Below are 72,089 nucleotides of genomic sequence, written 5' to 3'. Positions count from 1 at the left end.
TCCAAATGTCATGGGAATTCCTCTTTTATCATAAAAGTTTCTCATACATAAAATAAATTTATTTAAAATTCCTCTTTAAATAAAAATATTAATTATTTTAATATACCAAAATTTCTCTTTTCCCATTTAATTACATGGATCTCCATTATCATGGGAATTCCTCTATTTGCATAAAAATAAAATTACCAAAAATTTCTCTTTTCTTTTATTAATTATTTATGCATAAACACTAAAAATTAGTTTCCCATGAATTCAATGAAAATCATGCTTTTAGCATGGGATGTCCGATCCTAGAATATGGTAGGAAGTCCTCTTTTCACATTATGCATAAAAATGAGTTATGTATTAATTTCTAAAAAAATTACCATAGCTTCGCTAGTATTACTGATAATTTTTAATATTTCTAGAAAAAATAAGACTTTGTAATACAATTATGATAGAATAACTATCCTTAGAATTAAATCCAATTTATGGAAATAAGTCATAAGTTTACCATAATTTTATTAGCATAAAAGCATAAAAAGCCATTTTCTTAACCCCTAGCTTAACAAGCTTAGAGATTGATTTTGAATTAAGAATTTATCAATGAGAAGCATTCATTTGCTTAAGAATTAGTCATAGGAATGACTATTCTTTTGGGAGAGAGAGATATACATAAAAAGCATTAAGCATAAAGATTAACTTTTTTATGTTTAATCATTAAAACTCTTAGAGAAAGCTTGATTTGCATTAAAATCAACTAAATAGAAACTTCTCAAGCTTGAGACAGGTTGAGAAGTGAAATCATTGAGAATATAATTAAAAAAACCATGAATTTCTTCTTACCCTTAGGTTTGGCTTGCTTCTTTATCTTAGAAGGAAGCCCCCAACCAACAATCAATTGGTTTAGTATGTTGAGAACAAAGCTCCAAGGATTGTTGGAGAGAGAGAAGCTCCAAGCTCTCCAAAAGTAGAGAATTTTTAAGGGATAATAGAAAATAACATTATTTTAATGTAATACTGGCATGGTATAGCTCATAGATGATAATACAAAAGAATGAGGGTCTACTTATAGGTGAGGGAGGCCACAAACTGAGTCCAACTAAGTTCTAGAATTTTCCAGCTTCAATTTGGCTGAATTTGGACAAGATTTGGACTACTTTAGCTCCCATTTTGATCCAGTTTGATCCACGAGAGAGGAGAGATAAAAATATCACAATTTTTTTGAATTAAAAACTCATCCACATGTGTGAATTAGGCGCCTACCTCAAGAGTCTCCCCCTCCTTACCAAGGTGTCAAAAATTCATCATTTCTCCAAAATGTCTCATTTTTTAAGTAATATCTCTTAATTTTCAACTAATAAACCTTGTACTCTGTCAACTCTCCATCTTATGTGAGTATTTACTCATTTTTGGGTATTTTCTTTTATTCTTTGGATTTATCTCATCCCAACACTTGGATTAATCCGATTGGTCCATAGGAACCTTAATTGGACCATAATCAAGAAATTTCTGAAAATCTAGACCCTTAGGCTAAGGTCTCTTATATCATTTTTAATTGATTACTAATGCACATTGGAAAGTTCATTTTGAACTTCTATTTCAGGGGAAACCATTTTAGACACTAGGAGGATTTTTATATCCAAAGATATCTCAATTTTGGATTACCTCTCTCTATACATTTTCTCTCTCTAGGCCAAAACAGGGTAAAACAAGATCTTTCTTCTATTTCAGAGAGGGGAATAATTACAAGAAAAGAAGGGGAGGTTCTTACACCTTTACACCTCAAAAGCTGGAGGGAGGAATCTTACAGTATCCTATTTAGAAAAGTGTGCCAAATCTAATCCAAGCCATCTCTAAAACATCTAGCCTCTCAACCTTCTCATGTGAATACATAGTTGTATGCCCGACATACGCAACCATGGATACCCTCATAATGGGTTCTATATAAACATGGGCTAGCCAGTGGCTAGGTAATATGATATCAAGGTGGAGCATTAATATCCAATAGCCTTTAAGGGATCCTTTCAGGGTGATCCATATACAATACACGATCCTTTCTTTTATTAAAGATGTTAATGGTTATTGAGGCTTGTAATCAATAAGAAATATGGTGATTCAAACTTGGAGTTAGCAATAAAAAGCTTCTCTTGAACTCACTATCACCCAAGATCAACATCAAGACAATTAAACAATTCTAGCCTTGCAAAATCTTTAATTTTCTTTGACAATCTTGTCAGTACAATTGAGTTTTTTTGTAACCTCTTAACTGCTTCAATTCAATTTTGTCTAGATTTGATACCAAAAAGAAGATTTAGATCTCTAGATTTTCCCACAAAGAAATTGTCTTATCAAGATCCCAAGGTACTAACTTTCTAAGGACATAGAATGGGGGTCATTGGAAAATGAAACAACAAGCTCTTATACCCATCTAAGTACCCTCCTTCCAAGCATTAAAGACATCTATTTGGAATTGATCTTGATTACCAAAGGGACAATATATATTGGTTCCAATGTGTTGTAGGATCATCTTTGGCAAGATTCCATCTAGGTTCATTCTTTCAATACATCAAGAAAACTTAAAATTAGGTAAGTGTAACACTATAAAATATCAAAGAAACTAATTGTGTTAAAGTGTTTCAAAAGGAGATTAATTAATTGGTTTAGTACTCTGTTGACATTTCATTTTTGTTATGAGTAAACATTTGTCTAGCGACCATGTGATGTGTCTCTTTAGATATATGGCCCCCTTTTTCCTTCATTGTTTGATGTAGAAGTCACTTTAGTCGTTACTGTAATAAATTCTTCTTTATCCACTTTACCCCTTAATCATCTCCTTCTTTATCCCTCAATTATGCTTTAATGAATATCTCCTTTATCACTTTACGCTTTAATGATGAGTTCGTTCTTTATCCACTATGACTAGCTCCTTCTTTATCACTTTACCCTTTAATGATGAGCTCCTTCTTTATCCACTATGACTAGCTCCTTCTTTATCACTTTACCCTTTAATGTACTAGATCCTTATTCATCCACTTTACCCTTTAATGACTGGTCCTTCTTTATCATTTTACCCTTTAATGTACTGGGTCCTTCTTTATTATTTTACCCTTTAATGTACTAGATCCTTATTCATCCACTTTACCCTTTAATGACTGGGTCCTTCTTTATCATTTTACCCTTTAATGTACTGGTTCCTTCTTTATCACTTTACCCTTTAATGTACTAGATCCTTATTCATCCACTTTACCCTTTAATGACTGGGTCCTTCTTTATCATTTTACCCTTTAATGTACTGGGTCCTTCTTTATCACTTTACCCTTTAATGTACTAGATCCTTATTCATCCACTTTACCCTTTAATGACTGGGTCCTTCTTTATCATTTTTCCCTTTAATGTACTAGGTCCTTCTTGATCACTTTACCCTTTAATGTAGTAGCTCCTTCTTTATCCACTTTAACCATTAAATGCAATAATTCCTTCTTTATCCACCTTATCCTTTCCCTCATCCCCATGGTTCTTCTCTTTTGTTATTTCTCTTAGTGACTTGCTTCTTCACAAATTGAAATTCATCAACAATATCATCACAAAGACTCACATTTTTCATTTCCTCATTTTCTTTAGTCTTCCATCCCTGTCTTTCCAATAATTTCACCTTACTAGAAGTGATATAAACAATGAACAAGCCTAAGGCCTATTAAGCTAAAAAATGAAGAGCCTATAGCCATGGTTTTAGATATAGATGGGCTATCAATTGCTTGTGTTACCACAAGCATAATAAAAATGTCACTATGTTTCCGCAAGAATAATAACAATGTTTTAAGGTTAGTGTTTAAATTAACTTTAAGTAAATTTCTTATGTTTTAAAGATTAGGTGAGAGGGTAATGGTAATCATATTATTGTCGGTACTATAAATATTTAATTCAGTGTAAAATTTAATAAGATAAAAATGTTAAATGGCCATGTAGTGTGGTGATGAATATAAAGTGGGATAATGTTATTCAAATATTACAATCTTTAAAATTGACCAGTTGGTCAATTCAATTTTAAAGGTGGTGTAAATTTAAAAATTAGAGTTGTAGTTCCATTATGAAATCTTTAAGATCAACCTAAGGCTATTTGTTGGAAGGAATGCGATATTGTGGCGGAGGAGAGATAAGATGATATTTTTTCGATTACAATAACCACCAAAATCAAACTAAAATCTGAATGTGGAAACCTGTTTCTGGTGGGAGGCAAGTGAAGTTGATGTTTTATCAATATTATACACTAAAATGAATTTAATGGATGATTTGAAAGATATTCTATGATGCAAAGAAAATGAGTGATTGAATAATTGAGTGATTTAATGATTAAGTTGAATGACTTAGTTGAAAGACATGTCATGAGGTGGGTGAGATAAATAGTAATAGAAATATTCTTTTTGTTATTACTATCACATTGAAATTTACCTAATGGTCAATTTCAAAGACATGTTCTATAGAACGTAAAGACAAAGTGGAGTGGACGATTCCTCAAAAGGCATGAAATGGATTGGGCAAGTCAACTAGTAATATGAATGAGATGTTGTCATTACTGTTACACTACAATAAACCTAATGATCAATTGAAAGTCATATTAAATAAAATGGATTGGACAATTGAGTTGTAAGGCATTTCATAGGGTTTTAAATTCTTATGAATTTTAGGATGAGTACTTATAGAAAAAGAAATATAAGATTCTTCCATGTTTATAACACAAGTAGTGAGAAAGTTTTTAAAGATCTGGAGACACACATATACAAAGATTATTTTTAAAGATATTACTTCATGGACCCACACCCATTGTCTCTACACACACATGCACAAAGAGAGCACTTTCCAAGATAGATGTGACATAGAGAAGAAAGTAAAGAGATATTCATAGATTTGGATTTATAGCTTGGAGTGTTAATTTCTTCCAAAGAATTAGTACCATTTAGAAAACCTAATTGTTTTATATTTACATAATGCAATGCTTTAAATAGTTATTTTCTTGATATGCTTATTTTGTGAGGAAATTTTTTCGGATATCTATTTTTATGTTTATGGATAGATTATTTTAACTCCTTTGAATGTATTTTTAATCTAGTGAAGTATACTTTCATAAGTTATCTTCTTAGGTATATAAAAGTAATGTTTTTTAATAAAGTCTACATTTCATGACATAAAAAGTTGATTCCTTATAATTATCATAAAAGAATATTAGTTTTTAATATCTCTTATTTAAGTTCATAGTTGTAAGTATTCATTTGAACTAAATACCTCTTGTAAGGGTTATGTTTGTTTTTGAAATGGGAAAATAATTCATGTAAGGGTTTTTTTTTAATGGACAAATTGGTCAATTTTAAAAATGATAGCTTAGTATGTCTTTTGCTATAAAGGTTCGTGGTTTAAGCTCTTACAACTATACTCAAGGATTCTACAAGATGCACTTCCTCTCACATCAAACCACGTTAATGTTTCATGTTGTTTTGATTTGATGAATTCAAGTAAATTATCCTATATATTCTTTCCAAATTTACCAAAGGATTATTTTCATATTCTGTCTATCTTCTTGTAAAGTGTTTTCCCCATTGGAGCATGTTTGGGTAGTACGATGGTATGGGGAAGACCCGGATTTTCCATGGCCTCTTAAGCACCAAGAGACTTGAAAAATCCACACCGGGCGCTATTTACTAATCCAAACATGCTCTGATTGTGACCAAACTTTGCAAGCATATGGGTGTGGGTCCCTCCCACATGTTTGTAAAGCTTGGTCCCCATGGGAGTATGTTTGGGTACGATGGGATGGGGAAGACTCTAATTTTCCATGGCCTCTTAAGCACCAAGAGACTTGAAAAATCGGCACGGGTGCTTGCAAAGTTTATTCCCCATCGGAGTAGGTTTGGGTACAATGGTATGGGGAAGACCCGGATTTCCATGGCCTCTTAAGCACCAAGAGACTTGAAAAATCCACACGGGTGTTAATTACTAACCCAAACATGATCCGATTGTAACGAGACTTTGCAAGCATGTGAGGGTATGTCCCCCCCACATGCTTGTGAGGTTTGGTCCGCATCAGAGCATGTTCGGGTATGATGGTATGGAGGCTTATTACAGCTTTGAGAAGAAATGTAATCTATTAGATGATGCAGTGATGATAGAGGAGTCTTCCAAGATTATGGACACGATTATGTGTAATGAAGTATGGTGGAGAAAGGGCGAAGTGTTGACAATGTGTTTGATGATGAGTCAAAAGCTTTGGGTGATTCTCATAAAGTGCTGGGTCTTGCTGCTGAAGCCACGGTAGGGTATGTAGGATCTTATATCCATGAAGATGAGCCAGAGGTTGAGGATGACCTGATTGCAATTCTTGATGATGCATTGGAAGCGTTTGTGAACTCTGGTTTTTATACCATTGGATTGGAGAATGTTGAGGACATAGTACTGGAAGGTATGCATGAAGAGTTTGTGGAAAATGACACATAAGTTAATCTCGTTGTAGACTTCTTAGAGGATATCTATGAAGATATTAATGATATGTTGAATGCCTTTATGGAATCCTCAGCTATGATAGATCATAATGTTCTGAGGTGAAGTGATTCCTTGAGATTTGATGAGCGCCCATTAATGTTTGATGTGCCCTCACCAATTATGGATGCTCTTTTGGACTAGCAAAGCAATATGACTGATGGTTTTTTGGATGATGTACCACGTGACCTAATGCCTTCAATGATGTGGTTTAATGGAGAAAACGAGGCTCACTTGCATGCTTTGGAGGATGAGGTGCACACATACCAGAACCTATCTACTAGTGCAATGAGGTGTATGAGACATTGGATCCAGAAAGGGTGGAGAATGTGGTACTATTGTGGGACTTTAATCCTTATTTTATGTTTGATCCGGGTGGAGAGTCACTCTAAAGCAGCTGATGACACTGCACAGATGATGGTCAGAGTTGGGCTGGAGTGTTAAAGAAGCTTTTTGTCAGCATAAGTGGTTGAGCATAAATGCTCTAACCAAGGGGGGGCTATGTCAACTATGATAGGTTTTTTTGTGCCCAATAGATGTGTCCCCACCCGAACTCAAGAATCAAAATAAGCGTTGGGTAGGTACAGAACCAGAGAATAACGACTGTTGCATGGCCACCTGTAACTAGTAAACTAATGTTATCAGCTTCTCTAAAGTAAAGAGGGAACTTCTGCATGGATAGCTAGAGTCGGGGGTAGTTGAAGAAATCATGACGAAGAAGATTCATGGAATTGGGAGGTGAAGGGAGAATAAGGGGGAAGTACATTGTTGCGAGCAGAAGGGAGATAATAGAGAAGATAATTGAGAGAGAACCAAGTTTCTTTTGGTGAAGCAACTCTGAGCTAGCTTGCTATTGAATTTTATTCTTTTTTCTTTTTGAGAAGGTGACGCAGGTTTCTATTTGAGGAGATTGGGTTTGCCCAGAGCAGAGGTTGTGTAGGGTAGAGGGTCTTGTAGGAGGTGGGTTCCCTAGGACCTCTGATGTTGCAACTCTGTTGTAACTTGGGTTTGCTCAAAGCCTTACTCAACAATCCTCTGCAGTATTTGGTTGGTGTTCTGCCTGTAGAGTATAGCTACAACTCTTGCTGTTATTGTTGGTCTTGTAGAATTGAAGATATAGGGCTTTCTTTTCTTGTGGAGGTCCCTTGGTCTCTTTGTGTTCTCTCTTATCTGTTCAATCCCCAAATCTCAGGGGTGTTGAGATTGGCTCAGTTTTATCTATTCACAGAAGATTGACTGCCTGGAGTTTATGAGTTCATAGGCTTTGGTTTTATCTGTGTTATTTTGAAAGAGTTTGTTGAAGAGAGCCAACTGTGATTGAAGAGCTAATGTGTGTTGAATCAGATCTGTGTCAAAGCTTGTGTTTGAGTCATCAAGTTCTGATAGAGGCAGCTTGGTTTGCTATGTGTTAGGATAGCAACTAAGGTTGTTAAAGTATTGACCTAGTCTTGTTTAATACTTGTGAGGTATGGGGACAAATCAGAAGTCAGTTTGATAGGTTGAGCACTACTAGTGGTCTAGGTGTCAGTTAGGGGCTGTGTCAGGTCAGAAGGGTGTTACCCTGGATCAGCTGAGGCCTAATAGGAGTCAATCATGGGTGTTTCGGGAGTCATTTGGGTCCCTTTGTCTTAAAGAGGAAAGTTTTGAGTGACGTATGAAAGTCAGCTGTGTTTGTTTCAGACTTGTTGAAGAGGAAAGTTTTGAGTCAGTCATGGGCGTTCAGGAGTGGTTTTGTTCCCTTTGTGTTTGTGAAAGTTTTGAGTCACGTCTGCTGCTGATAGTCAGCTGTCAACAGTCCAAGCAGTACTGAAGGGAGAGGTATTCTTGAGTCAAAAGACCATCAGTATAGGGAGTTGATTCCTGGTGGAGTTTGAGTGTTTTGAGGGCCTAAGAGGGTTAGTGGACATAGAGGAGTGGAATTTTGATTCAGTTGGATTGGTTGGGTTAGTTTTGTCCACGGAATGTCAGCTGTGAGTATAGGGAGTTGATTCCTGGTGGAGTTTTGAGTGTTTTGAGGGCTTAAGAGGGTTAGTGGACACAGAGGAGTAGAATTTTGATTCAGTTGGATTGGTTGGGTTAGTTTTGTCCACGGAATAGTCAAAATAGTCAATTGGAGTCAACAGAGAGTATTTAGTGTGGTATCTCTTTAAGATTGGAGTCAACAGAGAGTATTTAGTGTGGTATCTCTTTGAGATTGGAGAAACTTGAGAGTCAAGGAAGGTCAGAGGACCCGCGAGTGAATAATTCTGCTTGAGGCAGTTGGGTCAATCGAGTTTGTTTCGGGCAGCTAGGTCTGTCTCTCAACCAATTCAATCAGAAGGGTGTCAACTCTATGTCAGCAACTCTATGTCAGCAAGGATATAATGTTATCTGAAGCTGGAGGATTGAGGAGGATCCTGGAGGACAAATTTTGGAAGGAAGTGAGAGTCAGCATTTGGAAGCAAGTATACAATCAACATTTGATCTGTCTGCGTTAGCTGAGAGTGTTACTAGTTAGCTTGGGGGGTTCACTATATGTAAAGTCTCTATATCACGTGCATTTAAGGCCTAATTAAAAAACCCATTATCTGTAAATTTTTCATGAATAAAACACACCCTTTTTCTCTTCAATTTGTGGTACCCTTCTGTATGTAAAAAATGTGTAAAAAAGGGATTTAAAAAACCCCTTTTGTTGAACCCATGTGCTAAAGTGACCCCCCCGCCCCCCCCCCCCCCAAGCTAGTTAGTTGGTAGTCATCTGAGATCGGCTAAAGAGTTATAAGGGACAACCAGGGTCATTGTACATCAAAGATTTTTGAGACATGTGTTGCATGGAGCATAATGAAGGAAGGAGTGAGTCACATGAACAAGAGAAGAAGGAGTATCTTTGTAGTCCTGAATCCGTATTGGTAGCATCTCCACCTTTCGATCCCATACTTGCCGACCCGCAGGACACGCAGGTAGGCGTACCTCATAGGTATGATCGTTGGGTGTCGTATCAAGACCCAATTTCTGCACAAGTTTGTAGTTAACAAAGTTGTGTGAGCTGCCAGGGTCTAGAAGAATGTGGATTCTATGGCCATTCACTTCTCCATAAACTCGGAGAAGATCATGCAAGCCAAAAACTTTAGAGTTGAACAAACAATCAGAACATGTACTAGGGCAAGAAAGTACAGTAAGTGACGTACCTGTCAAAGACAACTGGCTAGCTGCCTTTGGCTTGGGTCCTACGTTGGTCTTTGCACCCTTTTGCTTCGGGCACTCGTTACACATATTGTCTTCCAAGTCCACAGCAACTTGCAAGCATAACACTAAGAATCTCTTCATGTCTGTCCTTCACTCCAAAATCAATGTGCACTAGCAATCTTGAGAAAATATAATTTACCATGTCCTCCATATACACCTCCCCAAGAGTCATCCAGAAGTATGTCCAAGTTCTCAGCTATATCGTGGTCACCTAGGACACTTATATCATCTACCCCATAACATGTGGAAAAACCCATGTATGTAGCCTCAAGATGCAATTTCTCCCTATCTTTCTCATTTATCTCATGGGTGACCTGACAACATAACTTGGCCTTCTCCATGGGAGTTTCTTCCTGTAGCCCAACATAAGTCTCCTCTGGCCCTACTTCTTCCCTACATCCTATTCCAAACCTGGATGCATGTTATGGCTTACCCTAACCCTCCTTGATACACAGCCAAAAAGAGATTACCTGGTGAACCGTAACTATCGTGGGGGATCTTTCTAATGGGCAAAGCTCATAACCCTTGAGGTCTCTAAGCTCTACAACTCCTTGAGAAGCAATTCCACCACGTCTCCAGTGAGCGTTGTCACATCAGTGTGTTGCACTACTACGGGCACTCGTCCCTCCTCTCACCTCACTTCACTCACACACACTCACTAGTATGGATTAGGGAGACAGAGATTAGCAAGAGCAAGACTCAATTGCGCAATGGGAGAGTATATTGTATTATGCGAGAAATTCACTTATATACATGGCCATAAGTGTTCACAATCACTTAAACTGTGGCCAACTGGGCACTTTAGGCTCATAAGAGACCTAATGCTATTACAATGACTACTCTCATAATATATCCATGAAGTACATCACTTAAACTGTGGCCAACTAGGCACTTTAGGCTCATAAGAGGCCTAATGCTATTACAATGACTACTCTCATAATATATCCATGAAGTACATCACTTAGGACTTCATCCTAACTTGCTACCACATGCTCTTGAAGCGGGAATTACCATAAATACTCCGTCAAACAATTACGAGTGCCCGTCCAAGTTGTAGCTTTGGACACTATTGCTTCATATCTTGAATGTAGGACCCTTTGGTGTATCTATCGTGACTCCTTGATGTTAGATAATGGTGGTAGCTCTTGTTAACCCTAGAATTGGCTTAACATGGGTTATCCATGAAACTATCTCCACATACCTTTTGACCATTCAAGGAGTGTGGTACATGAAAACACAAGCTTGACTTTTGGGATGGGATTAAGGGTTAAATGTAATCCCAAGGATTGAGTTAGGTATTAAATTGGAAGCATTATGAAAAGGTTTCTCACAATCAACGAGGGTGCTTATGCAAGGATGAAAAAATAGTGCCCAAAAATGTTGAGCATGAAGGGTTGATAGCCGCCCACACAAAGGGCAAGAGCCAAATGCAAGAAAGGATGGTTATAGGGAGCACAAATGCTAGCAAGGATGTGCATAAGAAACAATCTATTGGTGCAAGCATCATACCTACCGCTTCCCTAAAATTTGTGAAATGTATACTTCCATTTTGAAATTAATGGTGTGGATTGGGTGAGTCACATATATTTATGCCATAAACACTTATGCTCTATATGCCACATGGTAGGCAATGAGAACCAAAAAAGAAAGGGAGAGAAGTAAAGAAACTAGAATTCGACAGCAACAACAGGGTTGAGGAATAGTAAAATATAGAAAGGAACTTAAACATATGGAGTAATTAACATGAACATTAAATTTTTAAATTTTTTGGCACTTACTATCACCATGCTTGGATGGATGAGTAAAGAAGGGGGTTAGGCATAAGGTTATGTTAGTTTCCCAGGCAATCACTACCTTTGAATATTGTCTCCTTTGATTTTTGTGAGAGAGAAAAACATGTTTTTCTCAAGTAAACATTTATATAAGCAAGAGAGAAAGAGGGTAAAATAAAACTCATGTCTCTAGATATGAGGAGTTGTTTGCACATGTCAATGTGCCTCCTTAAGGAGCAGACTCAAGGGAGGAAAACCAATCCGCTCATTGGGATAGAGGTTAAATAAGAAAAAAAGGAGAATAATAAGAAATATTTTCTTTTCCAATCATCTCTTATGGTAGCTCTCCCTCATCAATATAAATCTCTATTATTGATCCCAACTAAGGTCACCAACAAAGGGAAAAAAAACTATGTATCACCCGATTGCAACACCTACCCAATGTTTTGGTGAACTCAGAATTGATGCTTAAGGTGGGGGGGGATTTTGTTCTATAATGTTCATGAAAAATTTCCTTCTATACTTTAAATGAAAAATGGTATAGAAGGAAAGTTTTACTTCTATACTATATATCCATTTGTCCAACTCACACTTGAGACCTAAGATGGGAAAAATTTTCCTTCTATACCATTCATGAAATCTAGGTGGAGCTTAAGCCACTAATGATTAACCTTGGAAAATTGAGGGTGAAAGAGGACACCCAATATCAAAAGTTTTCTATATTGGAAGAAAAACGTCATCATTCAATGTGTCTTTAGCACAAACTAGAAGGTAAGGCTATAAGCTAGGTGAGCTCCATGCTTGTCTAGTACCCCAAGGACACTAGAGTCACGTTTGTTGACATCCATGGAACCTTCACTAATGCAAGTGAATTAACCTAATCACATGCTAATGGTGAGAGATTATGGTGGATGGTGTCTAATTACATCCATGATGATGTGTATGTGCAAGAGACTCAAATCAATTAGGTTCCAAGATAGATTAGCTTGGAATCATAGAGAGACTTGAGATGTGTGTAAGTGTTTGTTCTTTCATTGCTTGAAAATGAAGCCTTTTATATGGGTAGAGTACATCTTTGTTTGGTCCATGCATGTGGGATAATCTAGTTTTGCCATATGACTTCATGCTCACCTCCTCACTCCGTGTCTCTACATGTGCTCTATGGAACCACACTTCGTAATACACCCCCCCTTTACTGCCAAATCTCTAGGCTGCCCAAGGTGGCCGGATGTGAGTTACAACAAACATTACCCCTCCTGGGTGCTGAACTAGCTACTCTCAGGTGGTCAGGTAGATACCCACACCAACCAAGATGAAATGATAAGATGGATGACTACTCATATGGTGGCCCCTCTTTTACAATAGATGGCTAGGGTAGTGGTGGTGTTTGGCTCCTTGCTTAGAAGAGCTGATCACTAGGAATCTCTTTCTACTTGGTGGTTGAACTAGTCTCAATAAAGTTATCTTCTCTTTTCTTCAATCTGCAATCTTCTTCTTTGTGTGCCCAACTTGTTGCAATGATTACACTTTGGCTTGTCTTTGAACCTTCATTCATTTTGAAAGTTTCCTTTCTTGCCACAATTGCAATACTTCACATTGCTTTTGTTGAACAATGCATGCTCGACGGTCTGGTATTGATTCCTTTTTATTCTCTCTCCTTCTCCAAGAGGGAGGAGACATATCCATCAAATGTTGGCTCAAGTAGATTCTTCAAGGTTGTAACAAGTGCATTATATTCCTTTTGGCATGCTTTTTAAGATTATTGCAACTACATTTTTATCTCTAATCTTAGCATCTATTCCATCTAAGTGAGTCATGATGCTTTTCATTTTAGTGACAAAAAATGACCCAAAGACTCATTAAAGTTTGTTTGTAGACCATAGAAGTCAATGTTTAAGTGAATTTCCTGGTTCTTAGCCTTAGCTCCAAACACGAGATTCAATGTATCCCATACATCCTTTGTGTGTTCCTTAGAGTCAATGTGATGAATAAGACTAGGGCCTAGGTGTAAACCAATAAGTGATAATGATTACTCATCTTTTTCAACCTACCCTTCACTTTGTACATCCAGCACATTTTCCTTAATGATTTTTCACAATTTCTTATACATTAGAAGGTACTTCATCTGTTTAGCCTAGGTGTGAAACCCTTTCCCATTAAACTTGTCTACACATGAAGTGATGCATGTTGATGTTGCCATAATGAGAAGGTCTTACCAATGAGCTTATGATGCTTCAATTGGAAGTGTCTATTCTTGTGCAACTTGGCAAATGTGGGTGCTTTAAACAAGATGAAATGCAAGTAGTGCGTGTGCTTCTAATTTTTAACTTTTTGCTTTTAGAGCTTCGTGAGGATAGCCCCAATGAAAAACTAGTGATTTTGATGTGTAAACACACTAAATGCAACCCTAATTACTCAATTGTTTCCCAATTTGTACCCAATTACTGCTAATTACCTATTAATTTCATGATTAGTACATAATATAATGATTCGTAGATAGGTTGAAAATTGGAATGTTCAATTGAGCTTGTGGAAATCCAATTTGATGGGGATTTTTACATAGGCCTCTTGCCCTTGATGAGATTAAGTGGCCCAAGCACAAAAACTAGCTCAAAACACCCAAAAATCTCCAAATACCTAATACAATGATTAGTAGGCTAAAAATTGGAGTATTCAATTGAGCTCTTGGAAAGCCAATTTGATGGGGATTTTTACATAGGCCTCTTTCCCTTGATGAGATTAAGTGGCCCAAGCACAAAAACTAGCTCAAACCACCCAAAAATCTTCAAATCTTATAGAAATCAATCGACCCATGTTTTGCTTGTTGTGACTCAACTAGTGGACCATTTGCCATGAGATTTGGTATTTAGGGTCCTCATACCAATGCTAAACCACATCTAAGAGGGCTTTCCCTAATTATGAGCATAGACGATAAACAATGTAGATGAATAGTCAGCATGTTCTCGTGAATTTTGGGATATTGACAACGAAATTGGTTAATTACCTTGAGGTAGACCTTAGCAATAGTATAATCAACAGCCCTCTAAAGTGGCTTGGGAAATGGGATAATGCTAATCACTTGGTAGAGGGAGGTATCAGTTACCATTTGAGAGCCTATTAGTGAGACGCCGACACCTACTTTGATACCTTCTGATCACTTGGTAGAGGGAGGTATCAGTTACCATTTGAGAGCCTATTAGTGAGATGCCGACACCTACTTTGATACCTTCTGGTCATGGGAAGAAGATCCAACCACGATGCATGTAAGTGGCTGTCCTAGCAAAATTTTGTACTAGTGCATTTGAGAATCTAAGCTATGCCTATATAGAAAGCAAACATTAACATAAAGCTATAAATAAATCATCTACATAAAGTTATCAAATAAAGCTCTATGCATCAAAGCATAAAGCTAGCACCTCTTGCATGAAGCATAAAGCATAAAGTTGTATACTTAATGCATGAAGCTTTATGAATAAATACACCGCTTGCACTCTCTTGTTTCCCATTTAGAGTCATGTAAGACAAAAAAAAACCCATACTCAGGAAGTTCTTATGCAAGGTAGCTAATAGTCAAGGGAGTTCATACCTTGGGCAATCCATAAGCCAGGCAACCCATCACCGTTTGTCCACTTGCAAGAGTCTATTAGTAAAAAAAACTCGCTTTCCCACCTGCTAGCAATCCCACAAGCCGATAAGTCCTCAAGCCTACTTTCTTGCAAGCTGATAAGATTATTTTCCCACCCCTTGTCCACTTGCCCACTTGCCGATAGGTTGGACACATCCTTAACCCTGCAAACACGTAATCTCACAAGCTTTCAAGAGACATAAAAGATGAAGTCAGAAGAAGAGAAAGGCTCGCAAGGAAGTGGTGCGGGATATAATGGTACTCGTCCCATCGGTGTTGGATCAAATAGGGGTGTGTCCGCGGATGCATCAGAGTAACTATCGGACTGCATATTCAAAGAGAATAATATTAATCATTACAATATATTTATATACATCTCTCTCACACACAAGTTACCTTCAAACTATAGACACAAATAGATTTAGCTTATTGAAATACAAAGTTTTTCATCAATCCTTCTCGTGTGTGAGTTTTTTTCATGGTAGTATTTAAAGTTTGTTTGTTTAAACGCGTTATTTGTTTTGATTTAAAGTTTGTGTAACTCTCACAACTGAATCTTTTCATTGTTGAAAAATATAGGAGGGAGGCTCAAAAGAAGAGGAGAATGCATCCTCTTGACCTTAGTAATGATACATGGACACATGTGAGAGATGAGGTCAAGAGAAAGAAGAGATGGATGCATTGGTAGAGAGCATCGGCGTGATAGACGAGAGGATGAAGAGAGGCGTTGTCACCCACCTCGTCAAGGGTGGTAAACGTGGCTTTATCTTACATTTTGTAAGTACAATGGTTGTCCCTAGTTTATATACTTAGTACTAAAATAAAGTCATATTTATAAAATTAACAAGTGTATTATTCTAAAAATATAGACTAATGATTATGCTCATTCTCTTACTACTAATGAGATTCACTAGTACATGACAATAAAATACTGACATTTTTTTTTACGTAAAACAATTGCACTTTGAAACCCATGAGCATCTATCCTCGTGTCAGAAAAAACGTTGCAAAGAAAACGTCGATAAAAGCGTCGGAACACGCGTCTTTATAGGAGTTGGTACATACATTGGAACCTGCCTCTATAACAACGTCGGTATATCTATCTAAATAAGTATACCTACTTCTATCCCAAAAATAGTGTATTTCCATACGTATTCTCACACTTTTAGCAACGTAGATATCGACGCTTTTACCGATGAACACTGGTAATTTATTTTTTAAAAATAATGGATCATACAGGTATAATTGTATACTTGGATACACCATTTGCTAAAGATTTGAAGAAAAAAGTTGGATTTTCAACTGAAATTTGACACACTTAAGTTATCACCACAAACAAAGATGTATAAAATCAAGTTGAGCATCTAAATGCATTACTTGGTGTCAAACGACAATGAAACATTCATACCAACTATATGATATGTATACTTATACGTGTCCAAATATACAAAAAATTTGTTGCATATGCGAGCGACCTATATATGTCCAAAAAGGGTGCAAGAAAGATTTGTACAATTCCAAAACCAAAAAGATCTATACAATACTAAAGCTACGCCAACTAAAAGGTGTCCAATTTGCGAGCTCTAATCAATGAGGAGGCTCAGGTACTGCTCTTTGCAAAAACAATGCAATACCCATGAATTATTAGTATATACAAACTTACCAAAAACTTGAAACTGGCATATGGTGTGACGTACTTACCGAAACCACAGCGTTCCAATCTATATTTTTGCCATCATGCTCAATGTGCTCAAGCAAGGCATAAGTGCCATGCTTGAATGCATAACGCTCCTCCAACTCAGTAGCCAACCACCCTCTCCTGGCATACATGAAAACAAAACATAAATAAAAACAATCTACTATACACTAGTAATTGGCATACAAATGAGAGGGTACAAAAAGCATGGATACTTATTACAAAGTACTGATAAAATGAGTTCCATCCACCGCTCCTGAGGTGCGAGCTCCCCATGCTCTCTAGTCACTTTGCTGTTGCTCCCTCCTGCTACAAGTATCGTTGAGGATTTTTGGCGTGCTTCCTCACCTCCTCATCCCATGACTCTTGGTCAATGAACCAAGCCTTTTCTCCCCTCGTTTTCATTGCTTGGGTGACATTTTGACCCCTGTGTTTCATACAATCTCTCATGAGATCATTGATCCACTTGTTGGGTTCCTCCTCGCTACCTGGGGGGCAAGCTTCAACTCACTCTTGAGTTGATTGAAAATCCTTGTTTTCTTCTCTGATGAAAGGTGGAGGAATTTGGTTGAAGTGTCGTGGGAAAATACTATTTTGCATAGTTCCCTCACATGACTACACATCTCCTGACCAACATCATCAAGTACCACCTTCCCTTCCCGCACCATGTAAAGATGTTGATGTGCATTAGGGAGAGGAGATCGACACGATAAGATGGGGATGTCGGCCACACTCTGTATAGGTGGACGCTCTCGTGGAGGGGTAAATGCATCTATGGCACTACCACATCACCATAACAACCACCATTACCCCTACAACACGTACCGCGACTGTGGTTGGAGGAATGGCTCAAGGGTGGATAGTAGGGGGATAGTATGGGTGTAGGTGTGACACTGGTGGTGGTTGATGATGGGCTTCCACACCTGGCTTGCCATGGCTGAAATAGGCTCTAGCCATGGCTGCTTGCTTGTGCAATGAAAGCCCGAAATTGGTCAAGGGTCATGACTAGTAGGTGGGACAATTGGCTAGGGGGTAATGCCGAGGGTGATTTACAGGCTATATGTATGGTCCTCCATCTGCATATGAGCATTGATATGGTGGATATGCAAGTTATGATTAGGACTAATCAACACAGTAATCAATGTACTAATCAACTTCATTTTAAAAGCCCAAAATCAAAATAATATGAAGAGATTAAGGAGAGAAAAAAGGGGCTTACCTCCTATGAGAGATTAGGGATAGAAAGTAGTGATATACAACCTGCAAAAAAAACTTTTAAAAAAGTAGAACACAAAAAAACCTGCAAAAATAAGAAAACATGAAAGCAAGAAAGATGGAAACACAGGCGAGTGCAGAGATGCAGCAAAGAGAGAGAGGAAAATCAAAAGCTCACCGAGGGGGAAGGGGGTTGAAAAAATCTGCAAAAAGCCCAAAAAAGAAGAAGAGATTAGAACATTTAATCTGGCAAAAATTAGGAAGGGAACAAGATGCTAGGGTAGGAGAGTGTAGGGATGTAGGAGAGAGAGAGAGAGAGAGAGAGAGAGAGAGAGAGAGAGAGAGAGAGAGAGAGAGAGAGAGAGAGAGAGAGAGAGAGAGAGAGAGAGGACATGCAAATTAGGAAGGAAGCAAGATAAGCTCATCGGGGGGAAGGGGGTTGAAAAAACCTACAAAAAAACCCAAAAAAAAAAGAGTTTAGAACATTTAATCTGGAAAAAATTAGGAAGGAAGCAAGATGCTAGAGTAGGAGAGTGTAGGGATGTAGGAGAGAGAGAGAGAGAGAGAGAGAGAGAGAGAGAGAGAGAGAGAGAGAGAGAGAGAGAGAGAGAAGACATGCAAATTAGGAAGGAAGCAAGATTTACTCACCGCGCATGGAAGAGGGGAAGCCAAAAATGAACGGAGAAATGCTTGTGCCCTTGCAATCAGTGCAAGTACCAAATCTCTCGATGACGACCATGTAAAGAAAAACAGTATATTTCTAGTTGAGCATCTAAATGCATTACTTGGTGTTGCAAATGTGTGTCCTTAAAATGAGCAATAGATCGATTACTTGGACCTTCAACCTGAGCGGAGTACTAGACGGATAACAACACAAGCAAGTACTAATCAGCCTCATGGTGAAGAAGAAACTATGGTGGAGTCTCTGACATATTTGGAGTAAGACATGGATGACATGATAGACGCCCTACATGACACAGGGGATATCGAGCGAGAAACAACGCAGGAGATGGGTGGTGTCCATCAACATATAGAGCAGGAAACAATGCAGGAGATGGGCGGTGTCCTCAAGAGAAGAGCAAGAGTTGTGTAGGCTAGCCCGTATGTCTCTGTATCATGGTGCACGTATATCTGTTTTGCGTACATGCCTCGCAATGCTAAACTTGCAATCAATATTTGGATGGTCCGATATTAGTGTATCAAAGCGTTTTGCATAAGTACTTATCACCCTTTCCATTTTTAATCTCTTTCTTTAACCTTTGTTAAATCATCGTTTTGGTCAATATGATAGGTTAGAGCAAATATTGCCAGAAGGCAACGAGATGCCTACGGACCGTACACGTGCAAAATCCATATTACAATCCATTGGTATGGACTACAATTCCTACCACACCTGCCCAAATGATTGTGTTCTTTATCGCCACCACGAGCATGGAGGCATTGCACAATGTCCACAGTGTGGAGAATCTAGATAGGAAAGATGTCCAAGGAGAAAGGGTTCCTGCAAACTCAGGCATTTCCCTATCATTCCATGAATTCAAACCATGTTCAAGTGTAAATCCATGGCGTCTATGATGTCTTGGCATCAAACCACTACTCCATGGACAATGTTATGCGTGTGCCCCCGCTAATTGCCCTGCATGGAGACACATTGAAGAGAAGTGGCCAGACTTTAATGAGGAACCTCGTAATATTTGCCTTGGGCTAGCTATAGATGGTGTAACCTGTTTGGTCTTAAAAGTTCAACATGGAGCACATGGCCAGTTTGTCTTGTGAACTACAATCTTCCACCCTGGTTAGCAATAAAGAAGGGACATCTTTTTCTCTCATTAATAGTCCCTGGGAAGTACAAGGTGGCCAACATGGATGTGTTCTTAGCCCCGTTGTTAATAGAGGAGCTGAAAAGTTTGTGGGAAGGAATTGATGTTCATGACATGTCAAAGAGGTTTGGACAAAGGGAGTTCTCATTACGAGGAATAATAATGTGGACTATGCATGATTGGCCAGGCTACGAAGAATGCAGTGGTAAGCTATTTTGCTATTATGTAATAGCTATTGATATATATGTGGATGGTTGTGTAATATTATTTGTTTTAATACAGAACTATCAATCTCTGGATACAATGCGTGCCCTTTGTGTGGACCTAGACTAGATTCTCGTCATTCAAGAGGCTTGAGAAAGATGGTGTATGAGGGTCACAAGAAGTCACTACCAGAGGACCATGAGCTACATGAGGGCTATTTGGGTCGACCTCCTCCTACACTAAAGGCAAGTGATTGGAAGAGATCATGGGAGGACAACGAAGGGTCTCCCCCCTGGAATGAAGCGATTGTCCATATTCTACCAACTACCATATTAGGAAGGTCTTCTAATTAACCATTTTCTTGACCCTATATTTTTAAAAATATACCTGTAATGCTTTGGAAGACTATCAATGGGGTCACGGAGAGCAAGGACCAAAGGGAGGATTTACAAATAAGTGATCGTATATGCGACACTTATGGCCTCTAAAACCAGAAGTGATGGTAAGTTGCTATTACCTAAATCTCCTTGGGTATTGACAAAAGAAGATAAAGCTCAAGTTAAGAAGTGCATTTCAGAGTTTCGTACTCCGACTGGATGTATGCACTGCCTAAAGGGGGAATTTACAAAGGATAACGAGCTCTCCGGCTTAAAATCACATGATTGGCACAATCTCTTGCAATTTGTCTTGCATGTGGCCATAAAAGGTTGCCTCACCGACAACATAAGTGATACGATATACAAGATTGGCACCGTGGTCCGTTGGATTTCATTGAAGGAGATAAGAAAAGACACTTTGGAAGTAGCCCGCTTAAATTCCATAGAAACAATCTCCTGACCAACATCTTGACCATACAAATGCATCTCCTAGTTCATGTTGTGGATGAGGTGGTTGTGGCAGGGGTTGTCCATTCACGTTGGATGTTCGTTTTAGAGAGGTTCATGAAGACGCTAAACGGGTTTGTTAGTCAAAGAGCTCACCCAAAGGGAAGTATGGCAATGGGATGGCTTGTGCAAGAATCCATCGTGTACATCACAGAGTTTCTTAGTACTGTAGACCCTGAAATGCCTAAACTGTGGTCAACGAAAGAGGATGATAGGGTAGTTGGAGAACAACCACAAGGACAAGGGATTGAGAGAAGCATGGATGTGGCCTTTGAGATAAGATCAATAAATTTTACATCTTAAACTCAAAGAGTATGCTAAAGTGGATCGAGCGGTATGGAGAGGCCAATAACGAAAGGAATCGAGCTAGTCAAGCTTTTCGAAGGAGTCCGACAACCATACCCTTCATCACTTGCTATACTTTCCATCAAGTAGATGGGTCCAACAAACCTTACAAGAAGCAAAACTTCGTGATGAAGTTATTATGGAGGAAGAGGAGCTTACATATGGTTGTGACTACCGTGTAGGTGATTTAATTTATTCTAAGCCTCGATATGTTCACATGTTTTCCAAATATTGTTTACAAATTCTCCATAATCTAACGATGTGTTATTTTCTTTCAGTATCAAAAATTTGTAGCACTGTGGTCACATGGATGCCATTTTCGAGTGGAGTGGATCAATAAGAAGAGAACAGCATTCGATTGTGGTGTTAAAGCAAATTTCATGCAGGAAAGCAGGACTAGTGCAAGTGATTCAAATACGGATGTGAACATGCTCGATTACTTTGGAACCATCCAAGATATCATCAAGGTTGGCTTTAGAAAGTTTTATATGTTTATTTTTGATGTTAAGTGGTTCAAGGTAGTCACAATAGAACCACATGCAACCGTACGAAGAGACAAATCCAGATTAGTTCAAGTGGACTCCACAAAGATATGGACAGACCAAAAAGACACATTTGTACTACCAGATCATTGTGAGCAAATAATCTTTAAGGAGGACCCAAGAGATCTAAGATGGTGGTTTGTAATCTAAGTGGCACCACATAATAAACAAATATATGAAAACATGGAAATAAAGGGAGATGAAGCAGAGATTGTTATGGGCCAGCAAGATCAAGTTGCACTACATGTTGAAGTACAACAATAGCAAAGGCTAGACGAAGGTATAGAGATCGAAAAATCAGACACAAGAAATGTTTCAGACACAGTAGATGGTGATCTCTTGATGAAGAGCCAGCAACAAATGAGGAACCAGAGCCAGAGCTAGAAGATGTAGAGGTCGACATAGATGCATCGTTTATTCCCACATGATTTGAAGATGGAGGGATTTTCCTTGAAATAGATATCTTTGGAGCTAATGATCTTTTTGAAGATGAGAGGGTTGATTATGATCAACTTTGATTTTGTAAACATGCAAATAATCTCACATGTTATGATTTGATGGTAATATATTTATTAGTTTCATTTAATTTTTAAGTATTTTAATATACTAAAAGTGAAAAAGAAACATATATATTGGTAGTCATACAAACAAGGAAAAAAATAAAAAAAATAAAATTTTGACTTTTATTGCAACGTGTATGACGACGTTTCTTTCAACGTTTTTTTCGATGTTAATAAAGACACTTATATAGACGCTTATTCTGATGCCGCGATAGGCGTTGAGAAACGTCGTCGGAACATAGGCATCGTGTAGTAGTGATTCAAGATGTCACTTAGCATAGATATATACGTGGCTAAAGAGCTCTCACAGCATGGAGAGGAGCCTATACTAGTGGTATGTGGTCAAATAGCACAAAATTATTTTATTTATTTTGTCTTTGAAATATTGTATTTAATTAACATGATATTTAATATTGTATTTAAATATTATTTTATTTATTTTATCTTTGAAATATTGTATTTAATTAATTAAATAGTAACAAGTGTTTCATTTGTATATCATGATTCACTATAGGAGATTGGACCATCACATTCCCTTGAGCGACATGGGAAATAGGACATCAGAGGTGATGATGATAATTAAGGAGGATCACAGACATCGGCATAGTAGCTCAGACGCAGAGGAGCATTAGATTAGTTATAGCTTATTTTGGTTTTACTCCTCTATACGAAGAGCTTATGTACTCTATTGTTTCATGATGATCATCAGAGTTTTATACATGGCCGATTTTTAAACAGTTCTTAGATTTGCTAATTTCACGATTTGAGAATATTAGCAGTGAAACTTGTGTTATTGATCCATGTTACAGTACTTGTATATATACAATTTTTTTTGTAAACTTTATCATCATTTTTATATACACACAGTTAGTGTGATGTTTGGTCTATATCGTTTTGTTAATTCTTTTATTAAAGCTCTATATTCTATCATTTGCATAAGAAGAAGAAGAAGAAAAATGTGTGTGTGTGTGTGTGTGTGTGTTTGTGTGTGTGTGTGTGTGTGTGTGTGTGTGTGTGTGTGTGTGTGTGTGTGTGTGTGTGTGTGTGTGTGTGTGTGTGAGAGAGAGAGAGAGAGAGAGAGAGAGAGAGAGTCAATGAAAGTTGTGTGAGAGAGAGAGTTGATGAAAGTTGTTAGAGAGAGAGAGAGAGAGAGAGAGAGCTAGAGCTACCATATATAAATCATGACATGGGATATAATAATAGTGTATAATATATAGTGTGTTGCATAGTGACACAGTTTGTGTTGCTATGCAACACAAAAAACCTTATTATTTCAATAAGTTTTTCCACCTTAAAATGTCGCTTATTAGCGACATAAAGTGTGTCGCTAAGAATGTCATTAGCTGGCATGTCCGATGCAACATTCTTAGAGCGACATGTATTAGGGGGCGCATACTGATGCTAAGAATGTCGTTATGGACCCCTCAATCTTGTAGTGGTTGTCAAGAGGCTAAGGAACTAAAAATTGACGTTGTGCTTCCTATTGTTAAAAAAAAGGAGGGGGAATGAAGAAAAAAAAGGGAGAGGGAAGGAAAGAAGAGAGAACAGAAGAGAGAACAGAAGAAGAGAGAAAGAGAACAAAATATAAAATTCATCTTCCATCTTAAATGTGATTTGCTTTAAAATTTAGTTTTTTCTCCTTTGTTTTCATTTGCAAAGAAAACATCACATCTACAATTGTGGTAAATATATTCCTTTTCTTGAAGTACATTTTCAATACATGTACTATGGCTATGCAAAAATTCACAAAATGTACTTATTTTCATTACTAAATTTTAAAATTACGTGCTTTGTAAATAGATGTTTTTTTTTCTTATCTCAAAGTTGACCTTGCAAAATTTTGATAATCTTTTGAAAAGACACTCTTGTTAGCTATGTTATGGGAATGTTTTTTGGGGACATCTCTCAAGGGACCCACTTAGCTTGTAACAATGTTACATACCACGCAAATCGTCTTTTTCTAGTACTTTTTATCTTAAGTAGTGTATATTATATCAATCTTGGGAACATCTCTCAAGGGACCCACTTAGCCTGTAACAATGTTACATACCCCTCAAATAGTCTTTTTCTAGTACTTTTTATCTCAAGTAGTGTATGCTACATCAATCTTGCAAGATATTGACAAGACTACACGTAGTTAACATTCAAAGTGATAACTCATTGATTTTGAGTCTTACTGAAAGGGAGTTACAACATCTCATGCTAGAGAAATTTGGTAGGATTATCAACCTTAATTTTGTTGTAATCTCTTACTTATGCACAATAGTGGTAATGTTTACTTTCACACACACATTGATGTTATTGGATTTTGCACCTATGAGTACATACAAACACTTATAAAAGTTCACATAGTGGTAATGTTTACTTTCACACACATTGATGTTATTGGATTTTGCACCTATGAGTACATACAAACACTTATAAAAGTTCACATACTAATGTAGAAAGATGTCTCAAAAATGTTCAAGACCTTGAATCTTTTCCTTTAAATTTGTAAGTAATCTTATCATAAATGAATGCACATATTGAGCAAAGTATCACTTACATAATTAGTTACACTCCTTAACAAAAAGTAAAAGAAGAGGAAAAAGTTGCTTGGTCATGATTCAAATCTTTAAGGAAATAAAATCTTGCAAATTATGCTCACTATGATAAGTGAGAGCATCAAATCGGCATTTGAGATGCACACATGACCCTCTAAGTGAGTCGTTTGATAGGAATTGGAAGGTGCATGGCATGGGAAGAGTCATGCTATGAACTGTTCAATCTTAAGAGGTGTCAAAACTCTGTCAAAATCACATTTGTCAAACATAACAAGTGTTAACATCAGCCAAGTTATGTGTCGGTGCGTGAGAAAGCACATGGAAGGTGCCACTAATGTGTGATGAATTGATAGTAGAGATTAATGATTGCTTGCCAAGTACATCCTTATGAAGAATGGGGACGAGGGAAAAAACAAGGCAGTGTTGTGATGACACTTATACATCATCAAGGTATCAAATTTGAGAGAATGAGAACACATGTAAGCCCCTCCATGCTCTTGTTCTCTTTTCCGATGATACCAAGGTATGAGAGAAGTGACTTTTGTGGAAGAGATCTTTTTAGAGGTAGCGATTCACCAAAGAGGAGGGATGGAGCACCTTAATATGACTCCTTGGCAAACAATATATACACTAATAAGATTCCTTAGAATTACAAAAATATCTAAGCATGGATTGGCAAACAATATATACACTTATAAGATTCCTTAGAATGACAAGAATATCTAAGCATGGATTCACCTATCTTTGTGCTAGACGTTAATTAGAAAAAGGAAAGCGTAATCTGCTTGGGTCCACGCGCAAGAGCTGCCGCGTCGCAATTTCTGCACGTTGAGCACGGGATTTCTATCGTGGGGAGTGCCAGAACGCACTCTATCTCGGTGTGTGTACTGATCAGGGACTTAATGTTCTTTGCTAGTAGGCAAGCCTCATATATAAAGGCCAGCGTGGTAGGAAGGTCCAACACCCAATGATCCCCCCCCCCCCCCCCCTCTCTCTCTCTCTCACACACGCACACATAACACCCAGTCTGCATCTGATCTCTCTCTAGTCTTGGTCTCTTTTTCTCCCCCTCTCTCTCTCTCTCACACACACACAAGACACCCCCGCGCGTAGCTAGTATACTCCGCGGCTCCAAATATATGCATTGATCTCTCACTCTCTCTCACACACACACACACATACCTATAGCCCGCGGCCTCAATTACATTTTGCATTGATCATCTACACAGTACAGCTCCTCATCATCACAGTACTAGTGCTGCATCGTATAGCATCGCCATAAGAGCGCCTAGCTACACAGCTCGCCCGGCGGCCGCAAATGGATCCTTCTTTGCAAGCACAATATAATAATAATCAGAACGCCACCACCTATCTTCATGTCCACCAGCTCGAGGATGGGCTCTCCGGCGCAGCTGCTGATTTGTCCTACGATGCCATTAACGTAGACGATGATGGGCGGCCGAAGCGAACAGGTAGCCCAATTGCATGACTGCATCCAGCTCATTATACGCCGCCGTATCATTCATCGCGCTCTCGTCAATCAAGATCACGGCAATTTTGCTCATAGCTGCTTTCATTATATTGATAATGTGCAGGGACGTTCTGGACGGCATCCGCCCACATCGTGACGGCGGTGATCGGGTCGGGCGTGCTGTCGCTGGCGTGGAGCATCGCTAAGCTGGGCTGGGTCGCGGGGCCCATCGCCCTCCTAGTCTTCGCAATCATCACCTACTTCACCTCGCTCCTGCTTGCAGACTGCTACAGATCATCATCCACAGGCGGCTTGCTTTCCAAACGCAACTACACCTACAAGGACGCCGTTCGATGCAACTTGGGTAGGATTAACAAACCTATTCCACCAAACCACCTTGCCCTGCTGCATCGTGTTTTACCAATCGCTCTATGAGAGTTGACGCATACACTTGTTTGTGAATATGCGCAGGAGAAGCTCACACTAAGTTTTGTGCAATCGTTCAATACACCAACTTCGTGGGCATCGCAATCGGCTACACAATCACAGCCTCCATCAGCATGGTGTAAGCGTCATGATCATACTCGCCCTCCCTTTGCCCAAGTAATTTGCTACTCATGGTGTAACTAATGCAAGTGCGCTTACCTCTCTTCTTGTCTCCACAGTGCCATTGCAAGGTCCAATTGTTTCCACCTACATGGCCACCACACACCATGTTACACTTCCATCTACCCTTACATGCTTCTGTTTGGAGGAGTACAAGTTGTCCTATCACAGATCCCTACCTTCAGCAAGCTCTGGTGGCTCTCCATAGTCGCAGCTGTGATGTCCTTTACTTACTCTTCGATTGGAGTGGGCTTGGGTATAGGCAAAGCCGCGGCAGGTCTCTCTCTCTCTCTCTCTCTCTCTCTCTCTCTCTCTCTCTCTCTCTCTCGTAAAAGAAGTACGACAACGCGGAATAATCTCATTAGGATTAATGATCTCATTCGCAGAGGGCGGGCATTTACAAGGCACACTTGGTGGCTTGTTTTATACGGGTGAGTCGAACTCTCGACTTGACAACATATGGCCAATCTTCCAAGCCCTCGGAAACATTGCTTTTGCCTACTCCTACTCCATGATCCTCATCGAAATCCAGGTATTTCCTCTAGGCTTGTTGCAGCACATCAGCTCAGCATGCCACCACTCTTTGTTGAAAATATTTCTTCACGTATGCTATAACATAATATATGGATCAATGTTATCATCATTTAATAAGAACTCCTGCAATGCAGGATACGATCAAATCTCCTCCTTCAGAAATTCAAACTATGAAGAAGGCCAACCTCGCAGGAGTCTCCACAACCACCATCTTTTATATGCTGTGCGGATGCATTGGTTATGCGGTCTTTGGAGACAATGCCCCTGGCAACCTCCTCACTGGCTTTGGATATTATGAGCCTTACTGGCTTGTTGACATTGCAAATGCGTGCGTGGTGGTACACCTTGTGGGAGCATTCCAGGTCTGGTTCTATTTAGTTCCTTTAAGAACTTTTAAATCTCCCTCCTTCTGTACTGCCATGATGGTCTTTTTGTTTAGTACTTTCAAGTGCTAATTAGTCACCTCTTCTATTTTGCAGGTCTTTTGCCAACCACTCTTTGCATTTGTTGAAGAATGGGTATCCCTTTCTTTCCCAAAAACCCGGGTAGTCCACAAGCACTATCAGATAACTCTCCCATTTTATGGACTTGCATACCATCTCAACCTCTTTAGGTTAGTGTGGAGGACAACCTTTGTGATCTTTACCACTCTAGCCTCCATGCTCCTCCCATTCTTCAATGACATACTGGGGGTTCTGGGTGCCTTTTCATTCTGGCCTCTCACGGTTTACTTTCCCATTGAGATGTACCTTGCCCAATCCAAGACACAGAGGTGGAGTCTCAAGTGGTTGCTTCTTCAAGGGCTCAGTCTGCTCTGCTTACTGATTTCCTTGGCAGCTTTTGCCGGATCCATAAGAGGTGTGATAAAGGATCTCAAGACATACAAGCCCTTCCAAACACACTCTTGATTCCTACCAAGTGGGGGAATTTGAGATAGATACTCTTCCCTGTGGCCAAAATTTTCGGTTTGATCACTGTGGAGATGCAGGTTGAAAGAGTTGCTAAATGTGCTTGTTGCAACAAACTATCTCATCTCATCCAGTAAAACCTTACTATTTCTTTTTTGAAAGATTAAATATATGCAAGTATCAAGGGTGGAACCTGTCTTTCATGTTTTTTTTAAAATTATATGTAAACCATCAAGGTTCAAACCTTGGATCTGCACAGAGTCGGTAAAGACATGTCAAGTGCTAAAGGGCACCAAAAAAGTCCACGGTCTTTATGGAAATCTTAAAGTGACATGCCACTTTTTGAATTTATATCATATTTGTGCAACACGGTGAACACATAAATATTGCTGAACTGAGTACCATGTTCCTATCAAAAAGATGAATTTGATGGATTCTTTGAAGGCTTTCAAATGTTTAATTAGAACAAGCATTCCATTAGTTGTGTGATCAAAGATGGAATTTTCAGGTGTATGCCACTCCAAAAACTATACATAAAAAAAACAAGATGAAAGACCAGTTCTCCCTTCCATCCGTTGGAGATTTGAGATTCATGCGCACCATGAAAGCTTGACTCCAAGAAAGTGTTACTGCATAAAGCACCATCTCTTTGTATGGAGCATGATAGAAATAGCAAAGGGTGTCGGTCCAGTCAGTTAAGTGCATGTGCATAGTTGCATGTGTAAAGAATACTTCCACACTCCCCCTGTCTAAAACCAAACAGTGGTTTTGTGAGGGAATATGCAAGGTGCATGAATACACAAATATTCGTGATGGGAGATGTATGAGTTACTAATAAGCCCGGATCAAATGGGGCTTTGATGATGTACGACATGAGGGATGTAAGTGTGGGAGTTGATGTCAGAGAAGCCACCAGCAGCGGCTTCATCTTTTATGCAGGTCGGAGGGAAATTGGTGAACCTGTTAAGGGCTGAGCCATTTGTTGTTTCTTTTCAGGCTGCGGTGGTAGGAGCACTGTTGAATGCACCTCTCAAACTGTTGCCTGCATGCGTTGATTCGAGTTTTGTGTTGGAAGGTTTTCGATCACGGCCAGCATAAACACGAACCATTGCAAATGTTATTAGGCGATGAAAGTTAGCATTTCTCTCTGAAATTTGGAATGATTAAAGGTGTCCAAGATCAGGGCGGTTAAGACAGTGGTGGCAATGATACCATGTAAGATTTAAAAAGAGGCAGCGCAAGAGACACAGGCGAGTGAAGATATATGTGTAGCAGTCATAACCCCCGGTTTGTAGTGTAATTTTCTAGGCTGAAATTCAGAGATCCTGGTTGTTGCCTTTAATTTTAAGGGATGAAATTTGTACATTTTAGTTATAAATCCCTGTATTTGTATGATTTCTTTTAATTTTAGGGGTTTAAAAAAACTTTTTTCTTTTGCACTGAATGTTGAACACGATTATTTTTTAATTCTTGAATGATTGACTGTACATATAGGCACTGAAACCTGAATGGGTACGCCCTTACCCTTTAATTAATTACTGTGATTATAATTTAAAATTTTTAATTACCACTATGTTCATTACATAAATCTCACAAAAGGAAATTTCTTTTAAAGAACAGAAGAGGCCTTTGAGATCACTGATAAGCTCATAAATGTGACTTGCCTGTTGGAGTTGCCAAGTCAAAAGTGGATGCACCCACTATTTCATACACAGATCCTTGGGGAGAATCATGGTATCTCCACCTCAAGAAAACAAGCTAGAGACAGTTAATGATGATGAACTCCAAAGAAACCTTGGTTTTAGAGATATGCGAAAGGGGAAAAATCATGAAGGACCTACATAGTTTAAAGGATATGCAATGTACCAGATGTTTTGGTTCTCAAACAAGTCAATTCACCTGCAATCTTGATCAGGAAGCAATGTTCCACCTATGGTTCACAAAATGCAGCATATGCCAATCCACCAGATTACAGGGATGCAGGCAGGCATAGCATCCACGAAGTAATAAGAAGGGGCTGCTTGACGCAGCAACACTTCATAGGTCCTCCAGCGTTTTCACATCAATAAGAACCAGGCAAGACAGCCACCAGATGAGGCTCTCAACAAGTTAAAACAGGCCAACCAGCCATCATGTACAAAGGCCCAGATTGCTGACCAAGTGGCCAGGCAAGTACAACAGATCCAGCCTGTCTTGCACCATCTCTGGAGGTTGCCTTTAGGCCTTGTCTTGGCCCCTTGCTGCCTGACAAATGCAAGAGTGTATTTGTATTTGTGAAGCAAGCCCAAGGAATGGAGGAGATTTGATGGAGTGAGTCCGTTCAAGTACAGGAGAAGGTAGGGTACAAATGTCAAATTGCAACGACATGTATGTAGCATGGGTGCTCGTAGAGGTGTGTTTATGATTGATTGATTGTGATTAGCACCTAATCGGGCATCAATAGGCTACCTTGCTTGCATGCTCTATGCACCCTCTACTTGGTGCATTTGGCCCTCTTTCTTGCCCTTTGGCTAAGCACACACAAGCTATTTGGTACAGAATTTGCAAAACACAAGCCTTAATTAAAAAAGCAGGACAATATTACAATGCACTGACACAATAGCCCTTACAAACATGTGAATTTAGTCACATATTCTCAAGCTCTGAGGTGGGCAATGGGTAGAAGCACGTCCACGTTACACTCGAGAGAGTGTGCATGTGACAGTGTACTACAAGGAGAGCATGCCCAAACAGCTTGACAAGAATCATATAACCTGTGAGACACTAGCAGCAGCAGCCTCTGGCTGATGAAATTATTATGCCATGGACATGCCTCGTCAATGCATGTATGGGCTGTGGTAGCACACACATAACAGTAAACAAAGGTTCTAGACAGTATCCATTTTCAAAGTACCTTGACACCACAGCGTCTTATGTGTATGGGTGGTGGTAGCACACACATAACACTGAAGAAAGGTTCTGGATAGTATCCATTTTCGAAGTACCTCGACACCACAGCATCTTATCCTAGCATAACGAATATGGGCAGAGCACTAACGTCCAAATAGGCACATGAAATCGGATATGTTTTCATCCTAAACCTTAAAACCAATCGTCTCAAAAATTGACAAGCCTCTCCATCCAGATTACCCAGATCAGCATGAGATCAGGTAACTACTTGTACAACCTCAAAAAACAGCCACCTTCAAGAAAGCCTCAATGGATAGCTTAACAACGATTAACAACTACTCTTAACACCTACATTTTTGAGGAAAATAATACAAATATACAGCTATCCTAAAAGCTCTCGTCCATTTTCCTGATATTGTAGGTCTTTTACATTGAACTGGACGTCTGCTAGCAAGACCTCTTGCAAATAATTGTTCCTTTTCTTACTGTACAAAAGAACACTTCACCAGTAGTCTCCACAAGAGCAAAACCCATGCCTAAAATGATGAAAACGGTAAGCATCCCTCACAATAATCTCCCTTCCTACCACCTTGGTGATAACCTTGATGGCAGTGTGACAGTCTGGACATATTCGGAGGTTCTTGATAACATGAAGAGGGGTTCCTGGGGCTGTGGACATAAGGCCGAATGTGATAGCTAGCTTCTCACTATGGTAAAGGAGGAGCCTCTCTTTCACCTCATCCTCAACATCATGAAGCACAACCTTTGTGTCAGGCAAATAACCTGCCTCTCTCATCTGCACATTCAAACACTCTAACTCCCTATATATATCTTTAGTTTGGGAGTGTGATGAATCTGTTACACAAAATTCATGCACTCTATTATTTACTTCAATTTTGCTGCAACCCCGTTGCTTCTTCACTCCCCTTGCTATCATAAGTTTCCTAATTTTATCTACATCATCCCATTTACTTTCTGCAGCATAGATGTTGGATAATAGGACATATGCAGAATCCCGCTTAGGGGACAGCTCAATGACCCGTTCTGCAGCACGTTGCCCCCGAAACAAGTCCCTGTAAATCCTGCAGGCACCAAGCAAAGTTTCCCATTGCAGAGCATTGGCTTGAAAGGGCATAGTGTTGATCACATCCTCGGCATGCTCTGTTCTCCCAGAGCGCCCAAAGAGATCAATCATACAGCCATAGTGCTTCATGGTTGGCCTAATGCCATAATTTCTAATCATGGAGGAGAAAAAGTGACACCCCTTTTCCACAAACCCTGCATGGCTGCAAACATTTAGAATGCTGATAAACGTGATTGCATTTGGCTTAAAACCTTCCTTAAACATCTGATCAATAAGTCGGAAAGCTTCTTTGCCAACACCATGTTGTGCACATGCTGCTATCATGGTACTCCATGAGATCACGTCGTGCCGATGCAAATTGTCAAACACCATCCGTGCATCTTTCAAGCTCCCACACTTGCCATACATGCTGATGAGGGCAGTCCCCAAGACAATGTCTGACCCTAACCCACAGTCAATAATGTGTTGATGAATTGACTTGCCCTGTGTGAGGGCTGCTGAAGTGGAGCATCCACCAAGTGCACCGACAAAAGTGACCTTGTTCGGTTGCAACCCTTCCATTTTCAGTTGCTCAAACAGTTGAAGGGCTTCCTTGCCTTGCTCTGCCTGGGCATAAACACCAATCATGGCATTCCAGCAAATCAGATCCCGACAGTGCATTCTGTCAAAAACCCGCCTCGCAGCATCCGGACCCCCACACTTGCCATACATATGGATGATCGCCGTTGCCAGGACGACATCAGGCTCATATCCACTGCACACAATGGCAGCATGGATCAACATGCCCTGTTTAAGGTCCTCTAGGACAGAGCATGCATTGAGAACACCAATGAAAGTGATTTTATCTACCTGAATGCCGAGCTGCTGCATTTTATCGAACAGAAGCAAAGCTTTCCGACCATGTCCATGCTGAGTGTAGGCAGAGATCATGGCATTCCAGGACACCAGGTTCATGTTCCGCATGTCAGCAAAGGTGTGCTCGGCTTCGGGCAAGCTCCCGCAATTGGAATACATGATGAGCAAGAGGTTCCTCAGGTATTTGTCCTGGTCCAGACCAAGGCGGGTCAAAAGGGCATGGGCACTCCTGCCATGGGGCAAGGTCTTGCAGCTGCGCAAGACATCTGCATAGATAGAGGTGTGCACAGAGCCGTTTTGGCTCAGCAGCCATGCTAAGTCGGGATCTTTCCCACTATCAAGTTCAGGTAGATCGTGCACATGAGGTTTCGGAACCATGGTCATGATGGGGCGCCGTTCACCCGCATCCCCTTCTTGCAGGCTTGGGTGGAGGGAGCCAGAAAACAATGATTCTTCCGCGTGTAAACATGCCAAGCTCATGTATCTCCTGAACAAGCTGTCAAAGAGTACCTACACAGTCTCTTTGCTGTCTGGATAATGTAGTGCTGCTTGTGTCACATAGCGTTTGAGGGCGTTCCTCCTCATGCATCACCTGTTCTCTTGTGCAGGAAGGACAAGCCTGCTCTGTAATAAAGCAAAAATGAATTTGCTAAATACCTGTCCTGGCGAGACTTCTGGACAGTCTTCGCTCAGCTAGTTTTTTCTCACAGCATGTTTTCACAACAAAATCAGTCAAAGCTTGGATGATTGGTTAATTTTGGGCGCTACATTGCACTCCACTCATTTTTTTGTGCTATAAAGAGGAATCCATACACAGGCCAAGCCCAAAAAATGAGTGGAGTGCCTGTGTATAAAGAGTGTAATCTAATATTTCCACCCTTTTGAGTCCTCTCGGAAGAATGGACAGTGAGACTTTCTATGGAAAGATTTGATTGGCAGGTTGAGACTATTTGGAAGAACTCCCTGAAAACAGCTCTTGATGGGGGGGGCAGTGAGGAAGGTGGAGATGGATCCTAAAACTGCCCTTGCATGATTAATAAACCGGAGGTAAAGGAGTTGCACCTGGGATGTGAAAGGTATTAAAGATTTTTTTTTTAAATGCAATCTTTTGGAGTTTGGTTAGGGATTGGGGGCTTTCCATTTTAGCTATCCAAGAGCATAACCTGTTTGGTTAGGGATTGGGGGCTTTCCATTTCAGCTATCCACCAGGAACATAACCTATTTGGGGATAAAGTATTTAGAAGGGATAGCTTTAAAGATTGGGCAGTGTATTATGGGGGGACTGGCTATGGCTACCGTGGAGTGATGACCATCTTAAAGAAATATGTGAACCCCTCTTTAGTTGCTAATCACCCCCAATGGTAGGGCTCTGGTGGTGGAGATTCAGATAGAGGGGGAGAGGCTTTGGGTAGTGAATATATATGGAGCTCATAATTATAAGGAGAGGGGGAGTTTATGGGATTGTTTCTCTGGCCTTAACATCCAGGGACCCTGCATCTTGATGGGGGATTTCAACATGGTGCACTCAGATAGAAGTGGAGGGAGTACTATATTGATGGGTCTAGAAAAGAAGAAGTGGGATGAGCTTAGAGGTAAGATGGGGCTTGTTGATGGGTGGAGCTTGGGAGACAGAGGAATGGACCTTGGCCATACTTACTTCAGTTTACAATACTTTGGCTCCTCCTCCAGGTTAGATAGGATTTTGTTGAGTCATCAAGCCACCTGGGTCCCTCGTTCCTTAAAGCTTGAAATTGATAATTCATCCTCCCTCTCAGATCACATGCCCTTGAAATGGGAATGGCATGTGAAAGACTCGGAGGAGAAAAAGTTAAACTAGTTTCCCACCAGGAAGTTAAGGGTCAACAACTCCCTGCTCAAAGATGAGCTGTTTATTAGGTACATTGAAGAGGCAATTAGCAGATCGAGAAGGAGAGGGAATATTGATGGGGCTTGGAGGTCCTTTGCAAATGAGATGTAGGGTGTTATTAGAAGGGTGGGGAAGTTGAGAGCTCATGAGAAAAACCATAGGAGGAAGAGCTGGAGTGAACAGCTACTAGAGGTATTACAAAAGAAAAGGCAGGTGGGGAAGCTTACTGAGGAAGAGATTAGTCTCTATACTAAATGCCAATTAAGTCTTAAACAGGAGGATGACAAACTTGCTAGCTCTAGCCTTGAGGCCTTTAGAAGGAGAACCTTTACCTCAAGAAAGAAGCCTAATAGATACTTATTTAAGTTAACTAAAGATAAAGGAAGTAGGGAATTGGCCCTAGGACTTATTAGAGATGAAAATGGGCAGGAGTTGGGTAAGACTGAATAGGTGATTAGGAAATGGGTTACCGTAGATTCTTTGGATCCACTTTAAGCTTGAAAGAGGATGAGTCCAAAAGAAGGTTTGCTACAAAAAATAACCTGTTAAACCTGGTCAAGTTTAGACTCTGATAAAGCTAGATGGTTGGAGAGGGATGTAGACATGGATGAACGTTGGTTAGCCCTCCTCAATTTGGGCAAGGAAAAATCTCTAGGTTGGGATGGTCTCTCAGTGGAATTTTTTCTCTCCTTTTGGCCCTCTTTGAACATTTGTAAAGGAGCCTTTAGCTCTGGGGTTTTGGACAAGGATCTCAAGGTGAAACTCATCCCCAAGCAAGCTGCTTATAGCAGGTCTAACCACTGGAGACCTATCACACTGCTTACTGTGGTATACAAGATCCTTGCCAAAGTTATTGCCTTAAGGATTTCTCCTCTTCTTCAAGAAGTGGTATCTAGGAAACAATATGGATTCATGAAGGGAAGATGTATCTATGACAATATTTTGGCTGCCATGATTGATGACTCCTACTGGATGTGGTTTAATGGTGTGAAATTGGACAAAGGGTCATCAGCTAAGTTCCTTTATCTAGAGCAAAGGAAAATTGATATGAATACTCAATACTGCAATAGAGTCTGGAAAGTGAACTGGAAAGTAGGTACCTTGAGGAAGAAGTGGAAGCTTATTTGGGAGTCAAACATTCCCTTGAAATTTCAGGTCTTTCTATGTAGAGTCTGCTTGCTAGCCCTTCCCATTGGGATCAAACTCCTTCAAAGAAATTTCACTTCAGGATATTGTCCTCGGTGCAAATCTACACTAGAAGATGGAAGGCATGCATTTTGGGAGTGCTCTGCTATCAGTAGAACTTGGGCTAAAATTGGAAAATGGGTTGCTAAGTCCTTAGGTGTTCAAGGTCTCTGCTGAGGGGATTGGGTTCTAGGTAGGGGAGTGGTCTATGAAGATGTTACTAACCTGCTTTTCAATATTATTAGGTATGGCTGCTTATGGGAAATTTGGGTTTCTAGTAGAAATAATATTGTATTTCAGAGGGAGAGGAATACTCATCTTAATGTCACTGAACTGATGTATAGATGTACTCATCTCTGTTGGTCTATATACTATGCTAACAAACTAAATGATGCTAACACTTTTCAGGCAATTCACTCTTTTTGCAGCCTAGGATCAGCTGACCTATTAACTCTTATACATACTAGGCTGCCAAGGTGCCTAACATCTGGTTGTATGCAGGATCACTCTTGGATATCTCAAATTTGGACCAAGGACTAAAAGATGGTACCGCAAGGTTAAGCATCCTCTCTACACATTTGGGGCCTTCGTTGAGAACCCCCTAGGTACCAAACCAGTTTGTCAAGGTGTGGACTGGTATATAAGTATTGGAAAAGATCCCCCCAAAGGCTACACCACTGAAGTGATGATGATTTCATGCATGTAGCGTGGATATCATGTATCTTGGATCCAATCTTTTTTTGTGTCGGAAGATGATAGATGGGATATGTTATGCAAGCTGTAAATAGTAATGTAAAAGTGTTGGAGCGATCTCTGGTGCTCAATTTGGGGCCCATGATAGATTGAACTTTTTGTAAATCTTTCCACTTTTTATATTATATTATAATTACCTTTCTCCCAAAAATATAAAAATAAAGAGTGTAATCCACCTTCATTCCATTTGAAGCCTTCAGAGGGCATTAAAGCCCTTCAAATCTTCTAGAGAAAGCCTCCTTAAAAAAGGGTTACAAAAGAAGGCCACTATTTTGAAATTTTCTCTAAATTTTAGACATAAATCTCTCTCTCTCTCTCTCTCTCTCTCTCTCTCTATATATATATATATATATATATATATATATATATATATATATATATTAGACATAAACATATATATTTTGAAGGTCAACCTAGTTTATAGCTTTCAAATTGAAGGTTAGACATACATATATATATTTTGAAAGTCAACCTAGTTATGGCCTTCAAATTGAAGGTTAGGATAGGCCTTCAAATTACAATCATGCGTCCTTCCATTATTCTCATTGGATGATTCCCCCCCTGTAAGGTTCCCCCTTCTAAAATAGGGGAAACACTTAAGATAGTCCACTAAGTCTTAACTTGGAAAAAATCTCCTATTTATCGACACCTTGACCATGTAGAGATTCAAGGATACGATTCATAGGTAAGACCTAGTCCTATCCCGCACGGGGAGCATGATCTTCTAAAAATCAAATCACCCATAGAGTAATTGATCGAAAATTGGGCAACCACTAGACTTGATTTCTAGAGGCAACGCTTTTTTCCTCATCCATGCAAGGCACAGTCGTTGGCCTAGTCTTCTAGAATAAAGTTGCCCAAGAACCTATTTATCTAGCATAGGGCTTTCACTTAATCTGTTGGAAAGCTACCCAACTAATCGGGTCCACACGTCCGTAGGTTGGTGTCGTCGGGGCATTCCATCCTCCCACTTTCCACCCTCCTCACGCGTCATTTTGTTTTTTAATTAATCCTACCACACTGTTTGACATAAATAAACATGTTCCTTAATTAAGGCCCTTTTCACACAAGGTTTGTTAAAACAGTCTTTTTTCACAATACAATAATGCCAAAGACAAGATATATAAAAAAAGTTTATACATGAATCAATTCCAGACAAGCTAAACCGGCTCTCTTATTCTTTTCCTTTATACTGCTGATGATCTAGAATTCGGTCTTCCAGTCTCTACATGCTGGGCAAAACCCTACGGGACCATACACCTCATCGTCGACCACTGGCGAGGACTCAAGCCGGCCTGTCGCCCTCTCAGGCTCCATTGCTCGATCCTCCCGCCCCTCAGAGGAGGGATGTCTGCATACTAGGGTGGGCTTATTCACAGCACTAGCCTAGGCCCTCAGAACTAGACAGCATCGTAATCTCTTGCCTCAATTGGCGAACCTTATTCTCCCAATGGTATGAGGGATACCTTGGGCCATTCTCGAGCTTTCCTAACGACACCACCTGGCTACACAAGCACGGAACGGAGTTAGCGTTGAAGCCAGGAAAAACTTGCACTCTTTAAAGATAACAATTTCAATACAATTCATTGAATACATCATCATTCAATTCGTAACTTCATACAATTTTATGTCATTATTTTAAAAGGAAAAGATACACATTTATTGACACTAATATTTTTTTTTAAAAAAACTCTTCTTTAAAAGATGACCAAGCTAACCTGGCCACCATCTCCTTGAGGAGCTTGTAAAGGGAGCGTTGGAGCTGCATCGGGAGCATCTTCTCTAATCTCGTTGTTGCGCGCTTCTCTCTCGAGGTAATATTCTGATATTTTCGGGAAGGGGCCAGCTTGGACGTCCTCTTGTAGAGCTCGCTGTCACGGTCGAAACGCTCCAGTCATATCTCAATTCTGAGATCGTTTGCTCACCGTATGAGTAAAGGAGTTACCCCCTGCCATAGCCAAGAAGACATCCTATATCCGACACATGAAGAAGAGCAAGTTTTGCATATGCCCCATGGGCTATGAGGTGAACAGTCCACGAATAGTGGAGGCCATTTATTATGACTGTGTTCCTGTGATTATAGCAGACAACTTTGTGCTTCCCTTTAGTGAGGTGTTGAATTGGCACGCTTTCTCACTTGTAGTGAAAGAGGAGGAGGTGCCTCGGTTGAAGCAGATTCTTTTATCTATCCCGGCTAACTCGAGCTGGGTACATATTTCTTAAGCAAACTGACATGGAATACATCATGTACCTTGAGATGGAAGAGATGAGTCCAATCTTAGAGAGTCGAGCAGTTTTTGGCTGAGGTTGGGTGGAGAAAAATGTGAGCTCTGAGCATCCCTTTAAAGGAAGAAGGTTGCCTAGCCTTTGTTGTCTTGAAACTGGTATCAGAGCAGCACGTCGATTCACAGCGCCCAATGTTTTCATGCTTTGAGCATTGCACTCTATAGAGACGTCGACCACTACTTCTATGCTTAAATCAGCCGTCAAGTCGACAAAAAAATAGTACCATCATTAGCACCCACGGGTATCAAACCATGCAGGCCAGTTTGAAACATGTGAGACAGCATTTTCTGTGGCACTACAAGCTTCCTTCTAAGTATGATGCCTTCCACATGATACTTCACTCTGTCTGGCTCAGACGCCTTGCTTCTGTGGCTGTAAATACTTCTTAGTGCATTTTACAGTACCTTGTTTCATCCCTGTAAATCCTCCTCAAGAACAGTATATATTTTCACAATTTTTGAAGTAGAGTTCTTACAGTGACCTCAAAACCACCAGGCTCACCACGATGCTATGCTCAATTGGGCGGCACTTGGCCGCCCCCTTCCGGTTGAGGACATTCATTTCATGCAGAAGGAGAGGAGCTTTGTCTGAAGTCAGTGAGCGGTTAGGATGAGTTGAATGTGGTGGCTCTTGGTAGTAGCAAAAGCCCTTTTCTTCATGAAACTATTCATTGAGTCTCTTGGCAAATATGGGGCATGGCATCTCTCGTTTCCATGGGCTCTGTGGTTCCTTCATCAATGTATGCATTTATTTGGCTCATTTCTTCCCAAAGCTCCTCGCTTGAGATAGATTCGAAGGAGCTTCACCTTCTTAAGATACTCTATTGATTTTTGGTTGTTTTGATGTGACAAAGTCTAGGTGGGCTTTGAGAGGAAGTAAGGGTTGTTGACCCACTACAAAAAATTGGAGTTGTTTCCATAACAATTAGAAGCATTTCTCTCACATGAATAGCTCTCACTGAGTGTTGGTGGATGGCTAGACAAGTAGGTTTGGTAACAGCGTTATTTGAAAATAATACGTTCATAAGGGAGTTGTTGTGTGAGAATTCCCGCAGACACTCCTGCTTGGAAGCATATTGAAGATGAGTGGCCCAGCTTTAAAACAGAGACTTCTTAGCCCTTTATCCCGAGAAATAGAATTAGAGCACCTCTTTGTGTAATTGTAACATACCCATCTTCACTAATAATCAACAACATCACTTCTCAATCCCCTTACTCTAGCATAGGTAATGAGTCTACACAAGGGGATTCTAGGGCACTCATCTGAACTGAGTAGCCTGCATCTAGAAATGATGTCACCCCCTCCCACAAGATCCAAGCTAATGTCCTCAATGAAAGAGTTTGTCTCATCTTCCCTTCCATCTAAAACATGGACATCTATAGATGAGACGCTATGTGACATCTCTTGGAGGATTGGATTATGATCGCATACATGCATGCATCAATGATTGTATTCTCTTTCGTGGGACGCATAAGGAGGCTCGACATTGTCCCACTTGTGGTGAAGCAAGGTATAGAATAGATGTGAAGAGTTTTAATGTACCTCGTAAAGTCTTGCGACACTTTCCTATAATTTCTCGCATCAAACACATGTTCAAGTGCAAATCCATAGCGGAGCTCATGTCATGGCATTCCTCACATCGATCGGATGATTATATGAAAATTTGAGAATTGTCTTTGCAAAGCACCTCCCGATCTTCGCAAGAAAGCTCGAAAGTTCCACTTGAATAGTCCATCGTGGGAACAGCCTCTTGGGTACAAAGGTATAAACCTTTGTAAGGCTATTTGATTTTCTTCCTCTCTTAAAAGAAAAAATTTCAAAAACCTTTGAATTTTGAAGAAGCAAATTTCAAAGAAACGCCTGCGCTATCCTGCAACATGGCCTGATGGTTCAGTTGGGTCCACTAATCCGTCGGCTGAATAATAGCGTAGGCTATAAGATGCTCTGAACTGTGGCCTACACTAGGTAATAGCTATGCAAAAAAAAAAACTCTTGGCTATTGTTTCAATGGCAGTGCAATACTGCTGGTCAACAACTAAGGTAGGAGTGAAATCATATGCATAAGGCATAAGGCTTATGCATAAAGCATAAAGCTTAAGCATAAGGCCTTATGCATAAAGCATAACGCTTAAGCATAAGGCCTTAAGCACGAGGCATTATGCATAAAGCATGCACGAGCATTATGCATAATGCATTATGCATAAATCTTATGGGTAAATCTACAAAGAAAAACCTCAGCACCCAAGGGTGCAACAATAATAGAGGAAAGATATGAAAGCACTTACCTCTTTTTCATGATGTTAAAAGAGAGGATAAGAGGACCTACAAAACCAACAAAAGGGTGAGCAAAAGATTAGTAATGCATACATACAAACCAAGAAAATATTAAGAATATTAGTAATGCATACATACAAAAGATTAGTAATCAAATATTACAAAAATATAATAAACAAACCAAGAGGCCTATCTTGGTTATTTGTGATTTTTGAGGTAAAAATCTGTAAAATAGTCCAAAAAAAAGTGAGCTATATAAACACTTGATTAGCTTAAGCAGCACAAAAGAAAAATAGGGTTCAAGAAGAAGAGCAAGTGTAAGACCAAGAGCAAGAGCAAGAGCAAGTGTAAGACCAAGAGCAAGAGCAAGAGCAAGAGCAAGATCAGCAAAAAGAAGAAGAAAAGAAGAAGAGAAAGAGACTCCACAACCTTAAGGTATGTACCAAGGTAAACTCTTACTCCACAGTCCTTTTTATAAAGCAGATTTACAGCCTAGTGAGATGAAGCTTGAGAGGGTGATAGAGGCTTGAGAGGGTTAGAAGCTTGATAGGGTGAGAAGAACTGCGTTTTGTCAAACTACTGGCAAAACACTCTCGGGTTCAATTTTTGGTCTTTTTCGCCACAGTGCGCGTCTATTTTTGTGTCTATAAACACATTCGTACACGCGTCTATTCTGTAGAGTAGACGCGTTTATAGATGCACTTGTAGACATGTTTTTAGATGCGTGTACAGAACAGTTTTTAAACACACATAAAAAGATGAAAATTATTTATTCTTTTTTTGAATATGTAGGATGTCTTCATCAATCAGTTCTTCTAGTGATGATGAGTCTCTTCGTGTTCAAAATCGAGATCGTTGGTTGCAACAAAAAATAAAATGTATGTGTGATCGTTGTCAAGGATATATGCGTTGACAATGTTGCATTACGATGAATCACATGTCAATGTATGGAAAATGGAAACCGACGGGGTCAATGGAAAGTATACTTTGCTTATATTGTAAGAATTTAATTTAAAAATTAGTATTCAATGGAGACTCACATTGAAATAATGCATCGTACCCTTCTATGTTAACTCAATGGAAAGTATACTTTGCTTATATTGTAATAATTTAATTAAAAAATTAGTATTCAATGGAGACTCACATTGAAATACTCGTGTGTAGGATAATGCATTATACCCTTCTATGTTAACTCATAGGTGGCGTCAAGAGGCCAAGCGTCGTAGAGAAATGGCAAAGGCTTCACAAAACATAGAAGTGGTGGAGGATTGGAATGATGGAGATACAAGCCCACCACCCTTTTCTCATGAGATGGTGGAGGAAGAGGTTTTAGAAGATATGGTACGTGCTCTATTTGCCAATGAGCATAGTGAAAATGAAAAAGCTATGGAAAATGATCACCTTTATAATGCAACTTTGACCCCACTTTTTTAGGGATGCACATATTCAATTTTATGCGTTGCTCTCGAGTTGCTCAACTTGCAAACACTCTATGGATGGAGAAATGCAAGTTTGAATACACTTCTCAAGTGAGTTTTCTACTTTCATAAATTGTCTACTTCCATTATAGATATATAAGAAGAAATTATTTTTTATATTAATGTATTTGAGTGTTTTGTCGAAGAAGCTTCCAAAGGAGAATAAATTGCCAACCTCAAGAGACTAAGCGAGGCGCGTTGTGACATCTCTTGGAGGCTTGGATTATACTCCATGCATGTATCAATGATTGTGTTCTCTTTTGTGGGATACATACGGCGGCTCAAGAGTGTCCTGTTTGTGTGTGGCGAGTCAAGATATCGAGAGGACCTTAAAGGTCTACATGTGCCGCATAAGGTGTTGCAACATTTCTCCATCATTCCTCACGTCCAGCACGTGTTCAAGTGTAAATCTATTGCAGAGCTCATGTCATGGCGTTCCTCTCATCGATCCAATGATGGAAAGATGAGAATTCTTGCAGACACTCCTGCATGGAAGCACATCGAGGAAATGTGGCCAAGCTTCAAGGAAGAGCCTAGACATTTGAGACTTGGATTGGGTATGGATGGTGTTAATCCTTTTGGAATAGTATATGGCCACAATTGGTAGTGGTGAATTACAACATTCCTCCATCCATGGCAATAAAGAAAGGGCATGTCATGTTATCCCTTTTCATTCCTAGGAAACATAAGGTAAAGAATATGGATATATATCTTGAGCCCTTGATTGATGAGTTTGAGATACTTTGGAGAGGTAGCCATGTGCATAACATACGTCGCCTCCATCTTCATCTCACGAGACTTTCTCTTGAATGCCATCTTGATGATGTGGACGATGCACGACTTTCTTGGTTATGGCGAGTGTTCAGGTGAGTCAAATGGGTTTCTATTCAAATTCTACCTCGAGCACCTTGGATATTGACAAAGGAGGAGGAGAAGTTGGTGAAAGATGCCATTACTACATTCTGTACTCCAACGGGGTGCATGAGGTATTTAAAAGGTGCCTTCACAAAGATAAAGAAGAGAGGTGTTGAGCAATTATATGGCTTGAAGTCCCACGATTGGCACAAGATGCTTCAAGTAAGTGAAACATTGAAGTTGTTTGTATTTAGCTTGTTTAATCATGATGTATCTAATCATGGTGTATAAATGTTTATAGTTCATTCTTCCTACAAGCATTTCCAATTGTGCATCCCACGAAGTGCGAGAGACGATTTATAAGATGGGGGAGCTTGTGAGGTTTGTACCCCAAACCCTCATAGCCAATTTTCTACACGCGTTTTCCTCAAAATGATTTGTTTATTGTTTCGCATTGTAGATATGTGAGATCAGCGAAAATTGATCCATGTACACTTGACTATGCAAGGGTCATGGTGGTGGAGGTGGTTTGTTTGGTGGAGGAGACATTCCCACGGTCAATTCTCACAAGCCAACTACATCTCATGCTTCATTTAATTGATCAGATTGCCATATGTGGCACTATGCATGCTCGATGGGTGTACTTTCTTGAGCATTTCATGAAGACCTTGAAGCATTTTGTAAGGCAAAATGCAAAGCTAGAAGGTAGTATGGCTGAGGGTTGGTTGGTACAAGAATTACTTGTTTATATCTCAAATTACCTTGCCGGAGTGGATCCCTCTCTCCCTCGCCTATGGAGCAATGAAGAACACTTGAGGATGACCTCTCATGTTCCTCAAGGAAAGGGAAAGACCAAAGTATGGATACAGGATGCATAATAAGCTTAATACCTTTTGTGTGCTTAATAGTAATGTGATGAGAAAATGGGTGGCAAAGTATGAGAATGAAAAGGCAAGAAGACAAAGTGAAAGGTTGGCATTTCGTAACCGCCATGGACGTAGTGTGCCATACCCCGACAATCTATGATCACTTCCCAAGGATCTTGATGTAGATTGGCTACATGAGGAGATGGAGAGAGTGGCGCAAGATGAAAACATGCATATCACATTGGAGGAGTGGGAGTATGCCCGAGGATGTTTCAAAAAGGTAAACAAACTTGTGTTCTCAATCATATTTTAGTATGTTAAACTTGTGAAAATTTATCTTACACATGTACACCTCAAAATCTGGAGGGAGGAATCTTACAACATAGATGACAAGTAAGACAATCCCATGATCTGTTTTCTTCACATAGAGTGAAGAATCTGCTGAAGAAACCTGAAATCCAAGGGAGATAAGATATCGGCTTATCTTATCACTCTAAGCACGAGGTGCTTGCTTCAAATCATATAATGCTTTCTTTAACCTGCATACATGAGTGGGGTACCTTGGGTGTATATATCCTTCTAGCTGTGCTATATAAACTTCCTCTTGTAAATCACCATTTAGAAATACATTTTTCACATCCATTTGATGCATTTCCCAACCATTTGCTGTAGCCATAGCAATGAGTGCTCTCACTGTTCCCATCTTTGCAACTGGACTAAATGTTTCATCATAGTCCAAGCCTTGGGTTTGTGCATAACCCTTAGCTACCAGCCGCGCTTTATGGTGCTCAATGGAACCATGTGATTTGCATTTTACCTTGTACACCCATTTGCAACCAATGACATTTTTGCCTTGTGGTAAGGCAACCAAATCCCAAGTTTCATTATGGACCAATGCGTCCATCTCAACATCCATTTCCTTCTCCCATACATGCTTCCCAATAGCTTCTAGATAGCATGTAGGTTCCACATGATTCACCAAAGAGATCATATATGTGTAATGCATGTAGGTTCCACATGATTCACCAAAGAGGTCATATATGTGTAATGCATAGCAAAGTTACGACATGTCAACCTATCAACTGGATACTTGACCCTTTGGGATCTCCACAATACATGCGGATCACTCTGAACACCTATCACTCTAGCATGTGGAGGCACATGTCTATCTTGCCTTGCACATGGTGTGCATAAAACTTCCAAGCTCCTCATCTAAACTTTCTGAACTTGACGACTCATAACCTGTAATGCCAATTCCTTCAACCTTCTTTTTCTCTTTATCTCCACAGCACTACTCCCAGTGCTCACACTCTCATGTCTCAAGCATCCTGACCATGGACGTATAGTGCTACTCTCAGATTTTGCTGGCCCTAGACATAGAAATAGAACTTGTTTGTGGCAAGTTCACATGCACATCAGCATCAATGGAATCAATGACACCCTCATCCTTTGCCTTGTACCAACTAGCAAGTTCATCAAACACCACATCTTGTGAGATAACCACTTGTCTAGTATGTGTATTGTAACATTTATATGCCTTGCGATCCTGTGCATACCCAAAAAAATACACTTTTCTGCCTTAGGATCTAGCTTCTTCCTTCTCTCATCTGGCACATGCACATAAGCTATGCTACCAAACACTTTGAGGTGTCCAATGTCTGGTTTAAAACCTGTAAGCCGCATCTTTGGCGTACTTCCATGTATGGCAGTTGTGGGTATCTTATTAAGTACATACATCGTTGTGGCACACGCTTCTACCCAATAATAGTCTGGCAAGCTCGTTTCATTGAGCATTTTCCTAGCCACATCACCAATGACTCTATTTTTCCTCTCAACAACACCATATTGCTGAGGTGTGTACCTGTAAGTTAGCTGTCTTCTTATGCCATTCTTTCTCAAGAAGTTCTCAAAAGCATGTGAGGTGTATTCACCACCTCCATCTGTCCTCAAACATTTTATCCAAGAGCCATATTGCTTCTCTGCAATAGCTTTGAAGTCCATAAACTTTCCCAACACTTCACTCTTCTCTTTGAGAAAGTAAATCCAAGTCATTCTGCTGAAATCATCAATGAATGTCACATTATACAAGCTACCTTTAATGGATGGGTTTTGTGCAGGACCCCATACATCACTATGAACAATCTCAAGTGCCCTGCTACTCATGTTGCCTTCTTTAGGAAATGGCAACCTTGCTTACTTTCCAAGCTGGCAAGCATCACAGACATGCATATTCCCATCATACTTGAATCTAGGCAGTCCACCAACAATTCCTCTTGCTTGCATGTTCTTTAACTTTTGTATGTTCACATGTCCAATCCTTTTATGCCACATTTCAATGTCTTGTACCACATTTTGGCTGTTAGAGAACATAGCCAATTTCAACTCTGGAATCCCAGCATCCAACTTAAATAACCTACCTTCTTTCTTGCCTTTGGCAATGACTCTACATCCATTTTTGAAATCCTCAACGAACAACCATGCTCGTTAAAATGAACCTGTAATCCTTGTTCAACCATTTGACCAACTGAGGCACTCTTGGTAATAGAAGGCACATACAAGACATCTCACATAGACTTTGTTTCACCATTATGCATCACCAATGGTACACTCCCAACATGAGTGATAGCATGTTGGGAATTATCACCTGTCTCCACATAGCCTTTCACATCCATTGTCTTTATATGTTCAAACCATTCGCCATGACAAGTTATATGGTTTGATGCTCCAAAGTCCATATACCAAGTGTCATCACTGTCACCATGTGTCATCATAGATCTCACGACATGTTTCATGGGGCAAACAAGTGATTTGCACTACCATCATGACTGCTTGATGCAAAATTTTCACCATTTGCATAATTTTCACCTGTGTAAAATTTCCACTATTTGCATAATTTCCACCATGTTGTGCTCTAACCCCTCTCAAATCATTTTGTTTTTGTGGTAACAATCACGTGCCATATGACCAAACTTTCCACAGTAATGGCAATCCACATTTTGCATAGATGCTTGTTGGCCTTGCTAACGTCCTCTTCCGCGAGGATTACCTTTACCTCTTTGAGGTGTATATCCACGGCCACCTCTAGCACCATATGAAGGCTGAAAATTCTGTTGTGGTGACCTATCCTACCATCCACCACCTCATGATGCAAATCCCCCTGTCTCTAAATCCCCTTTTATGAATAGAAAGCGAGTGAAACCAACTCATCAAAATTTGGTAAACCTATACTCCGAATAGAGATAGATGTATCAAAAGACTTGTACTCCTTTGCCACCATGACCATGCAAGGCAATGTTTACCAAATCATCAGGCATGGGGGCATTGATAGTTGCCAATGCATCTGTATACTTCTTTATCTCTTGTACATAATCATGAATACTCCTTCCTTTCTGCTTCACATTATGAATATGTTGTCTCAACTGAGACTTACGAGCACTAGTATCTATATCAAACAGCTTTACCAAAGTATCCCATGCATCCTTAGGATTCTCAGCATCATGTATATGTATGAGTATAGCATCCGAGATACATATAGAAAAGTAATGCAAAATTTGTATGCTCTCTCTGACCATTGTTTATGAGCTACAACTTGTTGTTGTGTAGGTTATCGGGGTCTGGCTCCACACCTGTAACAAGATTCCAAAATCCTTTTCCTTTCAGAAATCTTTTAATCCTGTACTTCCATGCCTGGAAGTTCTTTCTATCCAACTTCTCACCCACAATCTATACTAGGTTGTCTGACATATTTGCTCAATGATGCAAATGCACCTTCTACACATGTCAAATTCTATAAATGTGCCTTCCTCATCTCAACCACACTCTAAAAAGTGTCCCAGATACTCCAAATTACTTAACCAACTTCCCTATTGATGTAGAAAATCACACTGATTGCATTCAAATTGAACTAGTAAACTCTGTCCAAAATACCCTCTTTTGACGTGCTTTCCAAGGCTTCCAAATGCTTCAAATTGCAATATAGTGGTTCAATCAAGTGTGGATAACTTGAATTGACACCTGAACAAGCTCAATGTTGCATATTAACACCAACCAAGATGCATACATACCAGAAATATCAAATCCCCTTCTCTGTTTTAAGAAAAACCAGAAAAACCAGTAGGAAAAGTGCTCTAATTTCTTCAATTCTTGTCCAAATTGAGGGACCAAGAATTCATTAGCTTAGCAATGATGTCTACTAACTCCATGTAAAAGGAATTACACTAATTGTAAAAGTTGAGAGAGTAATTAGTCAATTAATGACCATTTGTTTCACTAATCACTATTTACAACATTTTTAATCAACTCATAATTAGCTCCAAAATGCATAATTGCTCTAACAAACCACATAGCAACCTTCTCCTCTATGAGTATCACACTATTGCTAAGACGATTTTGAGGTTAATCAACCACCAAGCTAGTATTTGACCTCCACTATGCAAAACTATGCAATCTTGCCTTGTTTCTGGCCTTCAGGCTATGCTGCCTGCTATTAGGGGGGTTTGGAGAGTTGGTTGTGGCTATTGAAGCTATATGTGAGTTCCCAACACTCCTAGGCATACACCCAAGCCACCAATTTGTTGACTTTTGCAACAAAAGACCTGCTCCAATTGCATCAAAATTGAACCTCTATTCTTTGTTTTTGTGAGGGCTTCAAAATAGTATTTTTCAAATCACTTCAATGCATCAAACTTGCTCCAAATTCACTCTAGGGCTTTCACATGAGTTGCCAACACATTCCCATTTGCCAAATACATGAATCTTTGCCAGATTTGCAACCATTTGCCTCATACATTAACCCCACAATCAAGCTTCAATGGAGAGCTTACAAAACAGAAATTTTTCTTTGCTTTGGGCAACTCAAATCTGATATTGTTTGTGATTTTGCACTTGCAATCCACTCAAGGATGTTTAGTTTTCCTTACCCGGTAGGCCAAGCTCTTAGATTTGGTTAAAATCGGTGTGCTCTAAGCTTTACAGCTCCAATGGCAAGCTCCACAGCTTCTCCCTCTTCTCTCACTCACTCATAAACCCTAATAGAGAGCACGAGGCTCTAATACCATGATGAAAAATAGGTGGAGGGTGAGGAGACACACACACACAGGAGCAAACCCCAATGTATTAGTCAAACCCTAACCATAGAGGGAAGCCATGTCCCATCTCATACAATGCATAAAGCCATAATCCAAAAGCTACAACACACTATTTGTGTTGTGTCCACACTCTGCTAACCCTAGCTACTGTCCACACACTATGACCAGGCAGACGCAGTCATTTATGTCTCACACATGCTACTACCTAACACGCCAGCACATAGTGCAACTAGCACAAGCTGACATCGAGCTTGAATCTCAACAATTACCATACTTGACAGGTGAAAATCCCCCCCTTAGTGCCCACTTAGGCCTTTAGCACTGTGGTGTCACTGTAGGGTGTAGGATTCTTACAAAGAAAAGGATTACAAGATAGAATCATAAGTCTAATAGCTCATAAGCTGTAAAACATCATATTAGATAATTTGGGAAAATTTTCATTCCCATTTGAAAAATGGGATCATGGTGTACTTATCCAAAAGTTTGTCTCAAAACGCCCTCATGTGGCATATCATTAGATCTTGAAGAGTAGAATCTATATCTACAATCTCTGACAAATTTGGAGTTGGTATGTTTAAGATATGTCCAAAACTATATGGAGTAATTGATTTCAAAAATATGAGATTTTGCCCAAATTATCTAATATGTTTAAGATATGTCCAAAACTATATGGAGTAATTGATTTCAAAAATATGAGATTTTGCCCAAATTATCTAAGTGGCTCATCATGTCATCACTAGGTTTGAGCTTAAGATTATATAGTTGTATGAGTAGCTTAACCTTAGAGTGCTTAGACTTTGTCCCAAATATCATCTCTAGCTCATCCCATGCTTCCTTAGCATTAGTGATTCCTGTGATATTATGTATGACTTCATCACCTACTAATGCTAATGCAATTGTACCTAAAAGTATTATAGTTGCTACTTAATACTTTATACTTATTTATGTGGCTCATAATGCCATCACTAGGTTTGAGCTTAAGATTATATAGTTGTATGAGTAGCTTAACCTTAGAGTGCTTAGACTTTGTCCCAAATATCATCTCTAGCTCATCCCATGCTTCCTTTAGCATTAGTGATTCCCATGATATTATGTATAACTTTATCACCTAACGCAAATGCAATTGTACCTAATGCTTTCTCATTATTCTCTATCCAAAGGTCTCCTAAGCTTTCCTCAACTTGCCTTCTTTTTATACTAACCCCCATAGGTTTTTCCTCATAAGTAGGTACATAAGCTTGGATTGCCAAGTGTGGAACCTAAAGCCATTAAATTTATCCACTTCAATGGTAGGTTCCATGGTGATGTTGTGCTAGTAGGTCATACCTCATGCCTCTTGAGGTAGTGTCTAACTGCTTTACAAATTAGGCATACAAATCAAATTTAGTGCACGAGGATTATCTTAAGATATTTATGCTATTCAAGTGATAATAGCAAGGGAAGACGAAATGAGTGAAAATGAAGGTTTCATATCCTAAAAGCAACATAGATTTCTCAATTCTGGACTCTATAAGCCTTGATTTTGCTTAATCACATGTTCAATGATTGTAATTAGTGATTATCATAAGCTAGACTTAAAGGAAAAATTACACATACCACTTGAAATTTTTGTGGTGCTTTTGATAGGTACCTATTGCCCTTGATGAAGACGAACTCCCCAAGCCAAGAAATGGAGCTAAACTCCTTCAACTAGGGTGCAAAACATGAGAAAGCATGGATTGTTGCAAATCTCCTCCTAGCTCGCTCGGTGCACCAAATGCCACAAGATTTGATGAATAAATTCCTTATAGTATGTATAACAATACCCGAGAAGGGTTTTTCCCATTTTGAAGCATGGTGAAAATGCCATTCTCTACAAAACAAAATGGGTTACAGCACAAAAATTAGACCACTTGAGTTAAATCACACATTTTTCTCTATTGGGCACATGTGCCTTGATGTTAGAAAGACCCTCCCAAGATTTGAAGAGAAATGGTTGAGGGAATAGAGCACATTGAGCTTAATGATGTAATTAGGCTAATGGAAATGTATGTGGACTAGAGTAGCTACGTTGTAAGAGCTCGAGGCTCTCATACCATGTAGATAAAAGAGGATCCAGCTCTAAGATGCATATGCAAGAGGCTATGAAGCTTCCATGGCTATGGAGGTAGAGAGAGTGTAGCATTCATATTGGTTGTGAGAGAGATAATAAATGAAAAAGAGGAAGACACGAGTTTGCAAGTTAGGGACAAAAATGTTTTTCATAAAAGATCACACCCTTCATTCATTTCTTATGCCATAATATAGGCCATTTCTTACATAGTAGCTTGCACCCATTGGTGCCACTTGGACTTGATCTTTTTCCTCATTGGTTTCTCCCATTCCCTTGCAATGCTACAACCATTCAATTTCCATTCTTTTACTTATTCTCTAGTTCACATTTTCTCATTGCATGCTAACATCATTATCTCAACACCTCCTTCAACACGCACCGTTATGCTCTCTCCACCTCTGTCTATCCCTCTCCCTCTCTCTCTCATTGCCAATCTGTACACTCTCTCCCCCTATCTAGCCCTCTCTCTCTTTGTCCATGCCTTCCCTCCCCCCTCTCTCTCTTTCTCCCTCTACACACTCTATCTCTCTACCTCTCTTTCTTATCCTCCTTCAACATGCAACCTCATGCTCTCTCCACATCTGTCTATCCCTCTCCCTCCCTCTCTCCCTCTCTCTCTTTCTCCTTGTACACTTTCTCTTTCCCTCCCTCTCTCATTTCCATTGTATTCTCTCTCCCATGTCTAGCCCTCTCCCTCCCCCTCTCTCTCATTTCCATTGTATGCTCTCTCCCCTATCTATCCCTTGCATGCAGGCTATGGGATTTGGCCCTCGTATGTCTTCTTTGACTTATACTATTAGCCAACATGCAGTGACTAGGCTTATCATTAATGGTGGGGTGACTGAGCCCATTCATTTGACAATATTGGCTAGGCAAGGATTCCCACTTATCCCTCTCTTGTTTGCAATTGTTACACATCCAATCTTATCTCATCTAGATAAGCTAGCGGAGGATGGTGAAGGTGTAGGGTTGACACTTCCAAGCGGATAGAAGATGGTCGGCGGGGCCAAGAATTGGGGCAGATGATTCTTTCATGTTCCTTAAGGCTCAAAGAGATAATGTTTAGAAGGATATGGCTGTTTGGGATACTTTTGGTCTTGATTTAGGGTTATGCATTAATATGGAGAAATTTTCTCTAATAAACTATACCGAGAGAGATTTGATTGGTTTGGGATGGAATGGGTAGGTGGATTCATCACACACCACTTGGGTTCACCACTTGGTTTGGGATGGAATGGGTAGGTGGATTCATCACACACCACTTGGGTTCACCACTTGGGTTATCCGATTGGAGTTGATGTTGATTCACAAGCTTTGTTAGCATGGATTTTTGCAAGGATAAATGATAAGTTTGTGTATTGAAAGTCTCAGGGTTAGCCTATGTATGTTTGGCTCAAAGTGAAAAAATCCATTATGATTAGCATGATATCTTTTTTCTTTCCTTTATTGCCATGGATGAGAAAAGATTTGAATTAGATACAATAGCCAATTCAATTTATGCTATGGAAAAGAGCAGGAAATAAGCCAGGGTAGACGTGGATTTCTTGGGAACATGTTATTACTTCGAAGAGGAGTGGAGGGGAAGTCCTATTAGATGTCAAATTACATATGGTTGCTATAGGATATGGCCTTTATTGCAAGATATGTGTGTATCTCAAGGGCCATGGTTGGTAATGGCTAAGGTCCTCATAGAAGAGTTCGCACTTGTGCATGGTAATACTAGGACTGATGGTACATGGTGGGATGTAGATAATGGTTCCCAACATGTTTGAATTGGTGACTTCACCTCTCCTTTCTCATTTGATGATCTCATGGAAGGAGGTGTTGGCACACACTAAATGGAAGCCTTCAAAAAATGAGAGGTTGTAGTTGAATTCTATGACCAGGTGAGGTGTTGGCTACTTCATGACTTCGGCAGCGGCCTAACAAACTTGTTAAGCGGACAAAATTCAATAGAGTTGCTCAGTTGGGACTAGTGAGAATTTTGGATGCTTTGTTTCCACGTAGAGGCCGCTTATTATCTTTTCAAAAAATACATCAATATTTTTGGGTTCCTTATGGATATGTACAATTATGGGATGAGGGAAGCACTTACACCGTTTGGTAATATTCCTCAGCTGGAGGATCAACAACCTTGGTTAGATTGGGCATTTAGAAAGCCTCCATAGTACAACAAATCACAGGTGTACCATATGATGGTGGAAGATAAGTGTTGGATCACTAAGAAGGCTAATAGGGTATGGAACATCAAGAAGAGTAGGGCCTGGTGGAAGGAAGTAATCTTACAGAGCTGGTGGTCTAAGATTTCATATGAAGGGAAGGTGTTCCTATGGTGTATGCTAGTTGGAGGCCTACCATTAGGGGAATAGTTGTAGAAGTGGCAAATTGCTTTTGGTAATTGTGTGTTTTGTACTACATGCTTAGAAACATTCCTGCATCTTTGCATCTCATGTCTAGTTGTAAAGAAGGTGTGGAGTTTCCTTTCTTGTGCATGGACTCTGTTTGACAGATAAGCCTGTAAAGGTTAAAGATTGGATTTTTGGCAAGATTTTGAATGGACCAGATAATCCAAAACATTCTTCTTTCTTCCACTTTTTTAGGTGGATAGGTTTTTGGCAAATCTGGTTAACTAGGAACGCCTTCATATTTGATGCAAAAGTTGGTCTTGTAGCTAACATAGGTCGTATAAAAATGCTACTATTGTGGCAAGTCTCTTCCTGGTGGCTAGCGCATTTGGTGGAGAATGACATGGCTATATATTGGATGAGAGTACTCCGAGCTACACCTATGATTCATAGTAATTAGTGAGGGAAAGCTAGTATATTACATGGCAACCATGTGGCCATTTGTAAAGTAATTTTGGTAATATATATTCTATTATGAAAAGAGAGAGAGAGAGAGAGAGAGAGAGAGAGAGAGAGAGAGAGAGAGAGAGAGAGAGAGAGAGAGAGAACAAGATAGAAGGAAAGACGGAGGGACGGAGGGAGGGAAGGAGTAAGATGAAGATAGAGGGAAGGAGAGAGAGAGAACGAGGGATAGAGAGAGAGAGAGAGAGAGAGAGAGAGAGAGAGAGAGAGAGAGAGAGAGAGAGAGAGAGAGAGAGAGAGAGAGAGAGGGAGTCGAACCCCTCCTCCCCCCTTGATTTTTGTATTATGGATATATGTATATACATAGCATGTCACTGAGAGAGAGAGAGAGAGAGAGAGAGAGAGAGAGAGAGAGAGAGAGAGTCGACCCCCCCCTTGACTTGTGTACTATGGATATATGTATATATATAGATACACATATGGACATATATATATATATATGTATACACACACACACACACACACACACACATATATATATCCATATGTGTATCTATATGGAGATATATATATATATATATATCTCTCCATATAGATACACATATGGATATATATATATGTGTGTGTGTGTGTGTGTATCCATATGTGTATCTATATATATACATATATATATATGTGTGTGTGTGTGTGTGTGTGTGTGTGTATCAATATGTGTATCTATATATATATATACATATATCCATAGTACACAAGTACATGGAGAGAGAGAGAGAGTCAAACCCCCCTCCCCCCCTTGATTTTTGTACTATGGATATATTATAGAAAGTTGGCACCATTTTTTGAGGGATTGTATCCTAGTAATGGTGATGTTGGGAGTAAAATCACCTTACATCAATGGTTGAATAGGCCATCACCTTACATCAATGATGACTGAATAGTCCATCACGAGTTTTGGAAAACAAGGGGGGGAGGGGGGGCGCAACTGGGCACCGGCACCCAAACTCCCCCTTCCCATGAGCAAAAAAGGAGGGGGCTCTCCCATGCCCTCTGCTAGGGAGAAAAAAGGAGCTAAACTCCATCCTTTCTACATGTTGACAAGTCTATGAACACCATGAAAGCCATTTTAGGTTTGATGCCAAGAAGGTATGAGGATCTTTGTATGGTTGGCCATGGCAAGGTTGAAGAGCTTGTCAAATCTCGTGTCTTATTGGAAACAAATGTCAACTCACATTGCATAGTTGGGGGGTGAGGGGGGGTTTGGGTGTGGTGCCCATATGCTCCCCTTCCTTTATTTTGGCAAAGAGGATCCTTTGGGGGGGCGGGGGGGCATCGGCTCTCATATCCCCCCCTTTTGCTTAAGGATCCTCTCTCAACATCGCTTGCCATTCTTTTGTTTCTTCACACTCCTAGTTCCTCAACGTTGTTGCTTAGGACCGCCTTTGCTCATTGCCCTCCCTCATATCCTCAACGTCATTGCTCAGCAACATCTTTACTCTAACTATGCTCCTCCCAAGTCCTTAACGCTCTGGCCGGCCATGTTGAATAAGCATGTGCACCCCTCTCTACACCCCCACCCCAATCTTGGATTTACTACACCTCTTGTTAGCAACAGGTAAATAACACATGCTTAATAAGAGTTTGAATCTTAAACACATGTTGGGTCCATGCTTGTGCCAGAGGCCATCCCAAAATTCACCTTATTAATAAGAATTTGACTCTTGATATTTAATGGTTTGATTGTGTAATTTGAATTTTAAACACATGCTTAATTGTATTGATAATATGGATATATCACATATAGTTATACAAATGAAATTATGCCCATATCATTTCCCTTAGAGCCATGGCATCCAATTTCATGACTTCTGTAACCTCTCTCCTATTGTTGCTGGTGATGTCTGGACCCCTTGATGAATGGAAGGCAACATGGGTTTCTCATTTGATAGATGTAGCATTCAAACCCCCTAAGATTTTTATTGAGTTGGTGTTAATTTTGTAGCAGGAGATTAGCAGCTGCATGCAATAGAAAGCCAGATATTAGTTCATTTATTGTACCAAAAATAGATCCTCCAGATTCCAGCCTTTCTCCCATCCTGAACCCACACTTACTTTACAATTCGATATACCCAAAATTTAAATAATAAATAAATAAAATATTATCACAAAACAATTTAAACTTTCTCGGTGTTTAGAAAAAAAGAACCATTTTCCCCAACTAGTGAGTCACACTACAAGGGAATGATGGTTTACTGGCGCCTACAAAAGGCATGGTAAATGCCATGAATGCTAGTATGTGCACCGGTATACCCCCAGTACAAACCTCTAGTACAAAGGCACTGGTAGGCGTCAGTATACGGTTCTATAAAAGTAAAGTTTCATCGTAGACACTGGGCGCATACCGGCACATTTATCGATGTCCTATGTAGGAAAGTGTTTTTGGGCAGAATTGTGCAGCTAGCTACAGATTGGCTACACCATTCTTCCTATTGGTAAGAGTACTTGTTGAAATGTATTCATAATTGGGAGAAAAACTATATTTTGTATTATTTCGAAAAGATGATTGCACCATTCTGCTTGTTGGTAAGAGTACTTATCCAATTGTACTCAAAATTGGGAGAAAACCTATATTTGGCATTAATTTGAAAAGATGATTACATTGTTCGTCGTAATTACATGCCGATGTTGATCCAAGGCATGGACAGCAACACTCTGTATGTCCTAGACCATCATATGTACATGTAAAAATGGCAGCCTAAAATACGTGTAACAAAGTAATTTTACATGAAAGTGTTAATCTAGTGATGGATAGCAACACGATAAAAAACACATGTGTACAAGTCTTATGTAAACCTGGATAGCACCACACTACTCGTCACACTAGGTTGTGCTTGAGGCATATCCTATATTAATGCATGCAAGTCTTATGTAAGTGATGGATGAAAGTGTTAATCTAGTGATGGATAGCAACACGATAAAAAACACATGTGTACAAGTCTTATGTAAACCTGGATAACACCACACTACTCGTCACACTAGGTTGTGCTTGAGGCATATCCTATATTAATGCATGCATAAGAAGAAATTAGTATTCAATATGCAAACATGCTAATAAAAATGAGTAGATGCAAGCAAGTAGTAGTAGGATGCTTACCACATTCGTTTCCTCTCCCCAATTTATAGGCATATCCTCGGACTCCAATTGCTCAAGTAGCGCCTTCGTGCCAAAATTGTAGCCATAACTCTCCTCCTACGAAAATGTAGGATGGACTACCACGCTCTCCTACATCAACCAACCAGCACAAGGTTTAGGTCCTTCCCTACGTCATCCATGAGCACATGATACATTTTCTCTACAGATGCTGTGTGAGGAGAGTAAGGACTCTAGGTGCGTGTGGTGTACTAGCTGTGAGGAGATGAGTGGGCTCTGCTGTGTAGGAGACACTGCATCTGTGCCACCACTCCTAGAAGAACCACCCCCACCATTACTATGTCTACATGCAGGCGAGCGATGGCTAGGGGTTCGTGCTGGTGTAAACAAGGGAGTTGGGATCGTTGTGGCTACAGTGGTGGATGAATTGGAGGGCCCAACCCCCCCAAAGTAATGTTGTGCCATGGCTCTCTGCTTTGGGATAGCATGTGAGATAAACTCAAAGAACTGCTCTGGTGGGCTAAGAGCCTATGGTGTAGCCATGACAGAGGATGTATGTGGCGTGTCCAAGGAGCTATAACCTCTTAGGATATTGGCCATGATCCTACACACATATGTAAAGTTAGAGTTTGTTAGAAGTATGCATAAAGCTTAATGCATGCATAGATCTAGATGCATTAAGCATGTATGATGCAAGAAGCATGCATAAATGTTAATGCAAGAAGCGTAATGCATGCATAGAGCTAGATGCATTAAGCTTGTATGCAAGAAGAATGCAAAGAGATAAATGCAAGAGTTAGATGCATTTAGCATGTATGCAAAAGCCTACATGCATAGAGCCTACATGCAAGAGCTTGATGTATAGAGCGTGCATAGAGCTTAATGCAAGAGCCTACATAGCTAGATGCATAGAGCATGTATGCAAAAGCGTGCATGCATAGAGCCTACATGCAAGAGCTAGATGCAAGAGCCTGATGCATAGAGCCTGCATAGAGCGTGATGCAAGAGCCTACATAGAGTTAGATGCATAGATCCTGCTACATGCAAGAGCTAGATGCGTTAAACATGTATGTAATATCCTACATGCAAGAGCTAGATGCAAGAGCCTGATGCATAGATCCTGCATAGAGCGTGATGCATAGATCCTACATAGAAATAGATGCATAGAGCCTGCAAAGCTTGATGCATAGATCCTGCATAGAGCTAGATGCAAGAGATAGATGCATTAAGCATGTATGCAAGAGCCTGCATTAAGCTAGATTAAGCTTTCATTAAGCTTGCATACAAGAGCTAGATGCAAGAACCTACATTAAGCATTTATTAAGCCTACATTAATACATAAGCATGTATGCAAAATCCTGCATGCATAGAGCTTTCATGCAAGAGCTAAATGCATTAAGCATGTATGTAAGAGTCTGCATGCAAGAGCTAGATGCATAGAGCCTACATAGAGCTAGATGCAAGAGCTTGCATAGAGCTAGATGCATAGAGCCTACATAGAACTTGATGCATAGAGCCTGTATAGAGCTAGTCTATGCATTAAGCATATATGCAAAATCTTGCGTGCAAGAGCCTGATGCATAGAGCTTGCATAGAGCTAGATGCAAGGGCCTGCATAGAGCCTGATGCATAGAGCTTGCATAGAGCTAGATGCATAGAGCCTACATAGAGCCTACATAGAGCTTGATGCATAGAGCCTGCATAGAGCTAGATGCATTAAGCATGTATGCAAAATCTTGCATGCAAGAGCCTGATGCAGAGCTTGCATAGAGCCTGATGCAAGGGCTTGCATAGAGCTAGATGCATAGAGCTTGCATAGAGCTAGATGCAAGGGCTTGCATAGAGCTAGATGCATAGAGCTAGATGCAAGGGCCTGCATAGAGCTAGATGCAAGGGCCTGCATAGAGCTTGTGCATAGAGCTGGATGCAAGGGCCTGCATAGAGCTAGATGCATAGAGCTTGATGCATAGAGCCTACATAGAGCTAGATGCAAGGGCTTGCATAGAGCCTCATGCAAGGGCTTGCATAGAGCCTGATGCATAGAGCTTGCATAGGAGCTAGATGCATAGAGCTTGCATAGAGCTAGATGCAAGGGCCTGCATAGAGCTAGATGCATAGAGCTTGATGCATAGAGCCTACATAGAGCTTGATACATAGAGCTAGATGCAAGAGATAGATGCATTAAGCATGCATGCAAGAAGCATGCATAGAGCTAGATGCATTAAGCATGTATGCAAGATCTTGCATAGAGCATGTATGCATAGAGCCTGCATAGATCTAGATGCAAGGGCCTGCATAGAGCTAGATGCATAGAGCTTAATGCATAGAGCCTACATAGAGCTTGATACATAGAGCCTACATAGAGCTAGATGCATAGAGCCTACATAGAGCTAGATGCAAGAGATAGATGCATTAAGCATGCATGATAGAAGCATGCATAGATCTAGATGCATTAAGCATGTATGCAAGATCTTGCATAGAGCATGTATGCATAGAGCCTGCATAGAGCATGTATGCATAGAGCCTGCATAGATCTAGATGCATAGATCATGTATGCATAGAGCCTGCATAGAGCATGTATGCATAGAGCCTGCATAGATCTAGATGCATAGATCATGTATGCATAGAGCCTGCATAGCTTGATACATAGAGTCTGCATAGAGCTAGATGTAAGAGCTATATGCATTAAGCATGTACTATGCAAGAAATAGAGCTAGATGTATTAAGTATGTATGCAAGAGCCTGCATGCAAGTTCTAGATGCATTAATCTTGCATTTAAGAGCCTGCATAGAGCTAGATGCAAGAGCATGATGCATAGAGCTAGATGCAAGAGCATGATGCATTAATCATGTATTCAAGAGCCTGCATAGAGCTAGATGCAAGAGCATGATGCATTAATCATGTATTCAAGAGCCTGCATAGAGCTAGATGCAAGAGCATGATGCATAGATCCTGCATAGAACTAGATGCATAGACCTTTATGCAAGAAGCATGCATGCATAAAGCTCTATGCAAGCTTGCAAGAATCCTAAGCAAGCTCTATTCATAAGCCTCATGCAAGATTACAAGAAGCCTATGCATAGATCTTGAACGAAGCCTATGCAAGCCCTATGCATAAGCTTCATGCAAGCTTGCAAGAAGCCTATGCATAAGCTTGCAAGAAGAATATGCATAGAGCTTGCAAGAAGCCTATGCAAGCTTTATGCATAATATTCTTGCATAAACTCTATACAACAAGGAAAAAAGCCTATACATCATGCTTTATCTACCCACCTCCCCATCATCTCGAGGCCTCTTGTATACAAGTAAAAAAAGAGAAAAAATAATAAAAGCAACAAGGGTTTGTGGTCCATACCTAGAAGTGAAGAGATTGTGTAAAGATCTTGACTTGCAAATGCACACACCACAAGCAAAACAACAAGCGCAAATCAGACCATTAAGCTCTATGCATCTAGCTTAATGTAATAAACTTGCATAGAGGTCTCGGGGGGGTCACTATATGTAAAATATCCCTATCGCGTGCGTTCAAGGCCTATATTTTAAATCCCTTATTTGTGAATTTTTTAATCTATATAATATCCCCTTTTCTTTATGAATCTGTAAATTTTTTTAAAAAAATTTTAAATCATACCCTTATGTAAATATATTTCTGTAAGTTTCATAAATTAAAATTATGCTTCTGTTGAACGCACGTGATATTCACATTTTTTTGTGAGTGACCCCCCCGAGATAGAGGTAAACCTAAGCAAGAGCTTGCAAGGCTATGCTTATAGCTTGCATAAAGGTAAACCTAAGAAAGAGCTTGCAAGGCTATGCATAGAGCTTGTATAGAGGTAAACCTAATGAAGAAGCTTCATAGGCTTCTTACAATTGTTGTGCATAGGCTTCTTGAAAGCTTGCCATGAAGCTTATGCAAGCTCTATGGATAAGCTTCATGCAAGCTTGCAAGAAGCCTATGCAAGCTCTATGCATAAGCTTCATGAAAGCGTGCAACAAGAAGCCTATATATGCATATAGCTTGCAAGAAGCCTATTGAAGCTCTATGCATAAGCTTCATGCAAGCTTGCAACAACGAGAAGCCTATGTAAGCTCTATGCATGAGCTTCTTGCATAAACTCTATACAAGGAAAAAAACGTTGTGAGGTGAAAAAAAGAAAAAAGACCACGCCTCTATAGCCCTTCACCTCCCAAACTTCGATAATACTAACACAACGGAGGCACCACCAGCCCCACAGCATAAAGACAGCACAAAACAGGGGCACCATAATCAAAGTAAACACCCAGCAATTATATTTCCAATCAACACTTTATACAAGCTTCTCCTGACACAAAAGCCTTACTCACACAAACTTACAAACACTCAGGCCTGGATTTACTGCCAAGGGAATTCGACCATGGCCACTCCACCTTAGGAATTACGACCTTGCGTCTCACGACCAAGCCTTCCAGCCACAAACACATCAACACTTTGACCTGTCTCACTGCCGAGGATACACCACATCCTCAATCGCCCGCGAACCTCTCGCCTGCGTGCTGTGCCAACCACACCAGAAAGAACCTGGCCACTTCTCTCTTGAGAGGGCGCCACACCAGCTAACCCTCAACTCTCTGCAGCCCATCACTTCTGTGTGTGTCGCCAGCAGACAGCAGCTACACCAACATCTCTCTCTCTCTCTCTCTCTCTCTGGCTGATCCTCTGCTAGCCTCACAACCTCACTTCCTCTGCCCCACAGGCAACTTCTCTGCAGTGCTACCGACCCCACCAGCCAAGCAGCAACACCTATCTCTGTACAGCTTCCACGTCAAGCTTGTCTCACATCCAGCCCCTGCTCTTCGCTTGTCCACACCTCTGTCTCCTAGGCGACCTCCTTTGCACAGCCGCCAGCTCGCTACCATACCCATAGCCACACGCTTCTCTGCTCTGCAGCACCTTCTTCACGGCGATTCTCCACTTGTCGTCGCTCGTGAGCCCTCATGCACATCCAGCCTCGCTGTCCATGAGCACCAAGGCTCTTCACTTAAGTGGCTCCCTAGCCCGTCCTCTTTGCCCATTTGTCTTCAGCAGCAGTCGCCAGCATCTCCTTGGTGGCCTCCACACGTTGGCATCAAGGCGGCTCTTTCTCTCTCTCTCTTTGCAGCAGCCACACGACCACCAGTGCTCGCTAGCCCGACCACCTATCTTTGCCTGACTTCAGCACCCGTCGGTGCTTCCACAGTAGCTGTAGCAAAGCTCCTCCACGTCCTCTTCACTGCTCTTCACAAGGGAGGCCCCCAAACTCTGGTTGCAACCCGATGGCTCCCCTTCGCCTTCTTCTCTGCAGAATGACCAGGGCACCTCCACGCCAACCTTACCAGCCCACACGTCGGCACCTTCTGGCTGTGATGTAGTCAGTCGTAGCTCTGTCTCTGGTATCACCAACCACAGCTCCAAGGCGGCTCTCTATCCCTGCACCTGCGGCGGCTGCTACCCTTGCGCCTGCAGCTCTCCCGAGAGCTATCCCCCGGTACATCACAAGGCGGCCACCCATCGACTTTCTCTCCTCGCCAGCTTCTAGACGTCACGTTGGCAGCCAAACAAAACCTCCACGTAGCTATTCTTTTGTTGGCCACGTGGATGGTGTATTTTTATTTATTTTGGAAAATGGTCACCTTCCCTTTCCACACCATGTTCAAGGTAACACTGGCCCCTTTCAACTTTAATTGCTCCCCATGTTTCCATACCTCTTTAAACACAACCTACTAGTGGCCATTCTACTTGGGATGCGCACACAAACAAAGTGGCCGAACAGCTGATATCACCTCAAGCGGACCTCCAGCAGACCACGCTCCGGACAACTTGCACAAGCCTAAAACAAAACCATCCACCCTGTACACCTCCCAACGCATTCCATAGCAAAGCCTTCACACATGCCATGCATACATATGTACACAAGCCTAAAACAAAACCATCCACCCTGTACACCTCCCAACGCATTCCATAGCAAAGCCTTCACACATGCCATGCATCCATATGTACACAAGCCAAAAACACCTTTCAGAAAAACGCCTGACATACTTTGCCAACCCCCCCATCTCCTAGAGCATTTATGCTCAGTAGCAAAAGCATAAAGTCCAATAGCTATCCACCAGGATCAAAAGGAAACATCTGTAACTCATCACCATCCCATTTCCCAATATATGTGGAACACAATGGCTGTACCACTACATACCAAACATCAACCATATGTGCTACAAAATCATTTGAGAACACTTCACCCACAACAAACCTCCTCGTCTTCAAAACCTGTGGCATTGCAGCATCTAGCATCCAATTCATTAATACCTGTGAAGGCCAGGTTTCAGCATTTTGACCTTTCTGCACACAAAAATTTTGATCCTTTCCAACAGCAGTGTCCACAAGCACTTCCAGCTCTTGTAATTCAGGCATCTCTTCACAACCATACAGCTCAACTGGTTCAGAACCCTTGTCATCCATGCACTTTGCCTTTAACATTTCAGCAACACACAAAGAAGCCTTAGTTACACTCTCAACCATATTTGCATCCATGTCCATCTCTGGCTCCTGTTCATCAAGGCTAGCAACTTCCCACACATCATCCTCAAGCACAATACTCACATCACAACACTCTTCATCCGCCCAATCTACATGCATACCTTCTTGAGTGTTGCCAACCCCCCTGGTATCATCGTCCCCAAAGACTCCCCAGCACATAATGCATCAAATAAAAACATATCCATACCATTCATTGCAGGTACCATACCACCATCAAGCTGTCCAAGAAAATCCATAATAATAGGATCTTCCTCCATGCTCTCCACATCTGCATTACAAACCATGTTCACTTAATCAGAAGTCTCTACCCCATCCTCCTCCCTTGTAGAATCTAGCAAAGAATCATCCTCAAAACATTCTGTATCCAACTCCTCTTCCTTCTTATCATCAGCCAATCCCAAGGCATCATCCTCTTTGCTTCCATGTGCATGCATGCCATCCAAATCACTGTCATGTAGTACAGCCATGATATCCAAATCCAAAGAAGAATCCACTGGCAACTCCTCATCTGCAAAAGTCTCAAATCTTGACCCAAATTCCTCATCCTGCTTTTCATCCACCTTCACATGCTTTAAAGACTTTGGAGAAAAATCAGAATGCACATAGAACATCCCCCTTTGCACCTGTATAGGCCTTTGAGGCTCCTATCTAATCAAACTTTGCATAGGACTCTTATCCACCTCAACCAATTTTACCTGCATATCCCTTGCAGACAAAACACCTTCATACGGATAAATACCCATCTCCATCTGCTTCAAAATCTTATCTTCCTTTTCCCTAGCAACCCTAACTGCATCATCAAATGACTTGGGATTCTTCAACTCAACCCTGACCTTCAAATGGGGTAACAAACCATCAATAAACAAGCTTTTCTTCAGAAACATAGGAGGAACTTCCTGTTTCAATGTCATACACCACTTACTCCACAAACATGTAAATACCTTCACAAAATCATCCAGTGATTGCCCATGGACCTGTTTCAAGATGCTGAACTCCTACCAAAGCACACTAGAATCCTCTGCTTTGCTGAAAACGCTCCAAAAGGCCTTCTTTCAACCTGTCTAAGGTCAAAACACCATGTAGCTCATATGCCGCATCCTGTACTTCAAAATCCTTAAGCTAGCTTCGGGCATCTCCCTTCAAAAAAATCTTTATCAGCCTCAGAACCTGCTCTTCATCTGTAACATGATTGCTAATGCATGCCAAATCCATCTGCTCCAAGAAGTCACACACATCTTCACCCTTCCTGCCATGAAATTCCGGATAAGACCGCAGATTCACGAAAACTTGTAACAATCCCTGAGCTCTCCTCAGTGGGACATACACCCTTCTAGTAGGCAAAGAACAACACCAGAGTTTGATCCTCTGTGGAGGCACCAGAAAGAATGTGAGGTGAAAGAAAGAAAAAAGACCATGCCTCTATAGCCCTTCACCTCCCAAACTTTGATAATACTAACACAACGCCAGCCATCGGCTGGAACACTTTTAACGGTTCACCACACCACCCACACCATAAAGACAGCACAAAACAGGGGCACCATAATCAAGGTAAACACCCAGCAATTATATTTCCAATCAACACTTCATACAAGCTTCTCCCGACATAGAAGCCTTACTCACACAAACTTACAAACACTTAGGCCTGGATTTACTGCGACCACGACCACACCACCTCAGGAATTACGACCTTGCGTCTGACGACCAAGCCTTCCAGCCACCCCACGAACACATCAACACTTTGACTTGTCACTACTGAGGATACACCACATCCTCAATCGCCGCGAACCTCTCGCCTGCGTGCTGTGCCAACCACATTAGAAAGAACCTGGCCACTTCTCTCTTCAGAGGGTGCCCCACCAGCTAATCCTCAACTCTCTCTGTAGCCCATCACTTCTCTGTGTGTCGCCAGCAGCTACACCAACATCTCTCTCTCTCTCTCTATGCTGATCCTCTGCCAGCCTCACAACCTCACTTTCTCTGCCACCACAGGCAACTTCTTTGCAGTGCTACCAGCCCCACCAGCCAAGTAGCAACACCTATCTCTGTATAGCTTCCACGTCAATCTTGTCTCATATCTAGCCCCTGCTCTTCGCTTGTCCACACCTCTGTCTCCTAGGCGACCTCCTCTGCACAGCAGCAGCCGCTAGCCCGCTACTATACCCACAGCCACACGGTTCTCTGCTCTGCAGCACCTTCTTCACGGTGATTCTCCACTTGTCGCGAGCCCTCCTGCGCATCTAGCCTCGCTGTCCACCAGCACCAAGGCTCTTCACTAAAGTGGCTCCCTAGCCCGTCCTCTCTGCCCACCTGTCTTCAGCAGCAGTCTCGCTAGCATCTCCTTGGCGGCCTCCACACGTTGGCATCAAGGCAGCTCTTTCTCTCTCTCTTTGCGCCAGCCACACGACCACCAGTGTGCTCGCCACTTCAGCACCCGTCGGTGCTTCCACAGTAGTCGTAGAAAATTTCCTCCACGTCCTCGTCGTTCACTACTCTTGACAAGGGAGGCCCCCAAACTCTGGTTGCAGCCCGGCGGCTCTCCTTCGCCTTCTTCTCTGCAGAATGACTAGGGCGCCTCCATGCCAACCTTACCAGCCAGCCCACACGTCAGCGCCAGCTGCTGTGATGTAGTGAGTCGCAGCTCTGTCTCCAGTATCGCCAACCACACAGCCAGCTCCAAGGCGGCTCTCTGTCCCTACGCCTGCGGGGCTGCTACCCTTACGCCTGCAGCTCTCCCGAGAGCTATCCCGCGGTACATCACAAGGCAGCCACCCATCGACTTTCTCTCCTCGCCAGCTTCTAGACGTCACGCTGGCAGCCAAACAAAACCTCCACGTAGCTATTCTTTTGTTGGCCACGTGGATGGTGTATTTTTATTTATTTTGGAAAATGGCCACCTTCCCTTTCCACACCATGTTCAAGGCAACACTGGCCCCTTTCAACTTTAATTGCTCCCCATGTTTCCATACCTCTTCAAACACAACCTGCTAGTGGCCATTGTACTTGGGACGCGCACACAAACAAAGTGGCCGAACAGCTGATATCACCTCGAGCGGACCTCCAATAGACCACGCTCCGGACAACTTGCACAAGCCTAAAACAAAACCATCCACCCTGTACACCTGCCAACGCATTCCATAGCAAAGCCTTCACACATGCCATGCATCCATATGTACACAAGCCAAAAACACCTTTCAGAAAAACGCAACGTATACAGCATGCTTTATCTACCCAACCTCCCCATCTTGGGGCCTCTTGTATACAAGTAAAAAAAGAGAAAAAACAACAAAAGTAGCAAGGGTTTACAGTCCATACTTGGAATTGAAGAGATTATGTAAAGATAGGCAGACCTACAAACACACACAACACAAGAAAATCAACAAGCAAATCAAACCATTAATAGAGCTGGGGAAGGCAAAGGAAACAAATTCCCTTGCTTTTGACACCATTACCTTGAGTAGTAAGAGAAGGAGAAGAAGAAAAAAAACCTGCAAAACAAAACAAGCACATATAAATACACCTACAAAAACCTGCAAAAAAACAAAACAAACACATAAAAATACACCTACAAACACAAATTAGTAAATCCATGGCAACAAGGAGGGAAACATGAAAAAAAAAGGAGGGGGTGAGGAGTCTTTACCTCTGAATCTAACTCTGTACTTCAAGAAACAAGAAAAATGGATACGTGACAGAGTTTTGTAATTTTTATGGGTGCCGGTATCTACACCGATATACACATCGGTATACACATTAGTAATTATTAAAATTATTTTCGATAATTATACCGACAAATACATCGGTGTTGATACCAGTGCAGTTTTACTGATGCCCGTAATTTTTCACAAACTTTGAATTTGAATTTTTTCCCGTGGCTCGACATTTAACATTACATTGACCGACAAATTTGGTCTTCCCTATATAAGAGACCCCCATTAGCCCAAATTAAAAACATCGAAATGCGGTGGAGATGGCAAACAATGACAACGTGTTGCCCCAATACACTCGCGACATGTAGCCTCCAAACACTGGCATGGTGTCCATTGAGGCATTTTTCAATCTTGAAAAGAGATGCATGTGCCCGTGCACATGTTGTAAGTATCAAGTCACTCGAAAATGGAAGATTTGTAATAAACATATATGCATGTATGGTATATATCCACCAGTGGAACGTTTACAAAATCTACGTTTTTACTCTTATGAAGATCCTAGTAATATTGATGATCATGTCGAGCACATAGAAATCCAGCCCAACTGAGCACTACCAGATATAATTTTCAGGACAAGAAACCGAAAAAACCAAAATCTATAGGACATTTCTCCTCGGGAACCCATCCAACAAGATCAACAATGAGAGGACATGTTATAGGAGGCTACGATGAATGAGATGTTGGATGAATTTACAAAATCGTTTGGCGATAGACTAAAGAGTCATGTTGAGGAGAACGATACCACAACACGATGTTGAGATACAACACATGAAGAAGAGGAATTGCATAACCTCGCCCATCTACCACTTTATCTTTGATCTCGGATATCCAAATTACACACATGCCTATCTATGTTGAGCTTAGAATCAATGTTTAGGTGGTCTGATGCAAGCATGATGGAGCTATTCAAGTATGTATGACATGAGTATGAGGTAATTTTCTTGTGTGCATACCTATTTCATCTTGGCAGGTTATTAAAGGACCAAATCTTACTAGAGGATAATGAGATGCCGAGCTCTTGTGCGGAGGCCAAAAGATTGTTAAGTGCAATTGGCATAGACTGTAATTGTATCCATGCTTGTCCCAATGATTATATCTTATATTAACACGAATACACACATCTCAGGGTGCTCAAATATAGGCAAGATGTTCAAGGGCAGAAGGTTCTTGCAAACGTTCTCAGACAATTTCCTATCATACCTCAGATAAAACATATGTTTAGGTGCAAATCTATAGAAAGTTTAATGACATGGCATCGATAGACTACTAGATCCACAGACAATGTCATGCACATCCTAGAGCTGATTTGCTTGCATGGAGATGCATTCAGGAGAAGTGGCCTATTTTTAAGGAAGATCCTCGTAACATTCGTCTAGGGCTATCAATGGATGGTGTGAATCCATTTGGTCTACAGAGTTCATCATGGAGCACATGGCCTGTTTGCCTTGTAAATTATAACCTTCCACCATGGCTGGCAATAAAGAAGGGACACCTCTTACTATCATTGGTAGTTCCTGGGAAGTACAAAGTAAATAACATGGATGTATACTTGGCTCCATTGGTAGAGAAGCTTCAAACACTTTGGGATGGCATTCAAGTTCACGATATGTCCAAGCTCTATGGGCAAAGAGTTACAACTTTGAAAGGTATAATAATGTGGACTATGCATGATTGGCCAAGCTACAAAGAGTGCTCGGGTAAGTTCTAATACATATAGCTTGAAATTTCCTTTGCATTGTTACTTAATTAATTAAACTTGTGAGGTTTTGCACATGTGGTTTCTCTAATCACCTTTCTTGTCGATTTGAAGGCTTTACTACATTTGGATACAATGCATGCCCCCTATGTGGACCTCATTTGAATGCTCATTACTCAACATCATGTCGAAAGATAGTGTAACATGGTCATGTGCAATATCTCCCTAAGAATCACAAATTGCGAGAGGGAAATCTAGGCAAACCACCTCCATGTTGAAAGACAAGTGAGACTAGAAGAAAGCATGGATGGATAATGGAAATTTTGCACCCCCAGCAGGGATGAAGAGGCTATCCATTTTTCACACACTTCCTTATTGGATGGATCTTCTAATAAACCATCTACTAGACGCAATGCACATCTTCAAGAATGTGGATGCCTGAGGTTCTTTGGAAAACCATAAGTGGGGCCAAAGAAAGCAAGGGAAAAAGGGATGATCTAGTGGTTTCAGGTTGTATGGAAGAATTTTGGCCACAACCACAATCCAATGGGAAGGTGATCCTATCTAAATCACCTTGGGTTTTAAATAAATTGGAGGAAAAACAAGTAAAGAGGACCATTATAGAGTCTTTAACTGGATATATGCATAACATAAAGAGTGCATAACGTAAAGAGGACCATTATAGAGTTTTTAACCCCAACTGGATATATGCATAACGTAAAGAGTGCATTCACAAAAGATGACAAGCTTAGTCACTTAAAGTCACATGATTGGCACAAATTTCTACAATTTGTGCTTCAAATTGCAATAAAGGGATGCCCTACCAAAGAAATAAGAGCTACCATATACAAGATTAGTTACATTGATGCATTGGATCTCCACCAAGGAATAAGGCAAGATACCTTAAAGTCGGCACGTCTAAACTCCTTGTTGGAAGCCATGTGCATAGTAGAAAAGTTTCTACCAACAGGCATATTGACCATTCAGATGCACCTCTTAGTTCATGTCGTTGATGAGGTTGTAGTTTACACGGATTGTCCATAGTCGGTGGGTGTTTTTTATAGAGAGATTCATGAAAACCTTAAAGGGGTTTGTGCAGCAAACGAGCTCGGCGAGAGGGTAGTATGGCTGAAGGATGGCTTGTTTACATAACAGAATTTCTCAGTACATTTGACCCAGAGATGCCTCGGCTATGGAGCCATCTTGAAGATGATAGAGTAGTTGGGGAAGAGAAACAAGAAAATGGGCTTGTAAGGGCGATTGGACAATACCTTACAAGATAAGATCAATAAATTTTTTATCTTGAACGCAAATGCCATGGTTAAATGGATTGAAAGATGTTAAGAGGTCAAGACACAATGTATCATATCCTGACAAAAACTTAGGAGTCAAACAACAAGAACCCTACCATACCCTCTGGATCTTCCACAACTAGCTACCTTTCCTTTCAGTAGATGGCTTGAATCAACAATAAGACAAGCAAAGTATAATGGTGATACTATAATGGTGATACTATGACAAAGGAGGAGGAGGAGGAGATTGCAAAAGGTTGTGATTGGCATGTAAGTAATCATTCTCCTTTGTTGAGATATCGAGCTCATCTATTGAGGCGGTGGACACTGATGACCTGCCTGGGGGATAGGCCCACACTTACACCACTGGCATGGTTGGTGAGATCATGGGTGATATGCGGCCAGTGGGATGACAGGCTGTGTGACAGCCATTCTAGAGACTGGCATGGTTATGTTATGTGTTGGGTGTTGTGTGAAGAAGAAGAAGATTTTTAGCCTTTCACCTTATGTGTTCTCTTTTAGGGTTTTGTGAGTGTGTGTGTGCTTGCAAGAGCTCAAGCTCTCTTCTCCCCTACATCTTTTCATGGTATCAGAGCCTGGTTTTGTGAGCACAGGGAAATACCTCCAGGCTGGCAGCCGACGTATACTCTGTATAGTGGATCTGCTAGATCTGGAGTCCTTGTCATCAGGAGCTCTACGGAGGCACTGGCAAACGATCTCTAATTGAGGAGCTTTCTTCGCGGGAGTAAAACTATAGGACAACTATATTGTCCTACTGGACATAGTTTATCAAGCCGAACATACGTTTCGAGCACGTTAGGACCTCCATTTTTCAGAAAGCAGGCGATTTCGAG

At 40.6% G+C, this 72,089-nt stretch overlaps 2 protein-coding genes and 1 pseudogene across 3 annotated transcripts; 2 read left to right on the top strand and 1 right to left on the bottom strand.

Annotated features, from left to right (window-relative positions):
- Nucleotides 1-25,935: 25,935 nt before the first annotated feature.
- LOC147608596 (amino acid permease 3-like) lies at nt 25,936-28,811 on the top strand. The gene is made up of 7 exons (XM_086789237.1): nt 25,936-26,413; nt 26,537-26,776; nt 26,884-26,977; nt 27,078-27,295; nt 27,405-27,550; nt 27,687-27,914; nt 28,032-28,811. Exons 1-7 carry the CDS (start codon nt 26,260-26,262, stop codon nt 28,458-28,460), a joined length of 1,509 nt encoding a protein of 502 aa, XP_086645363.1. The 5' UTR covers nt 25,936-26,259; the 3' UTR covers nt 28,461-28,811.
- A 2,695-nt stretch (nt 28,812-31,506) lies between these two features.
- LOC147608595 (pentatricopeptide repeat-containing protein At2g03880, mitochondrial-like) lies at nt 31,507-34,133 on the bottom strand. 2 transcript variants are annotated; one of them, XM_086789168.1, is made up of 2 exons: nt 33,283-34,057; nt 31,507-33,187 (listed from the first exon to the last, which is right to left on the bottom strand). In XM_086789168.1, the coding sequence occupies exons 1-2, from the start codon at nt 33,339-33,341 to the stop codon at nt 31,852-31,854; spliced, it is 1,395 nt and encodes a 464-aa protein (XP_086645294.1). In that variant the 5' UTR covers nt 33,342-34,057; the 3' UTR covers nt 31,507-31,851. The 2 variants fall into 2 exon arrangements, with proteins under 2 accessions (XP_086645294.1, XP_086645293.1); XM_086789167.1 differs by having other exon boundaries at nt 31,507-34,133.
- Nucleotides 34,134-69,168: 35,035 nt separating this feature from the next.
- On the top strand, nt 69,169-69,955 carry LOC147608594 (uncharacterized; annotated as a pseudogene).
- Nucleotides 69,956-72,089: the final 2,134 nt, after the last annotated feature.

The sequence above is a fragment of the Cibotium barometz genome, chromosome 53 (genome assembly GCF_041138505.1).
Source record: "Cibotium barometz isolate CiBa-2024 chromosome 53, ASM4113850v1, whole genome shotgun sequence".
In the NCBI taxonomy this organism is placed as follows: domain Eukaryota; kingdom Viridiplantae; phylum Streptophyta; class Polypodiopsida; order Cyatheales; family Cibotiaceae; genus Cibotium; species Cibotium barometz.
The sequence above is the reverse complement of the archived record's forward strand: the minus strand, read 5'-3'. Positions and strand labels throughout refer to the sequence as shown.

Coding starts and splice junctions, on each gene's coding strand:
- LOC147608596 (XM_086789237.1), top strand. CDS start 26,260: ATGGATCCTTCTTTGCAAGCACAATATAATAATAATCAGAACGCCACC. Junction 26,414..26,536: donor TGGGCGGCCGAAGCGAACAG/GTAGCCCAATTG, acceptor GATAATGTGCAG/GGACGTTCTGGACGGCATCC. Junction 26,978..27,077: donor ACAGCCTCCATCAGCATGGT/GTAAGCGTCATG, acceptor TTGTCTCCACAG/TGCCATTGCAAGGTCCAATT.
- LOC147608595 (XM_086789167.1), bottom strand. CDS start 33,768: ATGAGCTTGGCATGTTTACACGCGGAAGAATCATTGTTTTCTGGCTCC.